Raw genomic sequence first — 72,089 nt, forward strand, 5'->3', positions numbered from 1 at the left:
TACTGGGATTTTGAATATTGGCTTTTTTTCTGCAGGGATGGCAGTGAGATGGTTGCTTAGTTCACTCTGTTTTCTGCTTTCTGCTGGGGCTCATCTGCTTTCTGCTATGCTAAAGTAATTGTGCATCATTTATTATAGTATAATTATTATATTAAACTCTTCTAATGTTATCCCAAGCCAGAGGTTTTTTGTGTGTTACTTTCCCTCCCGTCTGTGTTGGAGAGAAACACACAGGTTCACCAGTTACACCGCATTACAGTCACATCATCTTCGAAACAGGAAAACCAGGAACAATAAAAAGACTTTAAAAAAAATATTACTGAATAAAACTTACTTTACAACAGATGACCCCTTCAACAGAGACTCAGGGGTACTCCAGCATTCATGAAGATCAACTCCTTCTTAGTGAGAGCAAACTTCTGGAGTGAGGAAAAGGAAGCCTTTGCTCCCTTTGAAATAGTTATCACTTAGAGCTTCAGCTGCTGCAAATCTAGGTAGCTCAGGTGATTTCACTTTAACAGGGATCACCTTAAATTACAGCAGCTGAGGGCATCCCTGCAAGTGTATTTACTAATGCAGCAAATTATTTAGGGAATGATGGCCCTGTCTGGGAAGGCTATGCAGCTTTAAGTCAGAAGTCTATCAGTAGCCATAGAGGTGGCAAGGGACCAAAGTTATTTGTGCAGTTCAGTCCTTGGTTCTGTTTGCTTTACAAATATCTTGCTTTTTAAATTTGGTGCTTTGTGGCCTTGTAAGAGAATGGTTCTACTTCTTCAGAGAACCAGGTAACAGACATTTCGCACACACCTCCCTACCTGCTGACTGCTGAGGGTGCACAGCAAACAGAACAGAGTGTTCTTGGAGACATGAAGCCTCTGTATGATTCTCTGAGGTTCACTGGTCCAGTTTCATGCATCCAGCCAAAGCTCACTCCTAGGAATGCAGCTGCCTGAGGCTTTCTACAACAGAAGTGACTCCAAAAGTGTTTTGTCTGCCCCATCAATTGGCCCTGTTATCCTTTATCAAAAACCAGCTTTGTTGTTTTTGTAATGAGGTTTCAAACACCTCAATAGTTTTAACATTTATATGAAACTCTACAAATAAAACTTACAGAAAAGATATTGTTTTGCATTTCAGTAAACAAAAGACATCCAAGGCTGAAGATCAATTCAACCTATGATTTTTCTAATACAAATGAAGGAATGGGGGTAATTTGTATGACATAACTAAAAGCTCACCTTGATCTGATCAGACCTAACTGAGAACAGAATTTGGCCTAGAGCTACCAAGTGTTCAAGTTTAAAAATCTAGTTGTATCCTCACAAGCAGCCTGCACTGCACAGACAAACGCAATCACATGTAGATTTGACAAACACTGTACTACAGGAGAGGGAAATGTCCCAGAGCAGCTCGCAATACAAATTGTCACTGTTCAGGCTAATAAGAACAAGCACTTAGCAAAGTTGATGCAGAGAACTAGACTGATCTTTACATGGTAGCAGGTGACAGCAGCAACAGAGATATTTATGGAATTTGGAACAGTACATGGAACAAGGGGACCGCCGGCCTCCCACTGTTGAGAGTGCCTTAGGCTGTACACAGAAGCATCAGGCTTTAATCTCCTCCATATTGCTCAGAACTGAGACCATAATCAGTATTAGATAAAGAGGCATCCTCATATTTATTTATCTTCTGGATGGCAGAGAAATACATGCCATCATTTGAAGTCTCAGAACTCACATGTGCTGGGGGTTTTGTGCATGTGTCACCAAGCATTAACAAAAAGGATCTCTCACTAATTTACAAAAAGCTACTCAAGGCATTTGTACAACACCTTTATAATCATGTTTGTGGTGACTGCTCCTTTTCCTCTTTGATGCTGCATCCCAGATAGTACCTGACAGCAGAATACCTAGTGGGATCCTCACTCTGGTGCATACCTAGAGTTCATCTGCCTGCTTTTCTCTCACAGCCAGTTAGAAAAAGTAAGCCAGATCTTGCCCATGCTACACAGCCCTGTCCATTAATATCACTGAGTTCGTATAGCAAAACAGAAGAGCTGGAAAGAGCATTTCTTACCACAGAAACCTGAGAAGATCATTGCTCCTCCATGTCTGAATGAGAAGTTGAAAAAGGATAGGAATGAGAATGAGAAGCGAGAGAGGAATGTTTTATTCATGGTTAGACAAAAGCACAAACAGAATGGCTACAGGTTAGAAATGTTTGCATTTTTTGCTGGGGTGCTGAAACGCATTTTGCAGATAAATGCAAGCGAAGTTCACGCTTTGAGGAGCTCAAAATCCAGCTGATCAGGGGGATGTTGGTCTGCCCTTCAGGTTTCTAGAGAACAGAAAGATTCTTCCTAGCCATTGTTGGCATGACAGTTGATCTCTTCTTGATCTCTTCCATTGATTGTCTGACCTGCACTAGTGAATGCCAGACAGTGGGATGCAGATGCTGTACAATAAATCCCCACCACACTGTGAATGAGGGAGCTTTACAGACTGGGAATCAAGTGCCCCCTGTAACCCAGCCTGACAGGGCCCAGTTAGTGCAGAATGCTTCTCTCAAACCAAAATAGTAGAGCATACCCATTCTTTCAGGTCTGCTTCCTATTAGCTGACTGGTACAACAGCAAATAATCTTCATCTAAAAGGATTAATGTGGTGGGTTTCTGCTAAGTCTGAGTAACTGAATCTCTCTCCAAAGTGGTGTCACTCCTAATGAAATTCTCTGGGACACACATGAAAACATTCCCAAGTTCATGCCAAGAGCCATTTCCTGTTTCTCAACCCTTGTATTCACATCCCTTCTTGAACCCAATGTTAAATTTAGTGGGTGCCTTTAGCTTAAGAACATAAGAAAGGCTGTGACAGTTCAAAGAAAAAGTCCCATCTAGCTCTGTTGTGGCTGCCCCTCGTGGTCAGGAGCAAATGTCTAGAGAAGAACATGAGACAATATGCACATAACATGATTTTTCCTTCACAAGCTTCTAAGAGTCAGTGGTTCAGGGGCTGCCAGAGCTGGAGGATGCCTTTAGACCACTTTGACTGATGTGGTCAACAACTGATCTGTGAACTTGGTAAGTTTAGTACTAGAGTTAGGATCAGATCTAGCGTTATTCACCATGACTGTATGTATTTTAATTGACATGAGCATTTCCTGCCTCATCTGTGGGCTGTGAACACCAATGGCAGAAGCTGCATTTCTCTGCTCAATACAAGTGAATGACACATAGTTGGCTAGCTCACCTTGACACTCTTATTTTGAGGTAGTCCATAATCTTTCTTGCTTACAAAACATAAGTACGGAACCTAAGTTTTCATCACATATACTCTTAATGAGCAACTCAAGCACCGGAGAAAACAGCCTACATGGCAGTTATGAACAGCCATCACTCTTGGATCTTCTTCCCATGGCTCAGGGATGTGGTATTTGGCACTCTCACAATCAAAAGGAAGCACAGAGTTACCAATGTAACACTTGGGTCACAAGACAGCTTGCAAAACTGCGGGATAGCATCAGCTGCCCTCCAAACCTGCTCCCTTCACTGTGGACAGCCTATGGCCTCCCATTAGTACTTCTGCTGTCAGTGGAAGTGGAGTAAAGGTCTCGTTTATCTCAGACTAATTTTAAGTTTGGAGCAAGAAGAACAAACTGCACTTTCCTTCTTTTACCCTGTTTCATTGTTTCATGATGCCATGTACACTTACCAAGTCTGATAACGCTCAGCATAGTTCCTTTCTCCTGACCCTTCAAGCAAGGAACCTTTTCAGAAGAAAACCTGACCCAGATACCTCTACAGTGGAAGCATTAATGCTTTCCAGCTACACACATTTCCAGGTGATGTGTACTGCTCAGGTGCCCAAAAGTCACTCACAGCTGGCTGTAACTAACTGTGATAGATCTTAGTGTCTCCATCTAAATATAGCATTCTGATTTGTGGCTTTGCAAACATGAGATGAGAAGTCAGAGCATTACAAACTACACGCAGCAAGTGTGTGTAATTATCCTCATTAAAATACTCTAAGTGGAAAATATTTCATTACCTTGGGCTACAAGAGCAGCAGGACAGACACTCCCTGGATCCTGATTGCAAGCAACTTTTATCCAGACCATGTGATCCTGTATTTCTAGCATCTTGCTCAGACTCTCAGGGACTTTCTTATAGCCCTGAAACTAGAACCTGCTCATGCAGAACTGGGGCAGATGCATGGCCGCTTCCTGAGTAAATCCTTGTAAAATTACTCTCTGAGTTACTGGAAGGCTGATGGGGGAGCTTTGCTCTGGACTTAAAAGTGTCAGAGTTGGAATTTGAAAAATGCCACAGAAAAACTCTAAGCAAGACCTTGTCTTCCTTTATTGTTAGAAAAAAATATTGCTTGACTGCAGGCTGGGTATTTCCTGTTGCCACTCAGTGGATTCAGCCTACAAGTGGGATCCTCTGGAAGCAGAAGTAAAAAGGAAAACAGCACCGCCCCGTATTTGCCATCTGTCTGATGTTTTGTAGCTGCCTTCATTAGAATGGACTTTTTACTTTCATTCTGTTACTGTCTGGTTTATTTTTAACAGCACAAATCCTCAGTACACATTTTCTCTCCCACACATTTACACTTTTTCCTTTTCCCCTCCAAACACCTTCATGTTGTTTCCCAAAGATCCCAGTATGACTCTGCCCTACAGAATGATGGGGACCCTGATCCTTCTCACTTCTCTGAATGAAAGCACAGCAGGAAGAACTCCTGCAGTAATGTTTATTCAGCTGTGAAACAGTCTTCCAAGGGAAGTAGCAGAATTGCTAACACCTGAGTCATTTTATCACAGTAACCCGAAGCTCTGCAGACTGTACGGCCTCCACTAGAGCAAAGCCGATACTGTACTGCCAAAAATCCCTACCTGGTTCAAAGAATGCAAAATAAAATACATTGATTCCTCTTGCTAGGCAATAAATGCATTGTGAGGCTTCTGATTCTTGTTCTTTTCCAACCCATGCTGCAAGGAAATGTGCTCAGTTTGTCTTTCCCCTTGACAGGTGTTACTGTGCATAGCTAGCAGGAAATGTACACTGGAGAACACATACCTATTGAATGTCTGAGAGTAATGAAGTGGCTGGAATTTAACAGGTTTAATTTAAACCTCCAATACACTTCCCCTTTAGGTACTTAGTTATAAACCTAGTCCTCTTGGTAAATGACTCTCTCTTCCATTTGTCAAGATGTCAGATACATTTTAATATGTTTACTCATTTCATTGGTCCAGGTATGAAGCCCCAGGAAACATATTTACAGTGCAAGCAATCACAGCTGTAGTACATGTTAACTACAGCACTTCTCCTGTATCCTAATTCTTTGGCCTAGAGCAGAAGCAGAGATAAAAGTTGTCAGATAAGGAATCAAACTGAGATAGCTCCATAATGCCCCTTGCCTAACCTTCTGTCGTGGTTTCACCCACTCTCTGTGTACATGTAACAGTAACCCAAAGGAGTGAGCATTCAATGACTGGTCAGCCTGTAAAAGAAGGTCCTGCTTGTGTTCCTGGGTGGAACTGGTGGCACTGCATAGGAACACATTTGAATGACCTAAATATTAAATCTTTTCACTAATTTCCTGTTGGTGCAAGTGTAGAAACTTTGGATTACATGTAATTTGTACCTTCAGAGTGAAAAACATCACCCCATCCTGCACTTGCTGAACTAATTCAGGCTCCAAATGGTTAACCTCTTCTTAAAAGAAGCAGGGGGGGTGAGGGTGGGTAGATAGGGCATTTTTCCTTCTGGGATTCTTCACTACAGCTGAAACTGAAAACAGAAGTGCTGCAATACCACAATAAAGGCTGTTCTTACTGTATATTTGAACTGACTAGAAGAGACAGGACAATCGAGAAACCCTGTGAGAGATAATAAAAGACAAGAACTTGAAAACTGAATTGTGATGTGGCCACCAGAAATATCACTCTCTGAAGCAAAAGAACTTGAAAGTGCATCCCTAGAGACTGGAGTGCCAAGCCATGCTCTTTTTTCCATGCTAGATTATGCAAGAATCTTCTGCGAGCTCATGGCAGGAGAAAAGCAGCAGTGGCTTTTGTCAAGCATCAAGCTATCACAAAAATCTAAGAATTACCATATTAGATTAGGCTATGCCCCCTATCAGGTTCCTCTCAGCAGCCATTAGCCCCAGATGCTGCAGAGGAAGCCAAGACAGTTCTAGTGTATCGTATTCCCCAGGAGACCTTCCCCCCCCTGTTTCTCATAGTCAGCATTGGGATAAAGCACTGAAACATCAGAGTCTGTGGCCTTCTCTGCTCCAAAGAGCTCAGAGGAAAGGCATATAACTTGGCCCCTAACTGGTAGGTCTCTGGACCCTTTCAGAGTAATTCAGGGTTAGCTCTAGTCCAAAGAGCATTTCATTTGTAAGTGTTTTCAATAAAGCAATGTAAGCCACCCGCATTCCTCTGGGACAGTCTGGGTTTGTGTTTCTGAGCTCTTGAAACACTTCAAGAAAAAACTGATACCAACCAGGACCCCTTTAAATGTCCCATCAGGCCCTAAGTGATATTTTGCACAGTGAGCTAACTATTTTTTTTAATAAAAAGGAATCATCCAACAAGATTTTTGCTACGAACACACAGAACAGTAGCCCCAATGTTTATGCAAGCTCAAATGTTTATGCAAGATGAGTACACAGCCCAGTTTCTTCCCTATTACCTTTTGAGAGGCAGTAAGGCAGCCTCAGGCAGGCCTCTGTCTCCTTGGGAACGTCACTGGGGAGCTGTACCACTTCAGACTTCTTCAAAATGGGAAAGCATTTCAAACCCAACCACACACTTTAATTACTGGCAATTAGAAATTCCTAGGTTTGTGTGTTTACAGCTGAAAAATGTTAATGTGTGCCAGTTGTGTCAGAAAGTTTGATTAAGCTCTTTAAACTGAACTTGAAAAACTTAAAACACTCCAAACTCTCTATGATCAGAGTATCTTGGGGGGCTTTCCAAAGTGACATGCAGAAGTCAGAACTGCTTTAATAGTCTCCTCAGTGCTCCCAGTGGACCATAGCTTGCCTTGCAAAGACACACACCCAACAGAATTGGCAGAAGGGATTTCTGTCTGGCAGTTATACAAAGACTAAGCAGCATCTTAATCACATCTAAGGTCACTATTGAATGGTAAACCCGTGGTTCAAATGATTATAGCTGGTATGGAGCAGGGTGTGTGAGCAGCTCTGAAATGAGATAAAGGTGAGGCTGTACAGGTTAGCTTCTTTTTCAAAGTACAGCAGAGCTGTGTTAGTAGATATTTGAGAAAATTAAGACTGAAAGAAGTAGCATCAATAAGAAAGTGATGTTAGACTAAGTTCCTAAGCAAAATACAAAGAGAACAAAAGGTACTTTTCCTGGCCTAACACAAGATGATATTTCCATGGCTGTGTAAGGCTGATGATGAATGCTTGCTACAGAGCTCTCCATGTGTCATAAAATATGAGCAATAAAATAAAGTCAAAGAATTGAAAAGACAAATGACAAGCCTCTGTGCATCATTAATGAATGATGAGGGTAGAAAGGCAGAAGATAACCCTCCATGCATATAATAATGATGTCTTTGACTGGTGGGGCTTCTCGATGCCTGCTCGTTTAATAAGATGTGTTAGAATTAAAAATTTAAAAATCAAGTCCATGTGCTCCATAAAATATGAGGAAAGAAGGCAACTCTGGCCTCAGCTGAGATCTTACCATTGTATGTCCTATTAAAGACTGAGATGTGTTGATTTATGCAAACACTCATAAATGAAGCATGGCAGCGTGCTGCTAGTGGCAGCCAAACAAGCCACAGGGTCACTAATCTCACGGCTCTTTAAAGGAAGAATTTCCACAGTTAGCAAAGAGTTGGTAGTCCACAGGAAGCTATCATCATTGCATCAACTGACATTTGCTCAGCTACTTTATACCTGAGGCTGCTACAGGCACCAGGTTAACAAGCAGGGTATTTTTTTCCCTGCAGTAGGAGACCGTAGGAGTTCACGCTCTGCTTGTAACGCTGTCCATGGCTAAGGAACTGAATGCAGTTTAATGAGCAAACCCACATGGAACAGCCCTTTCAGTATCACTGGTACTTCCTATGGGAGAAATGAAAGCACTCAGAGTGACAACTTTCTTTTTCCACCTTTTCAGGAAGTGTTTTTATGTTGCACTCTCTATTCCACTGATATATAACCCAATGTTATCCACTCCAACATGCCTTTACTGAGAGCCAAAGCTGTATTTCAAACTTCTTCCAGGATTAATGGCGTTACAGGATTGGCTGGACATGAGTCAGCAATGGGCACTTGCAGCCCAGAAGGCAAGTATCATCCTGGGCAGCACCAAAAGAGGCATGGCCAGCAGACTGAGAGAGGTGATTCTGCTACTCTGCTCTGGTGAGACATCACCTGGAGTACTGTTGTCAAGCTATATGGCCCTCAACACAGGAAGGACATGGAGGATGGCCACAAAACTGATCAGAGGGCTGCAGCAAAGGCATGCAGCACTAGGACAACAGTCAATGGCTTAAAACTAGAGAAAGATAGATTTAGATTGGAGATTAGGAAGAAGCTCTTTACTATGAGAGTGGTTGAACACTGGCCAAGGCTGCCCAGGGAAGTGGTGGAGGCTCCACCCCTGGAGACATTCAAGGTGAGGCTTGATGAGGCTCTGAGCAACCTGATCTAATTAAAGGTGCCCCTGCTTATTACAGGGGATTGGACTAGACAACCTTCCAAGGGCCCTTCCAACCCGATGCATTCTACGATTCTATGATTCATAATGGTTGGACCCAGTTGGACCCTTAGGGGTCTTTTCCAACCTAAACAATTCTCTGATCTGTTACGTTCCAACAGGCATCCTCAGACAAATGTGATCTTGGGGGGAACAACTGCACCTCTGCAATATCCAGTTTGAAAGAGATTACCACCCTCCTGAGACATTACCAGTGCTTATTGCTACACACAGTAGTGCTGGAGGTGGCACCTCCCCAGTTTACAAAGGGAATGAAATAATCTCTTGCAAGTCAAACAAGCTACATGAGTACAGCAGATATTTTATCCTGTGGACTAAATATTTAGTTATTTTGCAAATATTGCCAGTAAGGCCAAACTGAAAGGGTAACACTCCTGGTGTTACCCTCATCACACCCCAGCCATGCTGGCTTGCTTTGGAAACATCCAGCAACATTGGCTTTGGGCTTTGCATTTGTTATCTTATAGGTAGGTTAAAAAACACAGAGTTTCACATTCTGCTCTCGTTCATATCTGCACACATCTGCTGGAGTCACTTCCCAACCTGTCCACACCTTGAGTACTGTGTCCAGTTCTGGGCCCCTCAATTTAAGAAGCACATTGAGACTCTTGAACATGTCCAGAGAAGGGCAACGAGGCTGGTGAGAGGCCTCGAGCACAGCCCTATGAGGAGAGGCTGAGGGAGCTGGGGTTGCTTAGCCTGGAGAAGAGGAGGCTCAGGGGAGACCTTATTGCTGTCTACAACTCCCTGAAGGGAGGTTGGAGCCAGCTGGGGGTTGGTCTCTTCTCCCAGGCAACCAGCAGGAGAACAAGAGGACACAGTCTTAAACTGCTCCAGGGGAAGTTTAGGCTCAAGGTGAGGAGAAAGTTCGTCACAAAGAGAGTTGTTAGCCATTGGAATCGGCTGCCCAGGGAGGTGGTGGAGTCACCATCCCTGGAGGTGTTCAAAAAGGGACTGGATGTGGCAGTTGAAGCCATGGTTTAGTAATCATGAGGTCTTGGGTGACAGGTTGGACTTGAGGTCTTTTCCAACCTTATTGATTCTGTGGTTTGCTGCCTGCCACATTACTGTCATCTCCATGACTCATTCACTCAAGTATATGAAAGTGCAGGAAAAACCAGATAGCATCTCCAGTAAAATACACAACATATTCTATAGTCCAGACAGTATAGGCAAAAATTAGGGTGACAATATGATACTCTAGAGGATATTTCACTTGGCTTGGCTCCTCTGTCACCATCATCTCAGCTGACCTTGCTGGCTAAATGGTGCTGACAATAGTTCTGCATTACAAAGCAGGGAAAAAAGTCAAAATCAAAATCTTCTAACTCTGCTCTGTATATTAACATCCAGACTCAGCTGTCCTCCAAATTTGTTTGATTCCATGTTTTCAGACTTAGGACTGGCACTTTGCAGAACATGCAGCAGCATCTGCTTCCCAAGGGCTAGTGCCTCCAAAGATGGTGTAGGTTTGAGGAAGAAGAGACAATTTTGGACACATCCTTCCTGCATGAAGCAGTGTATACATACTGCTCAGAGGTCTGGGATGTGGCTAAATCATGGGATGGGAGGCCCTTGACTCACCTTGGCAACCATTTAGCAAGTGTTTTCGATGTAAAGTACCAACAACCCAGTGGTTAAATCACAACAGCTTGGATTTCATTGTTTCAGCTGGTGCTAAATGTTCTAACCAAATTTGCAGAATCAACTCATTAATCTCTGAATTTGCACTATGGTTTCAATTACAATTAAAAAATAAATTACAAAACCTGCTGGTGATAGAAATGTCTTGTAGTAAAGCACACAGCAGCAGAAATTGCACAACCATGATGTTACTCAGAAATGCCACTGCCAGAAGCTTTATACTGAATGCCAAGCCCCTCCAGCATGCTCTGGAGAGTATGCTGGAGGGGCAGAAAGGAAAGCAGGTGTGTGAAACCAGATGATGGGGTGAGGATGAAGTCCTGGAGGAGAAATATATCATAAACCAGATAATGGAGTAAGAGCATGTCACACGTTTTTAAAAGCAAGGCCCGCAATCCATCACGATGTCTCTCATAACTTTACTTTTCTTTTCTCTCTACAAAGACCATTAACAACCCTCTTCCCCCTTTCCAACCTTTGTTTGAACTTTAAAATGGTGAAAATGTGCTTTCATGACCCATTAGTGCACCTCTCAATGTCTTCCAGGCCAAGTCTGCTCAATTTCCAAAGCAAATTATTTTCTTCCTCCAATTTTTTTCCCCATGCTGCCAGTTATGCAACGGAATCACCTGGAATCAGAAGTCTGCTCCTAAGGGCTCAAGTATCACCAACCATAATAAAAATCTGGTAACTGGAAGTACCTGAGAGTGATATTGTTAATGTGCCAGAGGAGCAGAAAACCAGCTCGCTTTCCCACAACTCCGTTGTCTCTTCATTGGTAGCAGCAATCAAAGCTCATTTCCACAACACAAGCAGATACATCAGATATGGGCAGCAGGTCTAGGGTGAAAGTGCCATTCATTTATAGTCATTTCCATCACTGTAATGGCACTTAAGAAGAGCTTGTTTGTAGCATTAAAGTAAAAGCAGGACGTGCATGTGGGCATTGAGGGAGACACAGCTGGAGCAAGAAAAGCATCTGGCCTCTATACAATAGAAATCTTAAACCTCAAAGCAATTAAAGGTTAAGTCAAGGGACCCTGTCCTGTTCCCTGATGAAGCGAAAGGCCAAGCATCCAAGGTCTGCAAGGCAGAGGAGTCCACCATCAAAACTTCCAGGAGTAAAACACCAGGTATTTTTTTTCCTACACTTGAAAAATTCTTGGTCAAAACAGGAAGGATTTTGTTGCTAAGTTTCCCAGTCATGCAGTTTTCCTTGGTACCCTGACATTACAGTTTGCTACTTAATGAGAACAACATTTTTAGCGGTATATTCTACACACACAAAAAGGACTGCAACAAAAATAAAGCCATTTTCATGACTCATAAGGGAAGGGAGAAGAAGTGGCTCTCAGGGCCTGGGACAGGTTGTGTGATAAAAGGTTCCACCCCTGCTTCAGGGGAGTGTATTATGTATTGCTGCAGAGTTTTCAGAATGAAAAGCAAGTAACAGACTTCACAACTAGTATCATGTGCCAGTAGAATGGGAATGATTTTCCAGTTACCCTTTCCTATTCACACTTTAATTAACTTGGAACAAATTTACTTGGCCAGCCCAAACTTACTGTTTTGTGGAAGTGACAAGCTTGCTGGAGGAGGGATTGGTACAGATGACCTTTGGAGGTCCCTTCTAACCCAAACCATTCTATGACTCTATGAATGCAGTAAAACTTAAATCCAGGGCTTGGTGCCATGGGAAAGAAAAAGGCAAACCTCTTATAAAAGGAATTTGGAGAACAGTAAGAGCTGTATTGAAATCATACTTTAAAATTATTTTTATCCAGCTGAATGTCACAGCTTGTCACTTCTATATAGTATAAATGACTGAAGAGTTGGGATGAGCAATAATACCATGGCAGATTGAGTCAAGCCAAGATGTGATTCTTAGCTCTGCTACCAATTCATGCAGATAAATCATTCAAAGTCTTTGTGCTTTGACTTTCCCATCTGAGAAAGGAGATATTCAGCTTAGTTCACAGAGGTGTTGAAGTGTTGATCATTTTTATGCACACAGCAACGTGAACTCAATGGCTGAAAGGTGCTTTCAAAGTATTAAATATTCTTCGTGCTCTTACGCCTGCTTTCCTATTCATACTGTTTATGAGCAGCGCTAGTATTTTGACTAAACTTCAGCCCATTAGAAATTGACAGTATAGAATTTACATTCTTTGCAATGATAAATGCATTTCATTTTCTTCAAGCAAATACATTCCAACCCAGCAGTTAAGCACAAGACTAATCTCTTTTGTTTCACATGACTATGGAGTAAAAACAAGTGCTGAGGTGCTTTGTCAAGCCGAGGCCGTAAGGGGTTTTGGAGGAATAAGCTGCAACTGGAATAACCTGAATAAGATTTGAAAAAAAGTTCTCTTCCAGATCTTGAAGAAACTATCAATAATTTGGCTCCCATCTCACCCAAATGGATGTGGTACAGTATCTGTACACACAGGCTAAAAACCAAAAAAGATACCATTTTCCCATTATATTCTTGACTCTTCCACTAGAACTGCATCTCCTGTTCCATCTTGCTCGGACACTGAAGGGAAAGCAGCACTAAATGCCAGCCTATGAAGCTGGAGGGAAGAAATAGATTTTTCCCTTCACCATCTTTACAAGGATTGAGTTTACTTCTGCAGTTTTATCAGGTGTGGTGCATTTCTTAAATGCATTCCATAAACCAACAATGTCTCTGACCACTTCTGCTGTCCCCTTGTTTCACACATCCGTAGAAGTTATTTCTTATGCAATCAAAAAAACTGATCCAGGGCACAAGGAGGTTTGTGCAAGCTATGAGGTATAAGTTGATTAATTCTTCTAGAGTACATGCAGTGAAATGAGCTATAGCCATTGATATGGCATTGACTCAGACCTGGATATTCACATTAATAATAAATAATTGCTATAAATCTGTTCTGGCTATCTTCAATTAACCAGAAAGCAGTATCAACAGCGCTCACTTAGACTGATCTTCCTGAGATGCTGTGTTAGGTCAGAGCCTCAATGCAACAAGGGCTGCAGTTTGTAATCTCCAACATTACAGATTAGTAGGATTTCATTGGACTTGAATATGATTGGAATGAAATCCAGAAGGCAGAGGAGGATGATCATCCCTTCTTCACCCTCCCAGCCATCAAAACTTTGAGATCTTGAGATATGAAAAGCCAAGAGATCACAGCCCCAGTTGTGGTACCGGGAAATCCTAAATAGCTTCTTGGAACTATGTCATCAGCTTTACTGAAATGACAGACTTGATGAACTTGAGTGAAACAGATGAAAAGAGACTATGCAGATGAGGTGATAAACCTAAGAAAGAGTCTAGCACAGAACAATCTCCAGTGGACATGAAATGGAAAAACCTAATGAAGCATTTGTGTAGCTGGGACATCTGAAGAGGCCTTCTCCTCTCAAACCCAGAAGTAAGCAAAAACTAAACTCTGTCATCAGGAAAGATATTGGATCAGATCTTGAAGAAAAATGGTTAAGATTAACTTACAACTGGCAGCAGCAAATGCTGAGTGCCACTACACTCAAAAAGGGATGGTGAAGAGAGAGGCCTAAGTCTTGGACCAAGAGTGTGAAAAAGCTTCTTTTCTTAATGAGATCTCTGTAAACCAAAATAAAATGTACATCACTTAATTCATCATCCACAGAAGCCTGTATCTCCTACTTTCCCCTAGGGAACATGGAAAGTTCTTTGTTTTTAAGGTTAGAGATTTCTGATCTGTAAATTACCAGAGAGATTTGTAGACTGTAGACACAAACACCAGAGGAGTGGACAAAAGCTCAGTAAAGCACTGCACAGAATTAAACCAGTGTTCTGGGTAAACAGCACACCTTGTCTCTGGTGACATATGGCCTGTCACTCCCAGAGCTACTAAGGAGATCAGGCAAAAGAAGATAATTAACTATGACTTTTGAGGTTGCAAAGACTCTCAATATGAAGAGCTGAAAGCGAGAGGAATTGCTGCATTTTGAAGTATGTCCCTTCCTGGAATAGGACAATTCCATCACAGATGGTAATGCTAAAAAAAATAAAGCAAGGGAGACTGTACTGTAATACTGCATAGACACTGCTGCACCACAGAAGGTGGCATGTTTTCAGTAATGCCTTTTAATCCATCAGTGCACATGAAGTTCCCACTGCTTATTTTACTCTCATCAGAAAACATGTATTGATTTGCTTCTGATCGTAATTCCTGACTCAAATCTTTGTTACATCACAGCAGGGGAATGTAGGGAGGAATCCAGAAATAAAACCAAAATAAATCTGCATTTGGATTTGAGAGTAAAACCTTAAGCACTTCATTCTTTGGAACAGATAAAAAAAAGGCATGATCCGGCTTTTGTGTGCAGTGGTAGTAATATTATTTAATAGCATCCAAAAACTAGGAACAAAACCCAGTATTAAACGTGTGCAAATGGCTCTAGAACCAGTCTAACTGACAGAAAACTTCAGACATGCTGTATGGCCCATGAGGGTGCCTCTGGAAGTAGTTTAGCCATTTATTTGCCCTGTATTAAGAATGGTCAAGTATGAATAGCTCATAAAAAGTGTAGGAAGAATGGCAGAAATGTTGAAAGAAAAAAAAAGTTGGAATTGAATCCCTTTATAGAATCATTCTCCCTGCCCATTAAAATGCTGCCTTTATTCAGTCATTCCCATTACCAACTATCCCAGATGGCTAAAGGACAGGCAGGTAGTGCTGCTGGTTTGGGTTTTCATCTAATGGAGGCTCTCCTTTGAACTCAATCCCTCCTGCTTAACCATGGAGGGCTGGGAGATTGTCCTCACTTCCCTGTGGGATTCTCACAGTGCACTTAGATTTTTCTCCTTCTTGGCATCTTTGGGGTTGTGATTCTGTTCCTGAGATCTCTATGATGACCCAGAAACCTAGTATGTCTTGTTAAAGGAAAAGAAGCTGACCTTGATACCTAATTATCTAGGAAAGGAAGTCACTAAATAAAAGCCATGAACCTGATTTACTCCACAGCCTGCTCAAACAGCTCCTGCTATACATGCAGTGCCAGTAACTGTCTAAACCATCTTGGTATAGACACTGAGCATACTTATGCACATCTCAGCTGGAAAGTAATCCAAAGCTTTTCTAGTATGATGCCACAAAATGCTACTCAATCAGAGAAGAGTCTGCAATTAAGTGACATTTACATTCTGGGAAGGACCCAAGCCCAGCCCTAACTGCCCAAACAATGGCTGGAAGTGCAGCAGCAGCCCAGTGCTAGTAAAACTCATCTGCAAATACTTCTGACAGCCTTAAATTCTCAAATACATAAAGCCTTTTTCTGGCATTAAATACTCAGTTGTGAGTAACAGTTTATTGTGGCTAATTCACAATGAAATCAAAGGAAAGAACTCCAGGTGAAACTCCCCCATGACAGTGCCCAGGAACTCAGTTGTAACATTTTATTAATTGCAGTTTGAGAAGCTGGCTGAGTGACTATGTGAAAAGTTACTAACACAAAACTGACCAACTTTTTGCATCATTACCAAGAGCAACCACCAAATAAACCAAATAATGGCTCTTTGCCAGGGAAGTTATGTTATATTTGTAAGATGTTTTTACATTTCTATGTTTGGAACCACAAACTTACTGCCACTGTATAGGGAAGGATGATACCTACCCATGGTTGAATGGTGTTCAAGATTTATCCAATACATTTTCCAGCAAGTGCTGAAAAACTGTTAATCCTATGTTCCTGCTGTTAAACCAGTTCTATAGCTAGCAAATAAAACATGTCTGGATTTTTGCCAGCTTGCAGTGACTAATTTATTCAAACACAATTTTTCTATTTTTCATGTCCCTTTCAAGGCAATTTTTTTTTTTTTTTTAAAGATTCTGATATGTCTTATTGACCAATTTCCTTTAGCTAGATCAAATTGTAAATTCTGCTCCATTTATCATCTTTCCTATATATGTAGTGGGGAGTTATTCTTGTTGGTTGCTTTAATTTGTTTGCTTCTGCTGGTAAGATCACAGATTGGCCTCTCTACACAGGACTGGAAATTTAGCAACCCCAAACTCTTGACTGATCTCAGGGAAAGGAAGATCTATCCATTAGAAGACCAGAGCAAATGATAAACCGTAAGATCCAACCCACAGCTTTAAGATCAACGCCACAAATTGCCTTCTCGGGTAAAGATTCAGCAGACAAGTAACCAACACAGACATAGAATCAGACAGAATGATAAAGTTTGGAAGGGACCTCTGGAGATCATTTAGTCCAACCCTCACCACCAGAGTAGGTTCACCAGAGCAGGCTGCACAGGACAGCGTCCAGGCAGATTTTGAATGACTCTGGAGATGGAGGCTCCACAACCAGTACACCAGGGCAAACTGTTCAGAAGACCTGAATTGCACCTGCACCTAGCTGAAAGCACTGCCTCTGTTTCCCTTTATGCGAAGAATTCTCTTACTGCCTTGACAGGAGTGAGTACCTGATCCACACAGGGCATTTTAACACACCAGCTCTACATAAATGAGTATGTAAGTAACATACATGTGTGTTTATTGGGGGTTTTTGTGGTGGTTGTTGGGGTTTATTTACTTATTTGTTCCTATCAATACCAAGATCATAAAATATATGAGGATTCTCAAAGAACAAAAGGGAGCACCAAGTGACTGCAGGCTCCTTGGCCTTTCCAGTCCATAACAACAGGGACCTCTCTGTTAAAAAAAGAAGAGCCCATTCTGTTCCCTCAATCTGCTGTGATGGAATGGAATTTGTATTCATCATACAGCACTCGTGGTCAGAGGGAATCACTGTCTCCACCAAAGACTGTGCACTTTAAATCCTTTGCTAGTTCAACTGCTATGTATTTGACTTTAATTAAAGTTCTGTTATGAATTATAAAAGACCAGATCTTCAAAGTCATTAATTAAGGCCCCTTGGTGTCTGAATACCAACACAGTAATGACAAGTGAGATGTACAGTGCCTATCAGGATGTGGCTGCATGGCAGCAGCACAAAGCAAGCAGAACTATTATTCTGACATGTTCAGGATTGCACTTGCCGATTGTTAGAGCAAAGAGACCTCCCATGAATACAAACATAACAGCAGTGGGGAATAGTCCAGCTCTAGCATGGCACTGTTTGTAAGCCTCCTCCAGAATCTGAGAAATGGGTCACTAAGTGAATTATCCTTGGGGACTGTCCCTGCAGTTTGAAAAGCAGAAATTCCACTGCTCTGTACTATGTGGCTCAGGAACTGATCATGCAATCACGTCAGCTTAGCTTTTGCTCTTACTCTTACTATGTGTGTAGTAGTGGCTAGCTTATTGGCTAAGGGATAGACCCCATTATCCTTACTCACTGCAAAAGAGCCCATTAAGATCAACAGACTCACTGACAAAATGCAAGGCCAGCCAACACCAATATGGATAGCAGGATCTGTCCCCTGTGCTGCTAATAACCATGCTGAGTTTAGCAAGCTTAAGCAAATCCAGCAGCATTGAGACTTCCTTTTTCTGCCGAGCCACCAGTGGTGTGGAGTTTCTTTCAAAGGCAAATTAGTTCTGCACATTTTATCCACCAGCCCCAGCTTATTTTCCAGCAGAGAAGCCATCAGCCAGATATTCCTCCCTTGTTATTTTTAGACACTTCGCAAAGTGAAATATGAACACCAAATGGCCAGGTGCTTTCCATACATTGCAACCAACCAGGCAAGGTCCAGTAGCAAATGATCCCCTCATTTGTAAACTGCTGCAGAGCTGGATGCATGAAAATGAAGGGGAAAGCCACAAGGCCTCGTGCTCAAGTTACGAGAACTCACCAAATGTCACTGTATCCTACCACACACTTGAAATTGAAATAGTTAAAACAGGCAAGAATTACACTGGGAAAATCTGTAGGGAAAAGAGAAATATTTATCAAAGCAGTCTGTATTTTAAACCTTCTCTAGACTATCTGGCAGTGTCAAGAAGGTACCAAGAAGGCTGTCCTGGTGACACTCGTAAACTTGGCCTGGGGTTTTGTCCAAAGTAGTTCAGCATGTTTCTGCTGAACTAATTCACCCACCAGAAGCTTTGCAATGCCAATTAACACCACCTGAGGACACAAGCAGCAATTTCTGGTTCAAGCAGAAGCACACTGAACAAATGCAATGGAAAAGGCTTTGTAGAGAGCAAAAGATTAACTTAAAATTCATTGCTAATTTAGTAGCAAGCTAACAAATTAAATCCATGTATCAACAGAACTTCACATACTTGGAACCTAACTTCCCAAAACAGCAGGGATGAGAGAAACAAAAGCACAAGTGTAATTGCTACCTTAACTACTGGAAAATCACTTCTAGTACCAACTGTTGATCCTTTGTACATTGTCCCTCTCTCACCCTCTGTGCAGGCACACGTGTGCCCTGATTTCCAGCAGTTAAAGACTCCCTCAGCTGGTGGTCAGATGTGGTGAATTAGATCTCCAAGTCTCAGCCAGCAGATGGGCAGGCAGAGAACAGATCTAGATAATGAATGATGTGAATGCTGAGGCTTATGTTCTGTTAGAATCAGCCCTTCAACATACACATCTTAGATGAGGTCACCTGCCTGCAACAAGAATAAGTTCTCACTGAAATTGTTATTCCTTTTAAACTCAAATGGGCACTGCTGGCAAATCATTGCTTCCTGGAGACAACTTTACTTGAACAGACAAACTACTAACACTGTGCCTTTCTCTGTTCCTACAGGGGCACGTGTCTTCATCAGTCAGCAGCAGCAGACACCTAGTACTTCTGTCCTGGGCACCAAATGGCAGGTACTTGGAGTTTAGTGTCTTGCCAGTGCCAAACATCAGGAAGAATACATAAAACCCCACCAAGAATAAATCCATCATTCTACCACCATGCACACTGATCCCTGGCCTAATGTATTCCACTAGAAACACCAGGAAATCGTCAGCTTCTGGTAAAATTCTAGCATTACTGACAGCAGGGATTGCTACAGTGCATTTCTGGAGGAATGACTACTGCATCAGCAAGCTGTCCAAGTCACCACCTGAAGTCTAATCCTGAAACTGCTGCACGCTACTAAGCCATTTCAGAAATAATTTTCTGAAACAGAAAACTCCTTTGCTAAAAGCAGCATGTGAATCTACACAGTCAGGTGCCTCACAGCACAGTCAGAGCTACTGAGAAATATATCTTATAGATCTCAAGATGTCTTGATTCCCTTTTTACTGTTATTGATGAAGTATGTCCTCAAGAGGGATTTGCCATCTCAGGCTGTGTGGTTTCTGCCATACAGTTTCTATTACTGTAGGCATTTAAAAAGCAAATTGGGTATCTTACTAATTTGTTTCAGGTTCTAGCCTGAAACAAACAGTAGCTATGGGAAAGGTTTTCATGATTAAAGAGAGGTAAATTAATGTACATCTCAAATAAATATAATATCTAATACAGGAAGTTATATGCAACATTGAAAGGAATTCTTTCCACACATACGTGAAGACCACAGTTGTACTTAGAACTGTGCTCATCCTGTAGCACCTATGTACACACACAAAAGATCTCATAGAGTGTTAAGATAAGACAAAAGGTGGTAGGTGCCTAATGCTTTCTTCTATGGGGGGCTTTTTCCTCATTCTCTTTGCTTGGTATTGCTTAACATTCAGGAATCTATTCAGAAGTCACTAATTAATGTTAGAGTATAGGGTGTTGAAGAATGTTTATGCACTAAACATTAATAGTAGTTAAACAGTCAACCAAATGCCAAAATACAGAATCTGTTCCCTGATTTTAAGCCCAGCTAGTCTGAGATCAGAAAACACATCATACCATGTCCTTTCAATGTCAGCAAGACCAGTAAGATCATGGAGTAACATGGCCTGTGACAGCCCTCAGGAAGTCATCTAGCCCAACCTCTTGCTCACAGAAGTGGCCTGCCATCAGCAGAATTTCCCTGCTTTCAGGAGTTAGCACCACTGCATTCTTGTCTGGAAATGCAGCACCTCTGCAGTATGCTAACAGCATGATCCCACTGAGTTTTTAAAGAGAAATATAAGGAGATAAACATTTCACTCAAAATTTAGTTGGAAATAGGACTTTTACTCTTGTAAAGAAGCACCACCAGCATTTATTTTGCTTGTTTACCTGAAAGAAGGCACCTCAGCTAGGATCTCATAAAGTGCTACTGAGGTCATGTGCTAATAGATGAGAGAATGCTTTCCCCTGCATGGTCAGAAACTCAATATACTGCTTTGTTCAATAGCCAGAAATACAGTATTTCATTATGCATTGTTTCTTAACTGAACATAACTTGCTTAACTTCTCCCTAACTGAAGTATTACCAGCAAAGCAATTTACCAGCAAAATTGCAACCAAAAGGAAGAAACACCACCTCACTGCCGGTTTCTGGAAATGCATTTAGAAGGTGACCTCAGCCTCCTGTCACTGCCAGTAAAGATAAGAAACAAAATAGATTCTCAAACTGCACAGACCTCACACTCCATTCAAAAGTTTCTTCATCCATCTCTGATTCCTTAGGACACACTGAGAATTGAACATTCATTAGATTTCAGTGAGGCTTGTGAGCACAACCGGAATGCGCCAGGACACATTTGGCTTTAAATGTTTTCACTGGAGTGCCCTGCAAAATGAAAGCTACTAAGCCATCACAAATTGCATTAAAATTCTTGTGAAAATGATGTGGTCCTTGCACTACAGGATTTACAGCAGCCCTTGACAAAATGCAGAGCACAGAGATAACTGCAGACCCCTGAGACACAACACAGAGTATTTTCAATTGCTTCATTAAGGAGTAGCTAAGAGTAACTTGGCACATCTAATGAAGGCTTCCTTAGCCTTTTCTTCTCAAGCAGTTTCACATGGCCAGACACAAATATGAACTATCACCACAAACAAAGGAGAGTCATTCCCCACACCCAGTGCAGAGCTGTGGAAAAAATGGACCATATTTGCAGAACTGCCATTTTTATTAAGGCAACTCTTTGAAATGACTGTGGGGTTTTGCCAGTGGGGAAAAGCTGAAGAAGAGGCAGCAATTTCAAAGCTAAACCATTATAGGCAAGTTGTTCACTGCAAGGCAAGTGCCATTGGAATCAAACATGAAAGGATGAGAGGACACAAATGCAAAGCTACTTGCCTACAAAGAAAGCTCCGTTTCATCTGTGAAGTTCCTGTAACTTCTCTTTCTCTCCTGAGCTTCCCAGTGCCATGCATCCAGCTGCTATGTTGAGCTGTCCATGGAACAGCACAGGCAGCAAAACTCCTGCTAATGCTTTGTCTCTCAACCCCTCAGCCTACCCATTGAAATCCTTGCCTTCATATAAGAATATGCAGTTCATGGGTGGTGGGGTGCAGTTAGCAGAAGAGCCTGATATTATCACAAATCAAAGAGCTGGCAATATTAACTATTTAGTCAGACATGGTGTAGTATAAATCAATATCAAGCACCAGCAAAGTACTTCCTTTTCATTAACAGGCTTATTTGGTAACAAAAGTCATATATGGAAAACTTTCATTTAACATTCAAAGGAAAGCCAGGAGCACCTCTCTGCTGACATACAGCTCAGAGGAACTGTGATGGCTAGACTCATGCTTAATAGAAAGTGTAGACAATTGGCTGGCCAGAACACAGTTTGCATTCATGCAGAACTGCAGCTTCTCCAATTAGAAAGTCATGAGCCAAAACCTTGATTAGGGATATTCAGCTAAAAAAATATTCCACTTTTAACAATCTTGCCAGCTCCAAGTTGGCAATACTATGAACAACAAAAGAAAAAGACTGTCCATGACAATAGCCATATTTAGACCAAACTTCCAGACCAAGGCAGCTGCACCAGCAGACCAAACCTACAGCATAAGAAAACCCTGAACACTGTACAGTTGTCCTTGTATTAGTTATTGAGGATGATTTCAACTGCTGAATCTCCCTGATAATCTCTTACCCCACAGATTAGGGTGATACACCATTATGCCTGTTGGTGGCAAAACCTCAGGCTGGTTCTAAACCCAAACAAGCCACAAGAATCTTATTCAGAGGTCTGCACAGAGCAGGGAGGGAGCGATGCTCACACCAAGGGTGGGTGAGCCCTGTGTACACAGACCTACAGTTTGTGCAGCCTGAGCAGGAGAGGGACAAGCAGCCTTGCTCGGCTGCCCTGGCCCGTGCAGGGTTTGCTTCAAAATCCAGAATCAAAGTATTTACTGTAAGGCACTGTGTAGGAGTGTAACCACACATGACTAAAGCAGATTAATATGCCTGTGGCAAAAAAAATAGGGGGGAGGGGGGGAAACCCCCACCAACTACTTGTGTAGGAAAATAACGTTTAGGAATTTATTTGTTTTCTTATTTAAAATCTATGTGGGACACAATCTTCAAGATTAAGTCAGAGTTTGCTTTTTCTTGCTGCCTGGCATAGAGAAATGCTTTCGTATATGCAAATGAGGAGAAAATGCAGCCTCTTTCAGCAGTAATAAGTATCTGCCTGTTGCTACCTTAAAATCACAGGAATCACATCTGGTAACTGCCCTTTTCTCATGTTTCCACTAGTTTTCAGACTTCCTCTTGTGGTAGCTTGAGACTGCGCATCTGGATGTTTTAAACATACAAAGGAATTGCTAGAGCAAGCAAAAGAGAAAACGGTGCAGAGAGTTAAGATGTGCAGATAAGCAACTGGTGCACCCTGCAGCTAAAGTAACGGACAGGCAGCCCGGGAAAAGCTTTTTCCAAAGAGGAGAGCACAAGTCTAGGCAGAATGAAGACTCACATTGTCTGTGGCTTCGTCTTTAAAGTACTATTAATCCAAGTATATCTTTTGAACACAACTTTAGCTGCACCATCACCAATTATTAAGTTTCCTGGAGACAGCACTCCCAAAACAGACAAAGAACTAGCAGTGGTAAGTGTTGGTTTCATCTTTGCTTCAGCTTTGTATTGTCGTTTCATAAGCAGATGTTTCTTTCTTGTTTCAGCTGAGGCTGAGGAATGACTGTAGCATTTTCTCCCTAGGGTCTCGGGAAGTGCAAGCTAGCAAGGAAAGGTATCAGCTTTCAGAACTTAAAACTAGAGCCAAGTAATGTTTCCTCTCTTCAAATTTTTAAGCTGGCAAAGAAAACTGTAGGGTTTTTTTCCCTTAAGTCTGAATATACAAAATAATTTCATTAAGTCATCATGACTATAATCAAAAGATTGCTGTGATAAGAGGGGAGAAGGGCAAATAAGAGACATCTAATGTTTTTACTTAAATCAAGCAGAAGTATGGGCTGTTAAGACTCACTCAGTGCACGGATATGAAGCTTGTTTCCAGATTGCTTACTGTGCATTGCATAAACACAGCTTTAAGGGACAATTACAAGCCAAAGCTGGCTCAAGTTTCAGAAGCCATTGTGACTAGGTTTGACTTTGAGAAGAAATCTCATCAGAGGTTTAAAGAAATATTTAATTTGGTTTTTTCAAATTCAATCTGGAACAAAACTCAGAATTTGGATTTCTGTGACATTAGCAAACTATAGCTATAACTCTACAGTATTTTATTCTAACCTTACTTTAGCCCTGTGGACCTTCAGAAAAATGACATGGGGAAGTCCATTTAAGGGGAGATTGTGATGGATTATCCTTATTTTAGCATGTAAATTATAGACATTTCTCCTCTTCAGCAGTAAGTCCATTTAAAGGAAGATTGAGATAAATTATCCTTATTTTAAGGCACAGAGATCTGAAAGTTGGTTGCTTTTCTTTAGGAGTTGGTGTGCATCTTGGCAAAGCTTGCCAGGTTAAAGAAGGTCCAGGAGAGGGTAGAAAGGGAAATTCCAGATGGGAGCTGTGGTGGAAAGTTTAGAAAAACAGACTATCTGACCCAAAAAGGACACTCCTCAGCCTTTAACCTAAATTCACCCAAGGTTTTGCCTTAGCAGCACAGCAGCCAGGAAATGGGGGGCAGAGCATGTGGGAGAGGCCAGTGGGGTCCCACACATCCAGCAGTGATTTTACAACTTTTAAATAAGGTGTTTTGTTATTTAAAGCCAGGCTTTTATTCAGCAACAGTAATCCACATCTCGTCTCATCTCTGTTTCTTTTGAGCAATGTATTTATTCTGTGTACTCAGGAAAATTACAAGCTGGTTTAACACTGCAGTTCTTCTTTGTCTTCTTTGTAGTAGTCTTGGGTAACACTAACTGGCTGCCTTTCCCTCACACCCACCTTCAGAACAGGCCAACGCTCCGCATCAGAACACAAATTGCTATGTTGCAGCTGGACCCTGTTTCATTAATGGGCTGGATCAAAATTCCAGATCACCACAGCTCCCTGCTGACTCTGGGGAAACTGAACTGCACAGCCTAGGCCAAGATGTGGTTTACAGAGACACTACATTTTCTTCAGGATTCTCTTCTCACAGAACAGCTGGTTGTGTTCATTTCTCAGATTAAGTAAAATCTCCGTTTTAGGAAAAACTGAGAGGAGTTAGCTTTTTATTTAGAATCTTAGAAAGGAAAATTCTTTACCATGTCTCATGTTGTATTTTTGGCTGTGCCTCTTATTCCCAAACCTAAAATGGCAAGAGCAACATCCTGCTTCTGAGTAAGCTTCAGGTCTGATGTGTAGTATCATGGTACATCACTGGGAGATGCAAACTCCAATAAAATGGTAATTGGGGTAAGAACAGATCCTCCAAACCAGCCTCTTTGATCGTGTTCTTTATGCATTTCACACAATTTCCACAGGCCCCATTAACTAAAAGCAGACAGAAGTGTAGTAGTAGCAAAGGCAAGTCATTCTGCGTCCATTATTTACCACTGCCACAGCCTCCACTGGAGGCACACCACATCAGAGGTTAAAAATCACACAGGCTAGACATAACTGGTGCTTAATCAGAAGGCAGACAGAGGAGCTTCTGCAGGACACACAATATCTTGATTAAATCCTTTTTCTGAGTAAGCTCTGAACCATTTCCTATGCAGGGTAGATGAAAAATGCCTGGACTTAATGAGGAGGTGGTGAAATCCAGACTTGACCAACTGCAGCCATGAGGCATCCTTCAATCACTTAATTAGAGACATAAAATAAGCTTTTCCTCAGGAATACTTCCTAGCACAAGAACTTAAATGTGCAGTCATTTTGTCAGGCTGCTTCTAATCCTCAGTCAGAAATAATTCTCTCTGATATTTCTGACATTTTTGGCAAGTGTAACTTTATCTTTATTTAGTTGTTTTCCTACCTTGGATTTGTAGCTAGTATTTTAGATATGAGACCTGAAGGATGCTTCTGCCTCTGCTACAGACAATTCTACTGTAAAGATCTGCACCTTGCAGCCTCCCTGTTTACCCTGTTTAATGGTATCATTGGCCAGGGCACTTCTCAGCTCCATATTAAGCACCAGTTTGGGGGGCCTACCCATCACTCTGGGGACATCTGACAGAGCTGTAGCTTTTCTTTTAGAACTAGGGACAAAATACCACAGGCTCAGACTGCAGTATGGAGTTCCTGAAATATCTGTGCAAGAGAACCATAAAATTCACTTTACTGGATAATGCCTACAACTCCAGATAGTTTAGTCAAGCTGATTAGAACCTGTGACTGAAAACAATTAGATAATTATAAGTTATTGTCATTATAGAAGTACCCAAACTAACACATCATTATTTATCTTCTCCTCAGAGAGTATATAAATTCAACAATTGAAAGCTGTGCATAATCTAGACAGCACAACTGAGGGTACCTGTGCAACAGTCTAAGCTAAGTCTGGATCCAAAACACTGAATCCAAAATGTCCAGCTAGCCCACAGGCTATGTTTGCAGTCTCGTCAGGAACAGAGTGGATGAAGGCTTTCAGGCAGTGTGCTGAAGATCCAATTTCTTGCCACTCTTTTTCATTTGAATGACTATGTTTTATGGCAGGCATTCTCTTAGAAGCTCACAATTATACTGCCACTCAATGCTGAACTTATTTTTGTCTTTAACTGAACCTCACTTGCTAAACAGGCCATAAGGAATGGAAATGGAGGAGACTCAAATGGACAGTGTTTTGGATGAGAGAGGAGAAAAACAGGGTTTGTGCTGCCTTTTTGATCCCTTATGACCACTGCTTTCTAAGAGGAGGCAACTGTGATCTGCCACCATGGCTGTGTCAGAAAGATCAGCCTAATAATCTGCTGAAGCATTCAATGCAGTTTTGATTATGCAGATACTAATTGGCTGCAGTGTCCAGGCAACTGAGATGTTACCAAAAACCTACTTCCTCAGGTCTTCACAATCTGACTCAAACCCAAACACACACAACATAGCTCTGTGGTTTGAATAAACAATGGGGTTTGGATGGGTTTTTTTTTCCTTTCTCAGTTAAGGTGGTCTTATTTGTGTGGTTGCTTTGATACCTTAACAAGTTCCTCTGTAATCCATAGAGCCTTCCAAGAAAACAACTATACAAAATCTAGAATTGTGAGCAGATTTATACACCACAGACAAATCAAAAAGGATAAACCCATTTTGACTTTGTAGTTCTACATTAAAGCTGTATGCTCTACTTATTAATAAAGCAATTCATTAAGTAAAGGTGATAGTTAATAGTGGAAATGATTGGTTAAGTAGCAAGCTGTGTGATCAAGGATGGCTTGTGTCAATTAGATTCTGCTGGTCTCTCAGTTACTAATAAGAGTAGGGTTTTTTAACCTGCCATGGAGTTACAGTATGTGTTTGTAATGAGTAATTATGTCTTTTCTGAATTTTAAAATCTTTGTTCTGTGCCCTTTTTTCAAGCAATACCTGAACAAATACTATGGGTGCCCCAAAGACAATTGCAATTTATTTGTCCTGAAAGATACTTTGAAGAAAATGCAGAAATTTTTTGGGCTGCCTGAAACAGGAGATTTGGATCAAAATACTATTGAGACAATGAAGAAACCCCGCTGTGGTAACCCAGATGTGGCCAATTACAACTTCTTTCCAAGAAAGCCAAAATGGGAAAAGAATCACATAACATACAGGTACTGACTACTGACATTGGGTTTTGCTCATATATAACCATGGTGCTTGAGAACCAACCAAGACACTTATACATGGAGTAACTGCTGAGAGGGCTACACAGGACTTCTTCAATTCAAGTAAATTTGTGTGGCAAACATTCTGAGGGAACTAGAGAAGCAGCATCTCACCCATCCATGCACTCAGCAGGGTCACAATGCTCACTGACTACATATATGTAGGAGAGCAAACTCCTCTGCATTTAGTAGTCACACAAATAGAGATCATCAAATAAATTTTAAAATGAAAGAATCACATTTTGGACATATACAGATGGGATTTAAAGCAAACCTATTGCAAGTGGTTAGATCTGCTTCAATTTCTTAGTCTTCTTCTGAAACACCCAGGGATCAATAGAGTTCTCACTGAGGTCAGTAATAAAAACCATCTCATTACCCTTAGGTTGTTCAGGAACAAACTTTTAGCACCAAAGAGAACAAACAGCAGATTTTTCTTAGCTGCTTGACTTGGTCTGCTGCTTCCTCACAAGTCCTGTGCTACAACTAGCTAATAAACACTGCAAATACCTGTGACAACTCTCACAGCCCCTGCCTGCTGATGTGCTTCCTTTGATGTTTCCTCATTGTCCTTAGGCACAAAGTAGTTTCCCTCACTGTGCATAGCATAGTTGGGAACTTGTCTTTACATCAAATCAGCTTGCACTGAACATCCAATTAAAATATATGAAGACAGCAAGGCACTTCAGAGTTTGTCCCTTTGCCACAACAGGCCTACAGCTCTATCTCACACGCTCTCACCTCCCATTCCCACAATGTATCCCATTGCCAGTGTAACCTACGCACAAAGGATTAGCATTCAACTGGGATGAAACAATCTGCAGCTCACCACAAAGGTGAGGGAGAAGGGCTGGTTTACTGCTGTTATTATTAAAGAGCCAAACAACCTACTCCTGATACTTTCAGAATGTTATTGAGGTCATTCTCTGACCTCTTATAAATCTTATGTATCAAAATATGCTTGCACGTGCATGTCTCAAGCCACACTAACTTGACAGCGGCTCAGCACCAATGCAAAAGCCTAAGCGCTTTGTGCAAGGCCCACTGCCATGCAGGCTCTGTGCACCCTGGCTGTGTCCTTTTATTTGCCCTGCTGCAACAATTCCAATGGAAAAGAAACAGCCACTGCCACATCTAATCAAGTCTCTGAATCAAAGGAAGGTGGTTGGGTCTCACGTGAGCAATGTTAACTGGTTTCACTAACAAGTCTACTCAGTATTTTGATCAGTGAAAAACAAATACAGGGAGCAGGGTTATGTGGTATTTAACTCTTGCTTTTACCTCCAAGGATTATAGGCTACACCCCGGATTTGGATCCTGAGACAGTAGATGATGCCTTTGCTCGAGCCTTTCAAGTCTGGAGCGATGTCACACCCCTGCGATTTAACCGAATAAATGACGGAGAAGCAGACATCATGATCAACTTTGGCCGATGGGGTATATCTCTCGGGGTTTACAGATGGGTTTGGGTTTGCTCCTTTCATTAAGCCTTAGTGTTGGAACGATCTCCCCTCAGTAAGCAGTACCCATGAGCCTTTCTGGCGACCTTTGTCCTAGTGTGCACTTGGCTCTATACAGCCCAAGATCTAATTTCACCAGGATTTTATGTTTTTTCTTTCTTTCTTGTGCATGAGAGAGACAGAGAACTATGTATACAATAGCCTTACACTATATTTATCTTTCCATAAGATAACTGCTAGGGGCAGGCTTTTATTTTAACTTTTATAAAGCAAAAATAGAACTGGGAAATATTGGTACAAATCTTCAGATGATGTGAGCTGGCTTCCTGCCACAGAAAAGAATGGAATACCCTCACACTGTTTATTTATAGCTCCATACTCAGCTCTGCAGTGATAGAATGGAGGTCCTAACATAGTGAGACTTGAAAATGGATTTGTGCCTCTCAGTTGTAAATCCAGAGCTGGCCTCTGCTCTTCAGCATAGGAGAATGTCCAGTGCTTTCTTTGGTCTTGGAGAATTTCAAAATCTGGATCCTAAGATGAATTATGGTGTAGTCCAGTTGATGATAGGGGAACTTGATTAATTTTTGTAGTACATGTCTTCTCAATTAACTTTGGTTTCCCCTGAAAGAATGTTTTTAGCTTTCCAGCGTAAACCTGAGGCATTTTAACTTCTTCCAGAGAGTCACAGAATTTTTAATATTAATGAAGATACTTGTGCAGCAAATCACTTGGGAGGTGGTACAGTTCAAAGAATAACAGAGCTCTCTGTAAAAGCCTCCATTTCAAGCTGGTTTGCTTTGCTTTAGCTACAGACGAGTTGACCTCAAAAGCTTCAGAGGTCCTGTACAGAAGTCAAAACTTCAGATCCTCATACAGACTGGCTTGGTTCACAAAAAAAACAAGTCTTACGAAAGCAGAAGTGTTTCTGTTGGTTTTAACACTTGCTGGATATAGCCAGCTCAGAAACAGAGGGAGAAGGGCTTCTCCCACATTCATTCATTCATTCTTATCACTTCAGTGCATGTCAGACTCACAAGAGCTGAGATATCCATGTTTTAATTTCCCATCTTCCTTTCAAGCAACAGATCTACTTGGAAATAAATGGGAGTAAGAGATCAAATGTATGTCAAAATCTTCCTGACAACTGACCCACTAGGCTACTGAAATGAACTGAACTAGTATTAAGCATGACACCAGGATGAAATGAGTGTAAGAGGGCAGAGAAACAGACCTGTGTATTTAGTGCTTCAGTTAAATGGCAAGACACCAGACCAAAAGACCTGAAATGATGCAACTGGAGATGCTGGCAGCCAGCTTTGATGCACAGGTCAGCATGGTGGGAAAGCTATGAATACCAGGGTTATGCCCTTGCCAGCCTGCCTTACCCACATGTGGTGTACTTCCAAGAAAAGCCTACAGTGTAATAACAGGAGAGCTTCTTAACCTACTGCTGCCCTGTGAGCTGCCTGTGTCTCAGAGAAGTTGTTGTGGAGGAGGAATAGGCTCATTCACCAAACTCAGAGCACTGAGTAAGAGCTAGCTCTCCAGATAAAGACTACTGAAGCACTCAGCTGATTTGTTTTCCTGCTTAAAGTAGTTAGCATCCTGCACAAAGAAAAGAGCACAGTAGTTTGTGGTACAGCAAAAAACCAGAATTGCTTGCAAAGAGAGGCCTGCCTTTGCTTTCAGCCTCTGTGTTGGGACTGATATGAATTCTCTTAAAATCCCCCTTACCTACTGTCTTTATTTTGCAGCCTCCATTGACAAAGTGCAGTGTGTATGCAGTCATACATCCAATTTGCAGTATCTCACTGTTCTTCACTGGTTTTGATTCCTTTCCACAATACTTACGAGATATAAAATAACATGCTGTCACAACTGCTATACTGACACTTAATGTTCTTCCCAAGAACTGGCTTCATTTGTTCTGGTTCAGTCTTGCCAGCACAGCCCATGCCAATAAACTCAGTCACTATAGCATTCTACTGCTGTCTTGGGTGGCAAAGTACACATGAAATCATCGCTCATGTATAGGCTGTGACAGAGCTGAGGTCATTAGGCAACTGCTCTTTTTTGTCTGCTTCCTCCCGCAGAACATGGTGATGGCTATCCATTTGATGGCAAAGATGGTCTTCTGGCTCATGCCTTTGCACCAGGGCCAGGAATTGGAGGAGACTCCCATTTTGATGATGATGAGCTGTGGACTCTTGGAGAAGGGCAAGGTATCAGATTTTTAATGTTTTAGAACACATGGCTTGCTGGCTTCTATGTTTTAATGCTGTTTCAGGTGCTGCATTGAATGTTTTCCTTTACATGTTAGGGAGTGAATATTAAAACTAAATTTGTTCTCTACAAAATGTTTCAGTAATTCCCATATACATGTTTCCCAGTGTTTCACTTTCTGCTCTTCTACTGTTTCCCCCTGAAAAACTCAATTAATAATGGAGCTGAGGCTGCACAACCTTCATGAACTGAGGGAAAGTACAAAGCCACAACTAGGATGTTGAATGCTTCCATTCTCAGGGACTCAAACTACGACATCTTTTAAGTTCATCAGTAAAAGGCAGATTGGTCAGTGCTTTTCTGATGTCATGCAATTTTAAGATAACTTAAGCTGTGGCTCCAGTTGTTAAGTTGGAACCATCCACCTGAATAAGTCTTCTCATACCCACAGTATCTGTCAGAATGAGACTATAAATCCCTCATGCTAATGACTGAAACAAAATTTGACATAAAACCATGGATTAGGAACACATCCAAGAGACTTTAACAGGCAGCTCACCATGCACTTTAGGAGAAAACAACTGAAGTCCAGATATTACCACCTGAGCTAGGCAAGACCAAGTATGAGTAGTTTGGAACCTCTTTGTTCAGCTTTCATTTTGCCACATTCATAGAGCACTAATTACATTTCTTATACTATAAAATATAGAACAAGAATGCAATCTCCTGTTTGCTTTTCATTTCAGATTGCAGTTTTCTCACCTGTACTTGCATTGAGGGGAAAAAATAAAATAAAATTGATCTTTAATACCAAAACAGTCAAATTCCTTGCATTGTCTGTCTTTTAATTTGAGTAGGAGCATTGCACTAACTGGACTCAGACTAACAACGAACAGGAGGAAACTGTTTTCTATATTAGTGAAAACACTGCATAAGGATACAGCTGGTTACTGCCATTGAAATAAACACTATGGCTGAGTGAATTATCTGTAATACATTAGCATATATCCACCACCCCAGGATTGTAGTCCTAGATTACATGTGACAAACTGAAATAAAGCCCATGAACCTGGGGGTGTCTGCTTTACCACCCTAACCCCAGTGCCACAGCAAACCTCACTCAAGTCAAATCCCAAATCCCAAAGTGGTTTCTGAGGCACAAGGCATGTTCAGCTCATGCTCAACTGCTGCCTGGAACCTTTCAAGCAATACTGAAGATTTTAGACCATACTACCAAAGAGACTAAATTATTAAATGTATTAGCAGTAGGTTTATAGGTTTTCCTTGCCATAGCAACAACAACATATATATTTTTCTGGGCTGATTTTAAGGACTGGTCATTCTAATACTTTGCCATGAGTAATATCCATGTAATTCTTTCAAAATTACCACTTACTATGTCAGCTATGATCACCTTGCCAATGGAGAGACCAGAGGGAGATTGAATTTCAAACTGGAAATTCAGACTGTGTTTCTCTACCAGTATCCTCCAGGAAAAGACGATGTCCAACACCCTATTTTTTTTAATCAGTTGATGGCTAATTTCACCACTGCATTTGTTCTCTTTATAGTGGTGAGAGTGAAGTATGGAAATGCAGATGGTGAATACTGCAAATTTCCCTTCTGGTTTAATGGCAAGGAATACAATAGCTGCACAGATGCAGGACGCAATGATGGATTCCTCTGGTGCTCCACAACCAAAGATTTTGATGCAGATGGCAAATATGGCTTTTGTCCCCATGAGTGTAAGTAGATCATTGTTTCTATGGTTCTCTTGCTGGTAAACTGTTCCTTACTTATTTGCTCACCCACTTGTATTTTTTTTTTACTTCCTTACTGGCAGATTTAGATTCACTGCTCTTTAATGTCTCCTCAGCATCCACGCAGACAAAATTCTCTACAGGCTCCCTTGGTGTAGGAGAGTTTGTAACTGATGGCAACTCATGCCTAAGCCTTTCTCTAGAAACAAAGAGATACTGAAGTTGAAGTTATGTCTGAAACAATGTCAGCCCCATATATACACCAAAGACACTACAGGTGGAGTTTCACAATCCCAGAATGGCAATCACCTTTTAGAATAAGGATAATGCCACACGTGGGGCTGGAGCACACTAAATGACAGAAATCCCTCCCTAAGCTGCAGACTGTTGCGCAGGCAGTTGAAACTGCATCTCCTTCGAGAGCAAAGACTTCCAAAAACTAGCAGTTAGGAAGGGAACCCACTAAGCCAGACCTCCATAGCTTTGCATACCAGTTTTACCAATTGGTGGCCCAGGTTCTCTGAGTCTAGGAGGCCTTTAGTGTAACGTGACAGCATCATTATCACAAACCACATTTTAAATGACCACATACTGCTTTGCAAAATAAAAATTACTGCATGTCAGCCAAGTATCTCTGCTGGCACTAAGTTCTTTGTATGCTGGTAGATTTCAAATTGCTGTCCAGGAGAATACTCAGAGTTTCAGAGTTTAAGTGTTGGGTTTTTTTAACATGGCTCTTAGGACTCTTGCTCATGTAGTGCCAACAGCTCACTTCAGCTACAGCCATGACATAACTCTGCATTCATAACTCAGAATTCCTAACTCTCTATCACCATCAGCACAAAACTGCTAGAAGATCCAGGAAAGCTAAGATCACACTTGATTTCTAATGTTTTGGAGTATGAACAGAATCCTATTTCACAAGCAACTTATTTTGTAGTTGGAAACACCCATTTACAGCTTAAACAATGCTTGAAATGCTTTCATGTAGCCATGAACATTAAAAAAATATACACAATATGCCTGTAATCCTTCAAATGAAGTTAGGACAATATGTCCCCCTCTTAAACATTGGACGCAAGGATTTATATGCCTGACAATCCTGATGAGTCTATTGGATAGAAGATTTTGAGCAATTTATTACTATCTGGGTGTTGATTTGATCTTCTGTATGTCACACAGCAGGAAACCTTTAGAGAAGCAATTAAGTATAATGGGCTGTAGCCTACTGTGCTGATTTATCAGCACTGAGTAGAGAAGGGGCTTTTAGCCACTTGTTCCATCTCCTGCTTGCCAGCTCCAAAGTTTGCACCACTGTTCATATACATTCCCCATACTGCAGTTTCCCACCTTTGCTATTTCCCCTTTGTACCTAACCAACTGCAGTAAGATTTTGGCAGCAGGGCGTGTTGCATCACTCCTGTTCCCTTGCATCCTGAGCGACAGATCTGCAGGGTCAGAAAAGTCCTGCCTGCTACTGCTATGTCATACCAAGTAAGAAGAGAGTTATGAAAGAGAATGAAACAGAAAACAATGGGGGTTTTGTTGGACTCATGTTAATCCTGCTTGGAACAACATTACTAAATTATGTATAATATTATGGTGATGACATGCAGTCGGTACAAGGGAAGCGAATGCAGAGAGGTGGAAGAAAATTATTGATGCTGAAGAATCAGAGCTAGCAACACAAGTTCAGAGTTTTGCCAGAGCAAGAACGCACAAGCACAGCCCAACAAGCCTCAGACAAGCCTCAACTCATACTGTAAAAGCACATGTATGTGCATTAACATGCATGTGCCAGTCAAGCACACACTGTTTTTACAAAGATCACAGATATGTGACTCTAGGAAAAGTCCTGATAGCCTGTACTCTAAACTGCTCTGGTATCCTATTGCAGCCAAACACTAAATGGATTCCTGCTTGACTAGTTCTGGGGAATCCTCAAGCTCATTTGTGAGATCACGTAGTTTTCAACACTGGGTTTGGATACTTGTGGTTTACAAAGCTAGTCTGTTGTACAACACAGCAGTCTTCTAACCTTAACTTGATAAAAACAATATTAATTTCCAAATCCCTAACTGCCCACTGTAAATCACATCTAGAGCTGAGATCTACCATGGTGATGATTATTTATACAGCTATAAGGGATGAGAAATCAAAGAGTGGGAACCTTAAATTTCAGATAATTAAAGTATTAATTATTGTTAGTTAGCTGATCTCAGAACTAGCTTCTTTAGCCTAACACTTATTTCAGGAGGTTGTATGTGTGTCCACACAATCATTTTTTCCTAAAACTTTGCCATGTCCTTCATTCCCCACATTTCCCCAAACCTCCTCTACTTCAGGTTAATACTTCCAGTTGGAAAAAAGCAAAACTGGGCTTAGTTCTTTAAAACACTCTGAATGCTCAAATATATTTGGAATGAAGCTTAGATTATAGGTAACTGGACAAACAGATCCACATACCCTGACTGAAACCCTTTAAAAATTCCAAAGTCATACAAAAAGGAAAATGTAATCATTGAAGCACTCTCAGGAAGACCTGATTTGGAAGCTGATGTTCCTGAAAACGCTTGTGTCAGGGTTTCTGAAACAGAACAGAAGAGCTTCAGCCTTTTGTTTCTGATGTAATTATTTCGCAAGATCCTTGAGCAGTTATGGACAGATGTTTCTTATTAAGCTCAGAGCAGCATTGTTCACTCATTATTCCAAGACACCATTTGCTAAAATCCCACTAATAAATTCAGATAGGGGAAGATTTACATCAGAGAGTGCATGTTGGGGCAACATTCCCAGTTGTCTGTGTTTGTTTCTCTCCCACTTAATTCAATGACATTAGTTTCAGTTCTTCTCCTCACAGAGGCAAGCTGCATGTTTGGAAACATTTTTAATGTATAGTACTGAACCAAGCTTTCCTAAAGTAAATCCCAGATCTGCACCCTGATTCTGCAAAATGCTTCAACTACTATTTAGCAAAGCAGAAGTAAGCAAAGAAGGAAGTTATGGACCTGCCACACAAATCTTAGGCATGTGTGCTGAACCTCTCCTTTGCCATACGGCATCAAGGAATCCTGAATCCTTCTCTTCACCAAACTCTACTGACACTACAGGGACTTTAGGCTCCTATATTTGGTCCCTCAATTTCTAACATTACTGACATCTGTACTCTGCCTGCACCTCCCTCACATTGGTCAGAGTCCTTGTAGGCTGATGCTCAACTGCTCTCCCAGGCAGAGCCCTCATGAAGCTGTAGCTACCTCCACCTTGGATCTGTTCCACGGGATTTTAAGCAACCTTCCAGAATGAGGTTTCCTTACGTCACAACTGGCTGGTTTTTCTAGGAAGAGCTAACAGTGCAGTCCAGTCTGAATCTGCTCTCACATCAGCATACCTTCCCTAATTTTTAAATGGCTTACCATGGTAAGAAAAAGAGTCAGGCCCTTTAAGATCCCTTTACGAGTAAAGATTTTGGTCTGGTTTGTTTTGGAGGGAAGCAACCTAGTCTCTAACTTTCATTTACACTAAAGCAAAGAGTTTTCTAGGACTGGAAAACTTAAAAATGATTGTTGTTACCATCACATGATGTTACCTTGAGCAAAATGAAAAACTGCATTTTGACTGTGACTCAGGAAGACTCTGTGCAAAGCAGTAAGAGATTGACTTTCCATAAAGTTTTTGTAGCCCAGCCACATTTAAACCAATTTAAACAACAAAAAAAAAGGGGGGGAAAAAAAGCTATTAAATTACAGAGGTTGACAGATCTAGAGCTGAGAGCAGCTCATGTGGTAAATGAGTCATCTAAACAACCCAGTTTAATTTTGTCTTCCAATTCTATCTTTCCTTTATGAAAAAATAAAGCCTTTCTTTGACCCAAATAGCCACAGTCCTAGTTGATGCATACTTCCTAATTTATTGCAACATCCGAGACAATGAAAACATTTGCAGCTTGCTCTTTTGGGAAGGCACAGTGCATGCTGCAGTTATCTTTGTCCTAAGGTGTAGGACCTCTGTGTGGCTGTATCCCGATGCAGATCAACACAAATGCGAGTTCAGCCCGATCAGAAATTCAGTAAACTCAGGCACGCAAGCGAGCTCTGCAGAGCTCCCAGTGCTCTCCGCAGTGGGATTGGAACTTACTTCAGTAAATCACTGGTTCATGCCCCTGGTACTGAGGCCAGCTACTGATTTAAGTGGAAAAGGCAAAATGAGTCATCCATGTCACAATACTCTATCATTAGAACCCTTCCCAGTCACCCTTCAGCCAGAAAAAGTCTTGGGTTTTTATGTATTACTACTGTAAGAAGTGAAACACACTCACAAACAATGCCTCTTCCCATCAATGGATCAGGCTAAGCAAAGGCAAATCCCCTCAAAGCCTAATCAAAGACACCAAGGCTAAAACAGCCTTTTGGTCACCAAAACAACAGTAAAATTTAAAAAACAACCTGCCAAGGCTTCCCACATACACGTTTGGGTTCTAGCTGTAACTTCAAACTGGGAGCAGAAAAGGGAGAAAGGGGTCCCCTCACGCACCTTAAGTAAAGGATTGTCTGTGGCTCTGTACAGAGTCTGCCATTCTTGCAAACATTTTGGATGTAAGGTAGAAGAATCAGCAAAGCACTGAGGAACAGGAGGGACTTTCTCTGAATCCTTTCTAAACATTTCAAGAAGATGTATTAATTCCATGTTATGAGGCAGGCTACTAAGGATGATATCAGCCCCTATTCAAATAGCCTGTTAGAATTTTCTCCATTCCCAGTTCATCTATAAGGATCAATCAGTTGTATCTTTCTATACACTTGTGAGAGAGTAACATCCCTTGTCTGTCTTGCCAAAGCAGCTCTTTGTTGGTGTAAGGAAGACACCCTAAGTGCAAACTGCAGCAGACATGACAACTGTCCAATCCCTGTCAAGACCTTTGCACGTGACCGTCAGCACATCACGGTTTCTTGGTGACATTTAGCACTCTGTATTGACCTTTTTCTCTTTCCTTATCCCTACAGCACTTTTTACGATGGGTGGCAATGGTGACGGGCAGCCATGCAAATTTCCCTTTAAATTCCAGGGCCAATCCTACGACCAGTGCACAACAGAAGGCAGGACAGATGGGTACCGATGGTGTGGAACCACCGAAGACTATGACAGAGATAAGAAATATGGATTCTGTCCAGAAACTGGTATGAGGAATATCACTTGCCTGAAACAGACTAATTTCTCATTGTTCTAAGTAACAAACCCCCTTTTCTACACCTTCACCACAGAAGGGGTGATGAGTGAGGCATAATTTCAGCATAGGTGTAACTACAAGAGGAACAAGCTACATAAATGATACAGTATGCCACAGCACACCGAGGTTATCAAGGATACACAAATGTCACTGAATCGCAGGACTAAACGTCTGCCACTTCAGGATAATAATGAATAGAACGTGTTCATCTTCTTTTTGGAAGAGAAGTCTCATGTGATGGAAGAAAGCATGAATAATATTTTAGTTTAATACTTAGCATTCACACTTGAAAAAGAGAAATCCTGTTTAGTATGTTAAGCTGGAGTTAATGGATCTTTTCAGGAATTCAAAAGAACGAAGTGAAATGGTTCAGAAAATAGGTTTCTGCTTTCTATACAAAATTTTATATTCTTTAACCTGAGTTTTATTATATAAAAGGACAAAAAAATAATTTATAGCCTTGTATAGATTGGCAGGTCTTCAATTCTAGGATAGAGACAAGAGCCATAGTATTGTATACGTTGGCTGCGGCAGTTCTAAAATCGCAGGCTTTCAACAGAGCCAAGGGGATGCTACATTCACCCCACAGCACCCTGGAGCTACTTCCAAGGCTGTGTACATCCTCGGGTTTGAGTGGTTAGAAAACGGCCTAACCATTTGCCATAGGGATTTGAAGTATTGGTACGTGGCTTCCTGTACCTTCTGATAACCAGGTGTAACCCTTCAATTTTACCTTCCAGATGTTTTTAAAAACATTTTGTTAAAAGGATCCCATCCATTAGGACTTGCTGCACAGTTAAGAAGAGGGAAATGTACATGGTAGTTCTAACAAAAGAACCAATCTATCTAGAATCTCTGTAGCCAGAGCCTTGCATTCTTTTCACATCATGCTTATGATAACTACTTTTAACCATAATTTTAAATTTAGCTGCATCTTCTTCCCTCTAGAAAATATGTGTGCATTCACATACAAATGTCATTTCTTGTATATCACCACCTACATACTGCATAGATGAGAGCAAACTTAGGGGAAAAATTTACAAGTTTTCCAAAAAATAGCTGTTAAAAATGAAGAAGTCATCCCTGTTTGATTCCTTTTTCTTTAGAACATGTTTTAAACCATATGCTTTTAAGCTTCACCCTGCTGTCAGAACAAAACAATTCCTCAATTTATTCAGTATGACTCCTGAACCTTTTGGGTTTTGGTTTGCGTTTTTTTCTTTCACTTCAAAGCTTATACCTGAGTGAGACACCTCCTAACCAGCCGGATACTCAATAGGCCTTTAACCTTTCTGACACTAAACTTGCCTCTGATCTATTAGAGACACACTTTAAAACACCACCAGGAGAGACCATCAAAAGATACTTGCTATGCAATCACCTTCCACAAGCCACTATTAACTGCTGCTTTTTCAAAGCTCTGAACCTAAGTCCAGGGCTCACATTCTCGCTCCCACCCAAACCGTTGGCAAGGTCACTGCAATGGCAATGCCTTGCCTTTTCCCTTATCTTCTGTGTCAGACGATTTTCTTTGCAAATATTACTTACCCCTCACATTCTTAGGAGGATTGCAGATCTTTTGCTTGCCTTCTGTTTTTAATGAGTAGTTCAGAAGAAGGTGCATCATCTTAATCTCACAAAAGGGATTCCCTTCTCACGGTTTTTCTGTCATTCTCCACAGCCATGTCAACAGTTGGTGGAAATTCAGAGGGAGCTCCTTGTGTATTCCCCTTCATCTTCCTTGGGAATAAATACGAGTCCTGCACAAGCGCAGGACGCAATGACGGCAAGCTGTGGTGTGCTTCTACCAGCAGCTATGATGATGACCGCAAGTGGGGCTTTTGTCCAGATCAAGGTAACAGAGCCTGTCAGAACAATACAATGGTAACTGCACAGTGACCACACCAGTAACACCACACTTACCATGACCTCATTCTCACACCTGTTTGCAGTACTTCTCCCACCCCAAAATCTGAGCAAAACCCCTACATTTAAATGCGTGACTGTTGTTAAGTCACACGAACAGCTCATCTGCCTGCAACATTCAGATTTTCTAGAATTACAACTGTGAAGCATATTTCCAAAGCATTAAAAAACAAAACAAAACTTTAATAAATAAATAAAGCAGTTTTCCTTCCAGGGCTAAAAGCCACAAGCACTACAGTATCGCACCAGTTATACTCTGATGTTGGCCAAATGAGGACAAATGCTACATGCAAAAACAATTAATACGTCTTTGACTGACCTGGCCAAAGATGAAAAACCACACAAAAAATGCGAGAGCCAGTGGATAGTGTGCATGCTGAATGGCAGTGGTTCCAATTAGTTTGTTAATCTTTGGCCTTATTTGTAACATGGGTGAAGTTAAGCATATTTGCAAACAAATGCTAGATGAAGATTTTATTATTTTTTTAGCAGGGAAATAATATCCAAATTCCAGAAACTGACTGGACATAACTGATAAAATGTTAGCTTGTGGTAAAAGATTGTTTTAACCTGACAGTATCTGGCACAACAGTGCTGATTCAGGCTCTGTTCACAGACACACAAATACACAGACCTGTTTATCACTTGCATGCCATTCCATGAAGAAAAGATTTGAGGTCTAGATTGCAAATTTAATTCTTCTGTCTTAAAAATAAATAAATAAAATGTAAAAATCTGATTTTATTTGCTGAACTTCCCCTTTTTCACAGAAGTATTAAGACCATGGTCAAAGTCACTTGTATATGAGACAGCAGCATACATCAGCCACGTAAGAGGCTTCAGGATCTCTTTAGAATGAAAAGTCCTATCAGGCAATACACATGGAATTCCTCACTGGACGCTGTAAATGCCAATGATATTTCTATCAGGAGATTTTGACGAGTACCTAACAAAATCAAGTTAAACGATTATGAATAACCTGCATGCTACACTTCTATTAAAGGCAAGCGGCTAATACTATCTTGCTGTGTTATTTAGGATACAGTCTCTTCTTGGTTGCTGCTCATGAATTTGGTCATGCTATGGGATTAGAGCACTCTGAGGATCCAGGAGCTCTGATGGCCCCTATCTACACCTACACCAAGAACTTCCGGCTTTCTCAGGATGATATTAAAGGGATCCAGGAGCTATACGGTAAAGTCCTCCATCCAAAAAAGCATACAGCACAGGTTTACATTTGGGACTCAGACCTTGTAGTGACTTGCTTGCTGCACAATACCACCAATGCCAGAAACACCCTCTGTTCCTTTCCTCCTGCTTTCTTCCTGCTCCCATTCCAATCAAAGATCACAATTTAGGAATGAAGGGTCACTAAACTTACTGAGCAGGAGGCCCAAAACTGCCCATAACCAACCTTCAGCTTAGCCTTTACTGGGACAATGAAATGCTGGACTTTCCTCTAGCTTGAAATACTTGATATGGGTTGGTTTGGGTATTTATTGTCCACAACACCCTGAGCTTCCCAGATTACAACTCTTTGTACAAGGAGAAGTGAGTTGTTTCCCATCCTAGCTTGGAAGCAGTTCACAGTGCCTTCCCATAATTCATGCTGTACCTTCACAATAACATTTGATATTAAACAGTGTGTTATACTTTGGTGTAGAACTATTTGGCAAGCTTCTGGAGTTTTGGCAAGCATCTGGATGGTGTTGGGTGATGGGTTGGACTTGATCTCAAAGGTCTTTTCCAACCTGGTTAATTGTATTCTATTCTAAAAAGTGGACTTAAGTGTTCTTATATTGGTACACATTTAAAACACTGTTTTCTCCACAGACATTATTAGTATTAAGTATTATTATTATTATTAAAGTTCCTTCCACATGTATACTTCTACCTCATAGATGCACAAGTATGCTACAGTCAATTAAGCAGTCAAAGAAAAATCTATACCATTTCTTTTTGTGCTTTTCACTTTCCTACTGAGATATCCTCCTAATTGTAAGTGACTATATTCTACAGTATTCAACACCTCAGGAATGATAATAAGACTATACTAAAATGATTACCATGTGAGACACTTTTTTTATCAAATATCTGATTTGAATCTTTATTTTCTCCTTGTTCTTAGCTGCTTTAATTAAGGCTGGGAATTGAGGCACGGGCAAGGTTAAGTTAATTTTCTAAGCTCGCACAGCATATCTTTGATAGAGTTCAGAATTTAACCCAGTTCTCTCAAGGCACACTTCAAAACCCAAGACAAAACTATCTTTGCTGCATCTTTATAACTGATATAACCCTTTACAAGCTGCTTGCTGTATAAAACAGATATTCAGAAACCCCTTTGTTTTCATCCATTATAATTATCTCCAATCAGTTGCACTCTACTTAATTTCATCAACCTGATGTTTCTGCAAAAAAGGCAGATGCCTCCTAAGGCACCACAGCAGCAGCCAGATAATACAGCAACAGAAACCAAACCAGAGGGCAAAGTGCATGTTCCAAAAAGCACATTTTGGTTACCGATGAGAAGAGAAGGATCATTCAAAGTGGCTCAAAATGCATTTTTGTAACTTGCAAAATATTGGCACTTCTAGAAAGAAGAGAAATCCACTTTGACATCTCTCAGTGGAGTTGCAGATAATTCTGAACAGGTAGACTTTGAAATTCATTTATCTTCTTTTTAGAAGCCAGAAAAAATTGCCTTGTTTTCATTTGAACCCAGTATAGTCACTTCTGAATGTCTTTCAAGGTAAATAGGCAGCTCAGCATGCTCAGACACTCACACAGGCACACTGTCTTAAAAGCAGCCAAAGAGCATATTAAGGCAGGACTGGAACCTAAGGGCTTCTCAGCTGTACTTGACCACTCTTCCCCTGAAAACATTTTCTCCTTCAAGCACTGCCTCCAGATTATTTCCCTTCTAGAGCATATTGTAATTCCTGTTCTCTGTCTGTCCTATGCAGCAATGGTCTGCACTCTAACAGAATCTCCCTGTTCACCGTTACAGAAGTATCACCTGATGTTGAACCTGGACCAGGGCCAGGCCCAGGGCCAGGGCCACGTCCAACCCTGGGACCGGTCACTCCAGAGCTCTGCAAGCACGACATTGTATTTGACGGAGTTGCGCAAATTAGAGGAGAAATATTTTTCTTCAAAGATAGGTAAGTGAGATAGATTGCTTACCAGTGGGGCCTCAAGTGGGGGAATCTCTCAGAGCTACTCATCAAAAGTTAGACATTTACTCTTGGGCACAACCTCTGCCCTTCCTTTTGTGCGTTCAGAGACAGCTAAGTGTCCTGAATCAACCCTGGGGGAAAGAGATGGCAAATTCTGGTTTTATGGTTAAATAATACTGCCCTTTTTTGCCACAAGAGTATACTGCTGGGTCATGGCCAACTTACTTTCCACCAGGACCCCTATGTCCTTTTTCACAAAGCTGCTTTCCAGCCTTTTGGCTTCCAGTATATATTGGTGTTTGGGGCTGTTCCTCCCCAGGTGCAGGACCTCAAAGTGACCTTTGCTGAACTGTGCGAGGCTCCTGCCATTCCATTTCTCAAGGGGTCAGAGTCCCTCTGGATGGCAGCACAACCCCCTGGTGTATCAACTATTCTCCCAGTTCTGGGTCATCAGCAGACTTGCTGAGGGTGCACTGTGCCCCAACATCCCAATCACTGCTGAAAATGCTAAGCAGTCTGCTACCCAGTACTGATGCCTGGAGAACACTACCCATTACTGGCCTCCCATAGGGGCCAGACCCTGTGGGCCTGGCTAGTCGGCCAATTTTCAGTCCACCTCACTGTCTGCTTTGCTCACCCAATACTTCAACAGCATCTCTGTAAGAATCTTGCTGGACACAGGGTCAAAAACCTTTCTGACCTGCTCTTTCCTATCTATCAAGCTAGTCATTTATCAAAGAAAGTAATCAGGTTGGTCAAGCACAAATTTCCATTTGAGAATCCATGCTGACTACTCCAAACCATCTTCATGTCCAAACAATTGTCTGTTAATTAGAAAGAGGTGCTATTTTCAGCCATAAAAAAATCATCTTTTCTTAAAGCTACTCTTCAAACTCCTTTGAGAGCCTGGAATTTTCAACTTTGGTCATTACCTTAGGCAGTTTTGTAGTACACTTCAATTTCTGCTTTCTGCCCTACACTGGCATTGTGCATGCCAAGATGCAATGACGACTGGGCTAATGGCAGTTCTAGGTAAGATCAGGACAAGGAAATGCCACAAACCATGCTGAAAAAAGACTCTTCTCATGGTATCTTCTGCCCAATATTACCGATTAAGGAGCAAAAAGTAAACACTCTGGTGTCAGCTCTGCTGATTTCTGTGGAGTAACATGAGGGTTGCTGTGGCTCAGAGACACATCCAAACTTCTAAATGTTTATGCAAACCAGATATGACCCCCAAAATCTTTAGAGATTTATGCATCTGTAATGTTAATCACAAAATTAGCAATGGAAGAGATGCATTAACTATTGCCTGCCAAAGAAGGATTTATACCCTACAAATTATTTCTGGATGCCTTTTCTAGGAAAACCTACAAGGGCCATAGTTCAGCAATGGAAAGCACCCCACTTCCAGTGAAATGGAGCTCTGGAGGCTAGTGGAAATAATCTGTAATTCCTCTTCCACTGTGGAGACACTCTTTTAGCAAATCTTCAGTTTTAGCACAACTGTCATTACGACAGACTGGTCTAAAGAGGATCTGTTCCTCTCCCATGTTCATAAAGATTCAGTCATGGGAATCTGTGAGCAAAGTCTTTTCCCTGAGTGTTTTAATCCAGGTTGAATCCCAACTCATTAAATAACAGCATTATGTGACTCACGGCTGTTTGACACATCAAGGACACTCGTGACTGGGATAGGTTCCATGTGCACAAGGCCTCCAAGGCAGAAGACACAAAAGGCATTTTTGATGTAAGAGCAGAGACATTCCTGATAAAATGAGGTGGCTGCACAGCTGCTACTCCCACTGCTTTTGCCAGAGCCTGTATTATCCAGCTGCTCAGCACCAAAGAGCATCTCCTAAGGAGTACAGCACTTGGCAGCAATATGGTGAGAGAAACTAAAGCTCCGTCTTCCCTGCGATAAATCAATGCCCAATTTAAAATCATTTATCCTCACTCACCCTGAACATTGTCTCCCAAAGCCATTGAAGATGTGGGCCCACGCACATTCACTACATGTGTCCAAATCAAACATTGCCTCCTGTCATACAGAAACATACACAAGCATCTGAAACCGATGGAAGTATTACAGTTCACCTGTTCATTGCTCCTGGCTGAAGTTTTGAAGAAAGCAGGAACCACAAACAAGATTCCCTTTGCAAAACAGCAATGTAATAGTTATTTGTGTCTCCTGGGATGCCTTTTTGCACTATTCCTCCTGGTCCCATCAGTGCCATGCTAAGATTCCTTACAATCCAGTGATCCCTAATAGCAAGAAATCAGCCCTTTCTCGGCTACTAAATCTTCCCACAGTCCCAACAAATCAGCCTCACAGAAAGCCAGCACCAGACCCTTCCACTAACAATATGCATGGAGCTGGCCCCACCATGCTGGCCTACCACATCTGCCAAAACCAGTGCCCTCTTTTGCTAGCATAGTGATCAGACAGCCCAAGTATTCACCTCTGAGGAAGAACACATTTTCACAGCAGTAAAAAATGTTCTACATATTCACAGCATTGTGATCCTCTTTTGCTCACTTTTAGCCTGGTTTTCAGGCAGACCTCCACCTTGCTTCTGCTTTCGTAAACTGGTAATGATGAAAGGCTTCAACCAACAAGGAGTGATTTAAAGTCTATTCCTAAAACTCAGCAATTCCATATAATCCCAACAAAACAGAAGTATTTCACATTCAGATACAGTTGGTCAAAGAACTGTGCAAATACCAAAGCAATCTGCTCAAACTGACTCATGCTTTATCTAATGTGCAGCAAAACCAGACAACTGTTGAGTTGTTTTGCACTGGAGTGGCTTTGTCTGTCAGTCCTGCAGCTCTCCAAGTATCAGGCAAGCAGCATTATGACTCATTTTTGGAATTCACAAAAACAAAGGCCCATCATGTGCCATGTGACTTTTATGATTCATGGAAATGACCGTAGCATCCAACTGTCAGATTACACAGGCAAAGAGAGGAAAGAGAGAAATGGAGGTCAGGTCAGACTAATGTTTTCAGAAAGTATTTTTCTTTCCCCCATCAGACCAAGGAAATAAAAGGGCATTTTTGGAGGTGCTGTTGGCCCTAGAGAACAGACGAGCTTTTCTACTGGGTACAGAATCATTTAGAGCAACCAGAGTGCCCAAGTGTGGCATTTACGCTTTGACAGAGTTTCCCTTTCCAGGAGAAAACCTCACCATTTTAACAAGTCCCTTGAAATGTGTGCTTTAATAAAAGCCTTGGTGTTTTACTCTCTGTTCACTCTGGAAAGTTTGGAACTCATGCAGACAGAAGTTATTGGTGCTGACTCAGACATAAATCAGGGCCAAATTTGATTGAGAATTCCGTAACTTGGGTTTTGTAAGGAGCTACTTTTATGAATATAGTGTTAGAAAGGCTTGTTACACAGACTGCCATCTCATATCATATTGGATATGCTTTATGTCTAGAAAGAGATGAGGCATGAAACAAATGTTATTTGTGTGTAAACACAATGTTCAAATGGTCAAGAGCAAGAGTAATTAGCTAAATGCCTTAATTGTGGCTTTCCTTTTTTTTAATGACAATTATGCTGAGTTATGCTCAGAGACATTCTTGTGCATGTTAAAAGTATATATATGCATGCAAAATGAGAGTAAGGTCACACAATACTATCTTAATTATGAAAACCATATATCAGGTTAAGTTAATAAGTATTTTTAATCAAGAGCCAAAAAACCCAAAGCACTTGCCAGTTGTTCTCTTCCTCATATCAAACACTATAGATTAACATAACTTAGTATGCAACAACTCATCATACTTGTAAATGTGTTTCTAAATGTTGGATTTGTCCTAGCTAGTTCTGTCTGCACTCAAACTTCTGTTTATAAAAATACTGCAATTTATTAGACTAATTTAGGACTGCTCCTCTATGTTTTAGACAAAACCAAAATTCATCTCCCGATCCTGGGTTTCTCAAAGGTATAATTATTCTTGGTAGGGATGACGACTTACACACTGCAAAAAAATGGGATGCCAGTAGTACCTTGAGCTTCAGCAAGATAATAATGGTCAAAGCTTCTGACCTGAGATTATAATAGCTCTGGCTTGGTGCAAGAGTGACTCCACCAGCCTTCCGATTCCTCATTTTATGACCATGGCAAAACTTTTGTTCAGCTGGGGAAAAAAGTTGTTCATTCTGTGGAGGAAATAGCAGTGCCATTTGTAATAGCAAAACCCCTCAGCTCAAAGCTCTGCCATTTAAAGATAATTACAGCTTTTTAAAGCTTAAATCAAATTATGATCCTCCTTATACATAAAATAGCCAATAAATTACCCTTTGCATTTCCCTAATGAACATCTTTAGTGCTAGCAGTTTCTTTTACAGTCAAGCTCACTTCCAAGTAGTCTGATGTGCCATTATTAAATTTGAACTTTTAGTCACTACAATAGTAATTGCAAGAGCAATTCACACAGTACAAATCTCTGCTTTTGACACACCCTCATCCATTTGCTTCCTGCACAACACCAGGAGAGCTCTAATCGGTCAAATATGTTGTAGATTAGTTTATTTGTATCCTGGAAGCACAGAACACATTTTGCCCTGATGCAAAAAGAACTCCAAAGCAATCAGTACAAGCAATTTCAATTTCACCTCCAGTCCAATGTGCAGCTTCTGGTGCAACTTTTAGCAACAAGTTTCTAAATGAATGATTTGGCTTTTCGGCCACTGCAGGAAAACAGCTCCAAGTGTGCACTACTGCTAACACATGTGTGTTTGTGTGTGCGTGCACAACTATGTGGCTTTTGCCAGGAATGATTGAAAACATATGTGCTGGTGAATTGCTTCATTGTAAATCTTGCACCATGTTCTGTTCTGCTTCAGATTCATGTGGAGGACTGTAAACCCACGAGGAAAACCCACAGGTCCTCTTCTTGTTGCTACATTCTGGCCTGATCTGCCAGAGAAAATTGATGCTGTTTATGAATCCCCTCAGGATGAGAAGGCTGTCTTTTTTTCAGGTATTGTTCTGAAGTTTTAAAATATAAGTACCTATTTGAATAAATATTGCATTTGAGTTCAGTTCCCTCCAAGCTGTAGCCCTGCCTGAGAGCCAGGTGAGCCAGGCAGGATGGGTGACACATCTCAAACATTGCTCTAGATCAAACACTGGATCTGGAGGTCTGAACAGCATTGAGCCTCCATTACATCAAAGGGGAGCTAGAAGCACCTAGAAAGATACATTCAACAATAAGCAAGGCTAAACAAGAGTTATTATTTAAAACAAAAAGCAACAATAGTGGGAGTTCTGTTTCATCAGTTACTGCTCTGTTTTTCTTCTGTTTCCTCTCATTTTAAGCTCTTGTCTCTTATGTATGCTGCCTCTCCTTGTTTTGTTGTCTTTGCCAAAGACTGACTTCCACTCTGGCTTCCAACTATCTGCCTTGGTGGCTCATCAGGCAGAGGACACAGGCAGCCATGCTAGCTGTCTCCATGGGAGAAGAGCGTAACAGGAAGCACAACTCTGTCATTTTAAGTCACACACATGGTTCAGCTGTACTGGCCAAATTCATGGGGCTGGGAAGCTGTTTTCAACATGAAAGACTGAGCCAGCAAAAACTGGGCTCCAGTATCTGCTAAAAATATGACTAAATATCTCCAATCATGTAAAAACCATATGGCAAACGCTGCTGTACATTTTCTGTACAGGAGGGGAAAAAAATTGATGATAATCTCTTCCACATGGCTCACAGGCCATTTGCTCAAGTTTACATGGAGAGGGGAAAAAATACAAAAGCTTAGAAGAGTTTTATTTCAGGCAAGCCAAAACATTTTAAATGCTGCATGTACTATATATAATCCTGTTACATCTAAACCTCTCTCCCTCTCTTTGTAATTTCCAGGAAAATGTAATCAACATGCTTTAAAAACCCAAATAATTAACAACTATCAAACAAACAAAGACTGGATGGAAAGTTACATGTAACCCAACTATCTTAAAATACATACTACTGAGACCCCTGCCTTGCTCCCAAGTAGCAGATTAGCAACTTCTAAGGAACTCAAAGGCTACACTTACCCTTTTCTCACATTAATGCTTTACTTACTTTCTTTCCGACTAGCACAAAATCAAGAGACATCATTTGATGAGTGGATCTTTCCATGGCTTGTACATGAGGGTATTTACTAGATAAATTGTAATTCCATGTACATCAGAAAAGGTTGTATGACAAAAGACACCAGAAACAGGAACTCTGGGCCAAAGTTTCTTGTTAATCACTCAACAAAACAGCTGAACAAACCAGCTATTGAACACAAGATTCTGCATTGACAGAATGTACAGACCATCTGCTTGTTTCAGACCATGTTCATCATATAAAAAACCCTATACAATATTAACTCTTTCTTTTAATATAACCCAACTCTACTGAGACAGTGTCTCCTTCAAAGATGAGGCAGCTAAGGAGGGAGGAAGCAAAAGCATGCTGAGGTGATGTACACCTGCACTCTAATCCACAGCTTCACTGATGGTGAAATACTCCAAAGACCAGTAGTACAGCTAGTGCAATAAAGAGTGCCATTATGAAGCACAGAATAATTACTTCTCTGTATCTGATTAATAAACTCCATGTGTTTACTTTGTTTTCTCCCCTCTTTAGGAAATGAGTACTGGGTTTATTCAGCCAGTAACTTGGATAGGGGCTATCCAAAGAAACTCACCAACCTGGGACTACCCCCTGATGTGCAGCGTGTTGATGCAGCTTTCAACTGGGGCAGAAACAAGAGGACATACATTTTTGCTGGAGACAGATACTGGAAGTAAGATGCATTGGAGTGGTGGTGATATGCTGTTAGCCAAGCTGTGTCTCTAGGGTTAAATGCATTCAGGTTCAAGAGGCAGGAACCAAATGCGGGGCGTTCATTCTTTAGGAACACAAAATGGGGGCTGCCAGGACAGCACTGACAGCAGTGATGGGTGAGGATGCTGAAACAGGGAACACAGCTAGGGAAGCACTTCAGGAGGGAACTAGCATGTACTGGAGAGAACGGCTTGCAATGGCTATCTGGGAGCATGTCAGGCTGCTCACAGCTAACAACCCATTCTCCAACCCTTATGTGTCAGCAACTGCCCCACCTCAGTCTCAGACTCTTAAGAGGGACAAGTGGTCCCTGCTGTCAGCCCACAATTGCTTGGAGAAAACTCCAAAAGTAATTCCTTAAAAATGGACTGGTCTCAAATCACATGAAGTCAAAGATTGACCAGATTGTCTTTGAAATTCTTTCAGTAAGACATCAGGTTTGGACTGCTGGGTGTTAAAAGAAACAGCAGTGTGGCCAGCAGAGCACACTGGGGATGACTGTGAATCCTTTCAGCAGCCAATGTACCAGTCACTTACACATTTGCTCTAATAATAGAGTTGGCACTGAAGAGATCTGAACAAACCACAAGAAGCGTGTCTGTTAGTACTTTGGGAAAAATCTTCGCTTCAATTCATCCTGACAGCCTCTACAACCCTTTTCATGTTTCCAGTGCATGCTCAGAGAAGTTTCTATTGCAAAGGACACCATAGATGTGGTGCTTCACAAACACCTGTATTTGCACTAAGGCTCCTGTTCCAAGACTGGATGATAAACAAAACATGCTGCAACCAAACTCAGGTGACCTGCTACCATGCTCTACCCAAGAAAGATCCTGGCCTCCTAGATTAAGGAGGAATGCCTTTAAAATGTCTCAAGGCTATTACTGTGGTAGAAATGCATATTCTACATTACACATGATGAAGAGTTGATTAATTGTATTTCATAGAATTTCATTACCATAACTGGCAGGAAGGAAGATCTGGCACAAAAGATCACATTAAGACACAGAGGCACTTCACAGTGCTTTGAGGAACTGAGTGAGATACCTTCATGCTGCCAAGCAGAAAGACACAAGAAGAAAACAGAGGCACTAAATCCTGCCTTCACCACCAGATGTTCCTTCCAGGAACAGGGTTTCAGGCATGCAGACATTGCATAAGAGGCTGAAAGTCAAACCATCCCCTAACTGACAATGTAAAGTTAAGCATCAGGAACACCAACCAGAAATCTAAAAGATTCTCCAAGCTGTAAGGGTTCCTTCTGACAGATGTTCTATATAAAATATCCAAGGAAGTCTCACTATAATTGAGTCCATTTTATGTGAACATTAATTTCCTGTTATGATCAAACCGGGTAAGTGTCTTTATTACACCTTAATGGCTGTGGATTCCTGTAAGTAAATAAAATACCCTATCATTTAGATGATAATTGCCACTTGATCATAACTTTCAGTTACTTTGAGGACAGTACTCTCCTCCATTATCTAAAGAAAAAAACCCCAACTACCTAAAAGCTCAAGAATGTCATTTTTTTTTTCACATATTATTCTAGAGACCATCTTAAACACTTGCAAGTAGTTCTGCTTGCAATGCTTTGCAATTTGCAATACTTCAGATTCCTACTAAATCTTACAGCAAAGCTGCTGCTCTCCTCTGTACTAACTTTTGTTCTGATTAACTGTATCCCAGAGCCTCCAAGTAATTCATCACCCTAACCACAGACAGTATTTCTATCAAAGTTTCTTATCAATTGCAATCACTGCAGAATGTATTATTTATTGTTAAGGAATCAAAATAAGCTTAAGGGACTGCATGAAGAACAAAGCAAGTGGCTGACAACTATTTCAGGGGGAAAAAACCAGACATTATAACCCTTAAGTATGTGGCTGTTTTATTTTATACAAGGACCCTACCACATAGAAGCAAAAGAGCTACATACCATAGTCCTTCCTGTGCTATTATCACACTTACTTTAAATGGATTTTCTGGAAGCCTTCTCCTCTCCCTCCTTCCAGCCCCAAGCTATTTTAGTGTTATTATGACAAGATTGCTAAGCAAAGCAGAGTTCTGTGAAGGAGACAAAGAGGAGTTGGCTCAAATTGTACAGCTGAAGTTTAAAGCTACCCAACAAGGCACTAGATTTTCTGTAACTATCCAAGAAAGAAGGGGGGGGGGGGGGGGGAAGAACAGTAGGCAATTTTAATTACTCATTTAAATGGATTTGGACCAACCTATTGCTCACTTGTACATCTGGATATAATCCAGGTAGTTCCATAGAGTAATAAGGTAAAGGCTACTTGAGATACATACAGTTATGGATAAATAGAAATCAGGAAATAAAAGCTTCCCTCCCTCCAGTACTAGTCAAAGATGTCCTCTCTGAAGTCCAGTGCTCCTGAGGAAGTGCTGCCAGGGTGACTGAGGAGTCATATACATGGGAAGTCTGGTTCAAACTACATCCCATGTAACTGCTCCTTAGGACATCTCCACTCCTCCTGATCAGCACTGACTCTAATCTACAAAACAGAAAAAGATAAACCAGGCCACAGTCCTGCTCCTTCCATCTTCACTCTCAAGGACCTTTGCTTGCCTGAGACGTTTATTCAAATGGGAAACCCTGGATTACTTGTTTGTGGAAGTGCAAAACAGGCTTTGCAGAAACCTTTCTTTGCTTTCTACAGTGGAGAGCACAGAGAGTAAAATGAAACAACTGGCCACCTGCAGATGTGGATTAAGACAGATCCAGTCACTTCTGAAGGAAGCTGCAAACTAAATCCAACTCCCACAGAGTTGGGTGGATTTACATCAGCTGAGCTTCAAGTCTTTAAAGCACAGACTGTGAAAGCAATTGTGGTTTGGGGTTTCCACTCCACCCCCCATGAAAGAAAATCATATATTATTAGCTTGGCATTTATCTGTTCATCATCAGTGAGAGAGAGACTTTGTGAATATAATAGGAGTTCTTAATGAAATGTTAGGGAAATGTGTTAGTACTTCAATAGCAATCCATCAATTACATGAATGACAAGCATACTGCAAGCAAGAGTTTAAAAAGATAGCTGCTGAACATGAAAATCTGCTATCTTCAGAGGCTGGCTGCTACCTGCAAAGAGAAAGTTACTCTTCCTAGAATTATGTTTGGAATTTTAAAGCTACATATCCAAAAAGGGTCTTGCCTAGAACGTGTATTCTCAGTTCAGCCAGAACTGCATTTCCAGAAGGAAAGACATAAAATCTCACAGGGCTTCAAGGAGTTGGGAATAATGATAACGAAACAGAATCAATATTACAATCTCAGTTATTAAATTTGTTTGACTGTTTTATAGTCACATTTGCTGAGGTGTCCCTGAAAAATTATGTTCAATTTTAACATTACATACAGATTTGTAATGCAGAGATGTAATTTACTTCAGGTACAATGAAGAGAAGAAGAAAATGGAGCTGGCATCCCCTAAATTCATCGCTGACTCTTGGAATGGCGTTCCAGATAACCTCGATGCTGTCCTGGGTCTTGCTGACAGTGGTAAGCTGTCTTTCTGAATTAAGTCATTAACAAGCTTTCTTATTCCTATTATTATTATTTATTGGAGATTTTAATTTATTGTGGTCTGTGATTAGGAGCCAAATTGTGCCATTGTTACCAAATTGTTGCCACTGAGCTTTGTAAGCTACTGGTTCAAACAAAAATCTTGTGTCTCTTTAGTTTCTCATTAAGTAACAGTTGATAAACTAATATACTAATCACAGGTTAAGCATTTAAAGAACATACCTTCACCTGAACATTTTTATCCAAGCAAATAACGAGTTATGCAGATTTCCCTTTTCGTGAAGGTAATTTACTTTCAATCTGCTACTACTCTTTATTATTTACTTCCTTGATGAACACTTTGCAAAGCCTAACAAGGCAAGAAACAGCTTTTATCAGCATCTTCTCTGTTTCCTATGTTGCCTTCTTTGGTTTAATTTAAAAACCTCCAAACCTATGTACTATCTTGTTTAAGGGTCTTGAAGCATCTTACTGCTTTTCATTCCTGCATTGTACAGGCCTAGAAAAACAAATGTCAGACAAAACACATACATCTTGTGTTAAGACGTCCCCAAAGCTCAAGGGCATGGGCAAAATTAGCTGTGTGGAGAATTCTCTTTCTAGCATAGTTTGAGACAGAGGCTAAAGCAACTCCTGCCACCCAATGCCTGACGCATGGGATGTCCTAACACCAGAAAGCATGGCCAGGCCAATCCCTGTGGCTTGGAAACTGCCAAACCACTCAACAGCTCCATAGCTTCCTCAGTACCAACATGCAGTCACAGCACCATTTCAGCACCACCATGCTTCTCCACAACCTTAACTCAAGGACGAAAGTCTCCTTGATCACCAGCACAAACAGGTTGTATTTTGCAGCTGAGAGCCCAGCCCATGTTTTTGAGTGGCCTTATTTTGCACAGACACACGTAAATGTCTGGAAGCAGCACTGATATCACATGAGTCTCAGACTCAATTACATTTTCAACAACTATTTTGCCAGCAAACATTTCTTCCCAGAAATTCTGGCTCACAAAACAGTAATCTGACTTCAAGCTCCTTTTAAGACCACTTCTCCAGGATGGGAATTTTGATATATTTTTAAAGCAAATCTTTTCTATTGTGTCTGCATTTTTTAGGAACTAAGTCTTCTAGTTCATTAAGTTTCATGGAGTCAGACAAAAAAGCTTTGATCAAGAACTACATGCTCCATAAACTGAGTATGCTTTTTTTCCCTACCTTCACAGGATACACCTACTTCTTCAAAGATCAGTACTATCTACAAATGGAAGACAAGAGTTTGAAGATTGTTAAAATTGGCAAGATAACTTCTGACTGGTTGGGTTGCTAAACTGTATGAGATATTAATAACCAAATATTTACTTTTTTGTTATATGCCTTATGTGTAATTAGAAATAGATCTGAACACTAATTACTGGACCAGTCTGGTACTGGCACCCAAACATTAAGTACCAGTACTGTACACATCAGATTATTTAAGAGTGTTTGCCTCCTCAGTATACAAAAGATGTTTACATATATATTCTGGTACAGTTTTTCAGTTTTCATGCTAGTCATAATAATGCTAGTAACAGAACATCCATCATTCTTGATTCCCTTGGTGCTTAATCAAAGCATTGAAAGCATTGTAGACTGGATACACGCCTGTGTCACACACTCCCCAAATAGGCTCAAACCAGATGTACCAGCAGTGCACTTTGATTTTTGTTTGTTGTTTTGTTGGGTTTTTTTTAAATACAGCTCTGTTATAAATAGGTGGTTTGTCTTGATGTTTTCCACCCTCTTGCAAGTTTGATCATTGCTTCCATTTATTTACATAGCAAGCCAGAAAGACTGTCAAGGGCACGGGTTGCCTCGAGATTTGATTTGTGTCGATGCATGATGGAATCATGGCAAGAAACTGTGTTAAAGTATTGTTTTAAAGTACATTTTATTTTAATACCTTAGTTAAATTTAGCAATTTGCTTCATGCACTTTGTTACTACTCTATAACATGGTTTATATGGATGGAATGACTCAGATTTTTGCAGTCAGTGCGTTATACGTAAGAGTCAAGTATTATTGTTTAACTTGGTCTATTTTTCTGTTCTTTATAATATTGAGGAAATTTTTGGTTAGGTTTTTTGCTTACCCACTGGGCAACAGAAAATGTTCTTTTCAGAATCTGATGGAATGTTTCTCATTTAAAAAAATAATAAACCAGAGAAGAATGTCCCACACATGAAGTGCCAATGATACAAATAAAATCAAATTACACTGTCAACACTTTTCATGGCCAGGCTTCATTGTATCATCTGCAATGAGAAATTCAGTAGCATGTTATAGTGAAATACCTGTCATAGGATAGACAGTATCAGCCCAGTATATAACCACATGCTGGATTTATTTAGAAACCCAGCTTATTTTCTCTGTTAGTTCTAAGATGTAACTGCAGCAGTTCACATTAAAGAGATGATATGACCCCAGGCCTCCCTGAAGCCTGCTGCCTCCTCAGAACAGTTTATGTGCCTGTCTATTACCCAGGCTCTTTCCCTCACTACCAAGCTACTTCACCATAATCCTGACAGGAAGAGTATAGACACAGCAGTGTGTATCACCTATAGGGAACGTATGCTTGAGAAATGGAGATGTAAAACCTGAGTTCTGCCCATGAGATCAGATGTCATTTGGCCATAGATCTTGTCTAGCTCCACACATGAAATGCTTTGTGAAACTAGGGACTGCATCACACAAGTGGTCAAACCAGATCCTTCTCAACACATCTCTCACACTGAGTCCATGATTAATAGTAGTGACTAGTAACTGGCCAGTTTCTTCTCACGTGCTCTACAACTTCATGTCTACACTCAGTGCCTTCCTCTTCTAAGCAGAGTTTTTTTACTATTTTATTCTGACATAACACCGCTTCTAAAACATCTACATTTGCCAAATCATCCCTCCATCACACTCTGTCCAGATTTGGGACAGTTTGTTAATTACTACTGGATAAACCATCTAAGCCAAAATAAAAGATGGCTTATGTCCCTCTGAGCATTACTCTTCTCTCTAGAAATCATTTATTGCCCTCCCAATTAGTCCTGCATCAGAGTCAACAAAATAAGGCCCAAAACAAACCTCCTCAGGATAGCAGGGTCTCTGGAGCCACTGCAGGGATGTATGATCTGTCCTGACTGTAAACATCTTCCTCTACTAGTGCTGAAAATATTCTTTAGCTTTAATGACTGCCAGGAGTTCCTTGGAGTGATGCAATAATTTCTCCCTAGAGAATTCAAGCTCTGTTTTAAACATCCTCAATAGCCATCCCTTCAAGATTTTTATGTTCTTGTGTCAATGCTGCCCCAAACTGCATGCTTTACCATATGTATTTAATATGGAAGTGTTCTGAAATATAGATATACTAGAGGAACATTTCCAAAGGGCCTTTTCAGCTCTGGACTTGCCAAATCAGATTTCCACTGACAACTGAAATAGTTTCCTTCTCATCTACAGCTCGCATATATGTTTTGCAACATTGGCTAATCTACCACTTTACCTTCTGTAATAATACCACAATCCTACAAAAGCCTGCACATCTGGTGGGTTCGTGGAGCTCTGCACAGCTTCTTGTTTTGTTCTTGCCTGTGAAAATCCATTCTCCAATGACTACATCACTGGCAGAAAACCAGAAATAAACTTTCTATCCTTAAACCAACTCACACTTCTTTGGGTTCAGTTTCAGACTGGCAACCTTAAGCTTATCACAGGTCATTTGTACACACATCTGTTTCTGTTCATGAACTGGAATGTTTGCCAAGTATAGTACACTGACCCTTCTTATTAACCTTTCTTATTTGGCCTGTGAAATGCCAAAAGTCTCAAAATGTGTCCTGAAAAGGTCTTTTAGTCTAATTCTACTTGCTGGCAGCCAGTCTGAAAACTGTTAGAACCCAGAAACAACCTGCTTCACCTAGGATATCACCTATTCATGATAATGGAGAAGAAACTTTAAAGCTACTTTGATGCATTTTCTGCATCTAGGGATGCTTTTCTTTTCCATATGGCCAAAACTCAAGAAACTGTACATTTCCTCAACACTTTTGTACTTCCTGCTAGTAATGAGGTAACCATGAGATGGAAAATTATTGCCTGAGCAGGACTGCAGCTCTGCCTGTACCTGGCCACGTCCTATGCTGATGAGTCCCACTGATCTGCTTCCCTGTTTGACTCTGGACTTTTCTGGTCACCTCTGGACTCTTGCCTGAACCCAATTACCCTCCCCAGTCCTGCTCCTTTCACCTGTCTTGGGCACGGCGAGACTGTGCCCTTACCACTGAGGCCACTGCCTTTGCAATTTCTTGCCCTCAATATGTTCTTCTAAGACATTTTCCAGACAGAGTTATGATTTTTAACCTCCTTTCTTTACAGAGGAGGAAACAAAGGCCAAAAGCATAAGTAATTATCTCAAAGCCTTTACCTAACTTGTTCAATAGTTTTATTAAGCCAAAGTCAGGGGCACTTCAGAGTTTTTGGTGCCTGGCTAGAGTTGCACACAGGCTGCACAGGGGCTTGTTGCAACACAGACTGTCTTGCTCCTTGAGCTGAGGGCAATCTTCTCTCAGTTCTGAGTAGGACAGGCTGTTTGCACCCAGAAGTGCAGTTCTGATCCAGTGGAGAAAAGACAGTGCTTTAGTAACCACTGTCACAACACAGAAGAGGCACTCAAGGCTATAACGAAATGCCCTAGTTTAAATCCTTAAGAGACACAGCAGCCTGAACTGTGAATGATGCTTAACAGTTTGTGCCTCACTAACACTCCATGTTCATTAAAACCAAGTTTTCCTCTTGCTCTTCTGTCATGATTTTACAAAGCAGCACCTACCCATAAATTTAAGCAATTGACTGTAACTGTGCTGTTCTTTAAATCAGGAGGAAGTAGGTCCTTTGGGCCCATTTTGGACAAATTCTATCTACGAACTCAGACAGCAAGGACTAGGTGAACGAACAGTCTCTTGGAAGAGATGAAGTCAACAAATGAGCAGACACTAGGCCCCATGGGATCACTGCAAATGGCAGAGATTTGTATCTGCAAGGGGAAACAGACTTGTTTCAGACTGCTTATGTAAAATGCTCATAAGTACAAAGGTATTTCAAAGCAGGGAACTTAGTAAGTACAAAATCATAAAAGCAGAAAAACAAAGCAAAAAACCCCAAACTATCAGAAGACTCTGTCAGGAAAATAGCAAAGTGAGGCCAAACTGGAGGAGTCTCAAAAGCTGCCAACAAGGTTTCTGCCTGCTGAGCCTGTCAGAGTCACATACTATTACTTGAAATGCATCTCCTACTGACATTGCCTTTAAAACAGAAGTGGGAGCAAAATGGCATCTGAGAATAAACTGAGATTTACACTTGCACAAAACCAGCCATGAGCTCACACACAAATATCTGGGTACGTGGCTTCCACCCACCCCAGATGCAAGAGCAAGTCTTTACATGCAGAAACAAAGAGACTCATGTCTTCCAGGTACATGCTGTTCAAAATAAACCACACGGATTCAGTCTCACCACTACATCAAAATGGTTTTGAATAAGATTTCCCATTCGTCTTTTCTTAATTGAGACAAATATTAAGAAGCCTTGTTATTACCTTTCAACTCATTCATCTAATGGAGAATGGTATGCCATGAACCATTGCCTAGCAAATTAGTGGTAAAAACAATAAACCTGTCTGCCAGGCTACCAAAAGAAGTGACAGGTGTTTGTTTGAAGTTTTTTTATGTCTTGAGATGAAGGCTCCCTGCCTTTTTGGAAAATACCCTTCACACACACATACTATTTCTGGTGATAATGCAGCACATTCAGGAAAACAATCCCAGCCTGGACCAAATGAGGATTGGATTAAGTAAAGCAATGGCCTCTTCTAGCCTTGGACTGCCTTAGGTTGTAAAGCTAATGTATATAATCCTAAGAATTATATACAAAAACTTTTGACTTGTATGTATTAAATAGATGCCTGAACGTGTGCACACATACACAAACAGTTCACAGCTACATGTATACATTAAGAATCTTAAATGAATGGAAGAATAGAGTATTTCATTTGGAGGGGACCTACAGGGATCATCTAGTCCAACTGTCTGAATGCTAGCTGACCATCACCTGCATAGCACATTGTGCCAGTTTTTCCCTTCTTCACACAATATACCACATTCTGAGCAAAGCACATGGTAGGAGTACTGTGAGGTAGAAGTTTAGTCTGCACAGCTCTTCTTTCTTGGTAGCAACAGTGGAGATGACAATCAAAATTTTCAAAAGAATCCACAGTTGATTGGTTTTATTGCTCAAACAATAACTTCTCCATAGCTGCAACAGCTGAATGAGTGACCACTCAGGTCACAGTAGCTTCTACCAACACTACCACCAGTCTACGCAGTGCTGAGAGGGCTGGATTCACACTGCCTGCAGACAAAAATCTGTCTCATTATTGCACCTCTTTTTGCAAATCCCCCATCTCCTAGAATACTCCTAAAGTTTAGCTTCAGCCAGCTTCACCACATGCATCATCAAACTCTCCCAAACAAGCAACAAGACCCTGTGAAAAAGGGAGATAAGAATAAAGGACCTCACGTCACTACAGGTCTGTATTTCCTTTGCTAACCCTGCTGCAGACTGTCTGCTCAATGAACCAGAGGGTGACAAAGCACAAAACTGTTGAGCTTTCAGATGCTTCTTACTGCCCAGTGCTTCCCTCTGGGACTTCTCTAAACTTCTTCTGAGTGACTAACTCACTTTGCTGTTAAGAATTTGCTAGCATTGCCAAAATAAACTTGAAATTGTAAGAGGATAATATCTTTTAATTTAGATTAGCCTGGAGCTTGGCAGTCTGTCCCTGGAGTTATTTGGAGGTGGTCTCCCCTTCCTAAAAGACAGGAATTCACAATATTAAGATATCCAAGTGGGCTTGTTTCTGTGTCCCTAACCACTGGTTTAACCTTTGATTGCTTCACAGCTTTATTCTGTCTTTCCTATGCTTATTACAGCAGCCACAATGCTGCTGTCAAAAGGCAATGATAAGGACCTAGCACCTTCACTGCACGACATTCTAACCACCACTAGCCAAGGAATTGGGAAATTCAACCACAGGTTTCCCACTTAGCATCACATCATACAGTTAATTAAACCACAGACACATTTCTTCTGTGGCTGCACTTCTGATCGACAATTTTGGCCACTGCCTCTTTCCATTGCTCTCCTTTTCAAGTCCCTTAAAGGCACTCAGGCAGAGCCACACCACAGAGAGTTCACTGCAACAGGTCAGCAGTTGACTATCATACCAAGCAAGGCAAGAGGAAGTCCTGCATTCAAAGGAAGACAATTAGCTTGCTTTCTCTCTGTTGTCAATGCACTGACTGCTGAACTAACTCCTCTAAAGAGTGATTTCTTACTATTTGAAGATTTGGCAAGGCTCATTAAATTCTTGCATTTGCATGCTTTTCTGTTCCACCAGGAAACATGTGCTTTCCGAGGCCAATAACGACTCTCTTGTTCAACAGCTAAAAAGTATGAAGTAGGGAGGACCTAACCTGAAAATCCTTCTTATGTTGTCTCCCATGTGGTCAAAGAGACTTCTGTTTATGCCCTTTTAAATTCCCATTTGTAGAACCCTTTTCTCCCAAATAATGCCTTACATCCATTCTATACATTTAGATGCCTTCCTGTGTAACACTGTCTCTGTCCTCAGTCTCTCATATCACTGATTCTGTGTGTGCAATTACAGCTTGGCTCTACGTTCAAACAGGTAAATTCTGGTTCCTCTCACTTTCATGTCATATTTTTGAATCTAGGAATATCCTGAAGCTAAAAGGGAATAAATTTCCAACCCAAAAGGTAGAGCACCTGCCTAACAGATCATCAGCTTTCAGGTTTTGCTTTGGCTTTTGCTTCAAGCAAGTCCTTTGAGGAAATGCATAATATATCAAAGCACTCATGGCCTTTACAGATTTTGTTCTGGTTTCATTGCACTTTTATCGCCTCTTTACTCTTTTGTTCTTTCAGCTTTGTTTCTTACCTAAACAACAAGATACTGGGACCAAAAACCAAAAAGAGACCTTGGCAAGAAGGTGTTAGCCATCACCTGTAAATGACCAGTTCAAACCTACTCCTCAAAACAAGACCACCTCACCTTCAAATTCTCTACTACTGACAGGAAAAAATATCAGGAAATATCAGTGCAGAAGCTGCAAGCAGATCCTCTGCCTGAATTGCTGTACTTTTCAGTGAAACCATGAGTTCAAATAGAGCTTTTCCATTTAAACATCAGCACTCCCTTGCCTGTTAATACATCTGCTGCACAGATTCTTCATTTCTACTGATTCAAGTTCAGAATAAGGCAGTTTCATTTATACATATTCAAGCCAGAAAGGCTACATAAAAATTTTAATGCAAAGTATTGTATTATATATTTTTCTAATAAATATGTATAGATACCCATAAAATACTGTATAACTGCATTAAACAGAAGTTCACAGTTAAGAGTAGATATTTGGTATGCAATGTATGACAAACTGACAGCAAAACCTGTCCCTGTGTCAAAGGTCCTAACATTTAAAGTAAACAAGACAAAAAGTGTGGCAGAAAATGGAGAAATGAGAATAGGGCAAGGAATTTAGTCTGTCTAGCTCTCACAGAAAATCCATTGGGGCACAGGAAATCAATAGCACATTAGGATTCAGGATATATTTTCTGAAGTATTTAGGAGCCAAGAAAACTGTAGATGTGCCTGAACTAGACCAAGGTAATCACCTCCTGCTTAAGCCCATGAAGCATTTTTAAGGCGGCCCAGCAGGTGCCTATCTACATCATTTGGCCATATTGCTTTTGGCAAGTTTTAATACATCATCACATACACTGAGGTTGCATTAATCTGAAGACTTCAAAACAGGGTTATTTTAGATCCTTTTTTAAGCTACTTATTTCTCAGGGTAAGGTGATGCTTGTCACCATAGGGTTATGCCCTCAATATGTATTCATCACTTTGCCTACAATAAACACAGCCCACCTTGCTATGTGGCAAACATGCTCTTTGGGAAGACAACCAAGCATTTATTCTTTTAAAATTACCAAATTTTAACCCTAAACTTTTACAAAGTCCTCACATGAAAACTGAAAGCAAAGGAAGCAGTTAAGGAAGTGACAACTCCAGAACTTCACACTTTCTACTCAGGATGAATCTATTTCTTTTCGACACAAGAATCCCTGCAGACTTTGAAGGTAAGAGTGTAATAAAGAGCTGATTCACCATTCTCAGTGTACTGGATTGAGGTGTGCACACTTCCAAACAAAGATGACAACAGTAAGCACCAGCAGATTTTAGCGGGGAAATGAAGAATAAAACCTCACCTTTAAAGCAGTATTAACATTTCATCATAGACCCCTTAACTGGTATCTCTCCACAGACTGACATAACTCGTGCACTTGTACGCCAACCGAAAAGATGCTTGCAGATGACATTCTTACCAGGTTACCTTCACCACAAGAAATACAATTGATTCTTCCACTGTGTTAGCAAATCTTCACATTAAATTGCTGAAAGCCACACTCAACAATAAATCCAGAAACCTATTAAATACAAATTGCTTATAATGCCATGAGATCTTTGGTCTGCCATGAAGCAGGCACTGCAGTGGATTTTAACCGGATGCAGACACTTGCCACGCAAGAGCTAACAATCAAACCATGCGAAAACACTCCAGCAGTGGTCACAAAGCAACACAACTAGTCAGGGAGGAGGAAAGTGTGCAGGTAAACTCATCCAAAGTGTTCCCACCTGCCTGGCCAATCTGACCACATCTTTCCACCTGCTGGCTCCTTATGACACCCATTAGTTAAGGCAGCCATAAGCGAAGTCCTGGACACGTTTAATTCAGTTGTGTAGTACTCATCTCCCACAACATAAAAGAAACTTTTTTTCCCCCTTCACTGAAAACCCTCCCAAACTCTCCCTAAGAGACTGCTGGCTCTGTGCCACCATCCTTCCAAGCCACACAGGCTTGGCTCAGAACTGTGGTACACCTAGTATCCAAAACTGCCTCCACCAGCAATAGAGTGACTAGAAGGAACCACACAATGGGAATCTCAAGAAAGAAAAGCTGTGTAACTTATTCTGCTGCTCAACCACCTTCATGAAAGCATCTTAAACAGCAGCTGAGCATGACTGCTGACTGGTACTGTACAATTAACTTTCCCAGTGGATAGCTCTTCTCCTGTGCCCTTCCTGGAAAGCTTCAAAATATGAACATCCCAACATCCTTTGTATGAGTGTGAAAACACACTGGAGACTATGTGCAGTGCTAAATAAAAGCTATTTGCACCCACTACATTACTTTGGAGAACTTATTTGCACTAACTGATAGAATATGCAATTCCAGCATTTCAGCCTGGATTCAATTAGGGGAAAAGTCCCATAACCAGATTCAGGAATCTGAAAAGTTCCTGAAAACACAGGAAAGAATACTCTGAAATGAAAAGCTGTGCAGATTCTGAAACCTCACAGGGCCTCTGTGCACAAAAAAATGGAAATACTTCTTTTTAAATAATTCCAGTCCTTGAAAAGTTCTGCTTCATAAAACCTAGCCATGCAAAACTGGATGTGGTCTCCGAAAATTAAAACTAACATCATAATGAAAATTGTTCAAATATAATGTTTCTCGAGCACACTGGCAGTGCAGTCCTGAATTCATGGGGAATTGAAGTAGTTGAAGTAGTCAAGAGTCAAGGCAACACTTTCCTTCTCACCTTTCTAAACTTTACAGGTAAGCACCAAGCTTAAACAACCTTCCTCATGTCTTTGGAATATCTCATTCTTCTTCATTAGTATTTTAATCACGACTGGAAAAGGCTATGCTATATGGAACACAAAGAGCTTGGGAACAATAAATGGATGTTACAACATCCATTTAGATGCTCAGTTTTGAAATTACCTTTAGCTTTATTTCTGTTTTGCACTGGTCCTTGTTTCTTTACTTACAGAACAAAGATGATAATTCACACATTGTAAGTGTACTATCCTACTAAATACTTTGCTACATAACCACAAAGATCTCTTCCAGCCAGAAGAGAATCCAGACTGCCAGCTCCATATCCCTTCCTCTTCACAATACACCTTTCCATGTTTCTTAATCAAAATTTGGTGAGAGAAGAGGCCCTTCTGGCTTTCAGACTCTTGGTAGGAGTACATTCTTGTTTTTCAAAAGTGCAAAATCACCTCAAAGGGACCAATGGGAAATGCACTGTTTTCAGCTGCATCAGGAATGCCAGGATGAGCAAACTATGCAAATTTCTATTCCATTTTCTTGTTGAGAAGAGATAGGAGTAAAATTAACTGCAGCAGGTAAAGAAGTATCTCCTTGAAACAACAACAGTTTGAATACTTGCATCTTCACAGAAGTTGTAGCTTCTTTGCTTGCCAATGATAAAATTCTGAAGAATCATACTTAAATAAGGGAATATGACCTGAATAACCATGGCATGAAATGAGCTGCTGTAGACACTACGTAGCACATTAAGAAAAGGCCAAAGGAGGTTCTGCAAACTACAGTGGTGATAAATAAAGCTCATGAGACCTACACAGTCCTACTTTCTCATAAATCTGGAAATATGCTGCACCCTCACTAGACCCCTGCATAGAACCCCAAGGTAGGCAGCTTATTCAGAAGGGCATTTATGAGGTGTGGATGTCAGCCTGAAGTGTTCCCGAAGTTTGAGAGAAGAACCTCTACAGTGCCATGAAGAGGCTTTGCAAATTGACGGGTTTAGAGCAGACTGAGGGAGAATGATTGCAGTTGACACGGCATTGCATCTGGTTTGATTTTATTCCCAGTCAGTAAGCAGGGTGTCACAGACAAACATTTGAAAAGGAAGAGCAATCCTGAGAGCCTTCACGCCAGGTAAGGTGCTCAGCTGTATCGAGTCCAGTAACCAGACAAACAATGCCACCTGCAGGCTAAAATGAATCACTGCAACAGCTCCACCGGCGAGAGCTTAAGCGCCTTCGCCAAGCCCAAACCCAAACCGAAACCCAAATCACAGCCCCAGAACAAGGCCCTGTACCGAAGGCAGCACAGAAAATAGCTGTGTCCCTTTCCGTCCTCGATGCAGAGCAAGAGGCTGCCAAGCAAGAGGCTTGCAGGATTTTATTCTCTTTGTGTCAGTTATTTTGGGGTAATACCAAGCTATTCAGAAAGATGAAAGGTACTTAAAACATCAAAAGGAACGATGTTTTGTAGCGAAGAAGTGTGAAAATGCATTTACAAAGGCAATCCTTTAAAGAGAAGGACTGTTATACTATCTTCTGTGAGTCTCATATATACTCTGCTATACATACTCTGCATTTACGTAGAGAAATCTTTTCCCTTAAAATTTCTTCTTCCCTCCTCCCCGTGTCCCTCGGGCTCTGCATTTTAATGCCTGTCCCTTCGAACCAAAGAAGGAAAGTCATCCAAAGCCGCACAGCCTTCAGCCAGGAGAGAGGGTGGGGAGTGACTGAGCCGCGTTCAAGGCATTTCCTCGTTGCAGGAGGCAAGTGCCCCACAGCAATTCCTGCCAGTCTGAAGAGCAAAGATCGTCTTTATAGCATCACAGAGTACTGCCAGTACAGCTCTGCTCCAGCCCACATCTCAGCATCATCTCAGCCATGCACTACTTATATTCCAACCCATTATCTGTTGTTTTTTTCTAGACATGAACATTGCTAAATTCTTTGTTCTTTAAACTGATAGCACCTGAATGAAATTTTAACCAGTCACTTCAGTGCAATTCGCTACTATAATTCAACACATGAAACTGTTTATTTAAGTCTTTCTCCCCTCTCCCCCCTTCTTTTCTTTAAGATTCTGGCATGCGACCTGCATGCCAACTTCCCCACCTCAAGAACAGGAAATTAGGGAAGTCTTGCCTCTGTGAAAAAAAGGTATGGAACAACTATGGCACGGCAGGGAAAATACAGCCTGAATATCTTTGTGTGTTTGAGCATAGAGCAGAGAGTGAGAAATCCTGCTTTCTCCATCTTTGGAGAATGAGGGAGGAGGAAGGAGAGTGCAATGGAGAGTGCAATGGACAGTGCAATCTGGTGTCAGATTAACAAGGAAAGTACCAAGCTACCGGCCAATAACTTCACAGGATTAACCAAAAGGTACAGAGACCAGAAGTGAGGATGAGCAAGTGAAGTGCTAGAGTAAATGGATATCCAAGATACACAGCCACATGGCTCATCACAGAGATCCTGGCTCCATTTCACCCTTACAAAGCCAGCACTGGTCTTGTCTCCCCCATGTCATGCCACCCTTTATATCACTCGGCCAGAGTAATGTAAAGGCCAGAGCTTTAAGAACAAAACAAAGCTATGACTTGAGTCTACAAATCATTCTTCTTCACCAAATAGCTTTCACAGCTGCTACTACACTGAGGCAGATCCCAAAGCTTCAATCATCTTGGAAGTATTAACAAAGTATTGATGGTATAAAGTAAATATTCAAGCAGCTCAAATCTCTAAGGGCTGTCATTAAAGGGACAAAGCAGAGGTCTTCCTTCGGTTATGATTTGGAAGGCAGAATCATTGGAAGAGGAATAATCATATACAAGGTAACAGATAAATTCTTACTATAAACAGAAGCACTGAATTTCATTCCAGCACTTAGGCATGTTTCACACAAATATGGGGAGTTATCAGGATATAAAATCAACTCAAAACATAGACCATGCTCCTGGCAGCCTCTTCACTGCAGCAGATACTTGTCAATAAATAGAAATGTAACTGCCTCCTCGATGGCATTTCATTATCTGGTGCTGAAGAATACCACTAAATACTTCACATTTATATAGATTAATCTATTCTCCCTTACTGTCTTGTATCCACCACCATCTAATCTCTACTGGCAAGACCTCTCCAATCCTCTGATGGGATGGATGTAAACTATTAACATGAACAGCTTTATCTGTATCACAGTGCTGGTGGCTCTTCACAAACACACTTTTAGTTTATCAAAATGCAAGTTTCTCATGTTTATTAGTGGGGGAGAAACCATGACCTAGAATTCAACACAACAGCATTGGCTGATGGATACAGGAAGGGTGTTCTTTTCTTCTTATTTGCACAGCACTTTAAAATGGCTCAGTCTTAATGCTGACTCTGGAGAAAGGTAGGTTAAAAATAAAGGCCTCTTCCTCCTCCTCCCTCAAGTCCTTTATAGAGTAATAGACACCCATTTTAACATATATGTGGTATATAGCATTCTGATTGTACATCTGCTCAGTATTGCTTTTGTAGCTTTTATTCTTGAAAGAACATTGTGATAATTTAGCCTGATCTCCTTAAATGTCTCCTCAAATTTCAGCCACCAATTACTACAACTATCACAGTCATCTTTAGATAGGCAACAACCCCTGATTTAAAGGCTATAGACCACAGAAAATCTGCCACATTCAACGGCTGTCCTTTTAAGTAGTTCTGTTTCCCTAATGCCATGAATTACAGCTTATTTTCCATCCAACATGAAGGATATGAGGAAACCACAGGATAAGACTGGGTTCCAAACCATGCTGTTTATGAACTACGTGCAAACACACAAACCCTGGTGGCTGAGGGTCTACCCAAAGCCTTGTATCAGGCCTCCAGAGCCCAAGAATCACCCCTTTTACACGTGTGCACAAGAACTTCATATCCAGTACAGAATATGCTTTCAACGTATTTGCCCATAAAGCTCTTTACCCTTCAAGATTATTGGCTGCAGATGTGTTTCTTAAAATATGCTTCAGGTTAGTACCCTGATGGCAACTTTGTTTACAATGTTCATTAACTCAGGCTAACCCTGGTGCTCTAAGCAGAAGCTAGAACTATTTGCTCTTCCTAGAACCAAAGCATTCAGCAAGGTGACCGTCAGGTTTTCAAAGTGTAATTACAATACATTACATAATGCAACTAGTAGCTGCCCTTTTTGGTTTTTAGCTAAGATTTTCCAGTACATTACACAGCCCATCTTTTCAGGCAAAGATACATAGGAGGTCTGGACTTGTCAGCTTCCAGTGAAACTCAGAATCAAGGAAATGATTCCTCATTAGTGGAAGTAAAAGGAAGCTCACTTGCTCTCATCAGCCTGCAGTACTGCACATGATGAACAGGCAGTGGCAAAAATAACCTTTAAACAGATGACCCAGGTTCAGCTTATCAGTTACATCATTTGCCCACAGCAAAGCCTACTTCTAACCTTCCCAAGGCTTCTGACACAAATACAGGGAGTGACAAACAATACACCTTACATACACCTTGATTTACACTATTTTCTCCCTTAGAATTATTTGGGAAGTCAGCAGCATTTTGTTTCCAAAGCCTCTACACCAGATTTACTCTAAAACAGCAACAAGAAAAAGCTGTTTGCATTACAAGGCATTCGAAAGCCAAGCAGGAGAGACAGATCAACAATTTCCTGAAGTGCTGAGCACAAACACAAATACAGCCTACTGGCACTGGCTTCTTCAGTCTAAATATTTTCAATCAAAGCAGCTCTGTGTGCGATTCAAAACAAAATCAGAATAGTTCTAAGTATTTTAACATCAGGCAACTTCCATTCTAAATTTTTAAAAATAAATAAAATAAAACCCCCTACCAAACATTTTAAAATCACATGATCTTAAAAGTTGACTGGATGGCAACAGAAAACCACAAAGAAAAACTCACTGGAATTCAGACAATGGGACTGTGTTTCCCAGCACAAATATTTTTTGCAGTTGAAGCTTATTTGTTTTGCACCTCTATCCCAAGGAGCCTTAGGTATTATGAAGTATATTAAGAATCTCTATTCAAGAGCCTTAAGTAATAACAACAACACTTTCTATATCAAAATACATTATAAATATTAATTAATAAATCCACAGGGGAGTTCCAGGAACTGGGGAGTTTGCTGTGGAGCTGGGGAGTCTGAGCTGCTACAGGATGAGACATCAAATCCAGAACACCACATGCTCTGAAGAACTGTAGAGCAATCATAGCCTGTATCAGGAATAGTGTGGCCAGCAGGAGCAGGGAAGTCATTCTGCCCCCTGTACTCAGCACTGGTTAGGCCACACCTTGAGTACTGTGTCCAGTTCTGGGCCCTCAGTTTAGGAAAGATGGGGTTGCTTAGCCTGGAGAAGAGGAAGCTCAGAGGAGACCTTATTGCTGTCTACAACTACCTGAAGGAAGGTTGTGGACAGGCAGAGGTTGGTCTCTTCTCCCAGGCACCCAGCACCAGAACAAGAGGACACAGTCTCAAGCTGCACCAGGGGAGGTTTACGCTGGATGTTAGGAAGAAGTTCTTCACAGATAGAGTGATTGGCCATTGGAATGTGCTGCCCAGGGAGGTGGTGGAGTCACCATCACTGGAGGTGTTTAAGAGGAGACTGCATGAGGCACTTGGTGCCATGGTTTAGTTGATTAGATGGTGTTGGGTGATAGGTTGGACTTGATGATCTCAAAGGTCTTTTCCAACCTGGTTAATTCTATTCTATAAACATCTGCTAATCCCTTCTCCTTGAAAACTTGTACAGCAAGAAACAGGCAAGGCAGGGTAGAAGAAAGTATGACTGTGCTCCTCATAATTATGAGGCTTCTTAATTTTGCTGCACTTATGGGCAGCTAATGGTAGACTGCTAGTGCTGGCCCAAAAGCCAGCAGCTTTCCAATCCAGCATCACTAAAGAATCTAGCTGGTGTCATGACTGTGTCTGCAGCATGTGCAGGAACTACAGACTGCAGACTCCCTTTCAGAAAGATGTGGTGAGAGTATTCAGCATTCGGAGTTACTGATAGAAATTACACAAGAACAGGTTTGGTTTCTCTCTAAAAGATGATAGGAAATTCTACACCTGTGGCAGCATGTTCTAGGTTATTACATGAGACATTGCCAAATAGATAATGCAATCAACCAGCAGCCCAAAACAGCAATTAGCTTTCTCTGTATGTCAGCGAGACTCCATCCGATGCTGTACGAAAGATCTGCTCAGGGGCATGTGATTAGAGCACTATGTCACAGGACACCAGCAACTCTTTACACTGTTTATTCTCTTTAATGAAGCACAACAAACTGGAATGCTGTTGCACAATGGCATGTGCTAAGCTCTGCACCCTTTTATCTCAAAGTTCCTTAAATATATTGATTCTCCTCTCAGAAGCATTGTAACTCAGCCACAAACTTAGTGCTCAACCATGCTGTGGCACAGACTCTTCCTTTTAAGCTATCCAAGCGTATTCAGAAGAACTGACATACAATTTAACTTACTCATGGAAAACCAGAATGTTCGAGAGAGCAAACAGGAAGACATCTCAAAATGGCCCTGAAGAAGTCCCCAGTGTTCCCATTCTTCCTTCATTAAACTACTTTCTTTTAGGGCATTATCTCCAAGGAGACATACCTTAGATTGGTACAAAAGTAAGCAACTTTGCTCTGGTGACAGTCAGCCACATTGAAATAGATCTCTGAAACCAGCTTGGAAACTGATCCAGCCTCACTGAATAAACCATCAGCAGATTGAAGAACACTACAGCTTTGGCCATTTTTGACTCTGTGCAAACCTGAAGAACCACAGAACAGCTCTCAGATGTTTGTTACTTCAAGGAGAGCAGTACAAAAGCATATTAGAATATAAAATTCAGTTGCAGGCTCTACTTGACACTCTGAAAATATTATCCAAGTGATACATCTACAAAGGATGGAGTCACAAACTGGGTCTGGTACACTCTACCCTTTTCACTTGCCTTCCCACTTGGTTCATAAATTGCCCCTCCAGAGATGCAACAGCAATGCTGAAACTGCCACCAAACCAGTTATATTTGCAAACAGTTGTAAAAACAATTGCAGATACACTGTTCGAGGCTCTGAGCCCCATTTCTCAGGAAACTAAAAGTGGGGACTCGGAGACTTCGTAGAGTTGCTGAGGAAAGCTTCAGACAAGGACAACGCTGGCCTTGCATTTGGGAAAGGAAGTCCTTTGACACCAGAGAGAGCTAGCACTGAAACTCAACAGGTTGCAAAGCATTAACACCTCCAGCATTCAACTTTAATGTGTTAATGGTTACACTAACCCTTGCCAACCTCTGAGCAGCGTTCTAAGTGATACTTCAGGGTAAAGTAAGTGGATAAAAATGCTGTCAAGGAAGAGGTGAATTGAAAGCATTCTCATGGGAAAACTTAAATGCTTTTTACTACAGGATGATAAGCACTGAGAAATAAATCTTGCGTCATAACTGTTAAAACTGAAGCTATAAAATCTGGAGCAAGACATAAACCAAGGAAGAGGCAAAATGAGCTTATTTGCACCCTTTTAAGGGGTTTGACTCTCATTTTTGAAACTTGAACATACATATAAACATTGTGAACATCGGTTCTCCAAGGCATTCTTATTCTATGGCCACAAATGGCAATCCAACAAGCACTGAGGGAGATTTCAGAGATTTTTATTCCACATCTCATGGCCTGAAGTGTGTTTTCGCTTGCTTATAGGATTTAGCACTGTGGT

The 72,089-nt window shown here is 41.1% G+C and overlaps 1 protein-coding gene across 1 annotated transcript; it reads left to right on the top strand.

Annotated features, from left to right (window-relative positions):
• Positions 1 to 22,945: 22,945 nt before the first annotated feature.
• Positions 22,946 to 55,840, top strand: MMP2 (matrix metallopeptidase 2). Its single transcript, XM_009899131.2, has 13 exons — positions 22,946 to 23,280; positions 27,135 to 27,361; positions 28,704 to 28,852; positions 30,972 to 31,100; positions 32,673 to 32,846; positions 37,865 to 38,038; positions 39,770 to 39,943; positions 41,053 to 41,208; positions 43,022 to 43,175; positions 48,049 to 48,185; positions 49,824 to 49,983; positions 53,438 to 53,547; positions 54,795 to 55,840. Exons 1-13 carry the CDS (start codon positions 23,137 to 23,139, stop codon positions 54,896 to 54,898), a joined length of 1,992 nt encoding a protein of 663 aa, XP_009897433.1. The 5' UTR covers positions 22,946 to 23,136; the 3' UTR covers positions 54,899 to 55,840.
• The last annotated feature ends 16,249 nt before the right edge of the window (positions 55,841 to 72,089 follow it).

The sequence above is a fragment of the Dryobates pubescens genome, chromosome 19 (assembly GCF_014839835.1).
Source record: "Dryobates pubescens isolate bDryPub1 chromosome 19, bDryPub1.pri, whole genome shotgun sequence".
Taxonomy (NCBI): domain Eukaryota; kingdom Metazoa; phylum Chordata; class Aves; order Piciformes; family Picidae; genus Dryobates; species Dryobates pubescens.

Bases quoted from the DNA above. Each gene is read 5' to 3' on its own strand.
- MMP2 (XM_009899131.2), top strand. From the start codon at position 23,137: ATGAAGACTCACATTGTCTGTGGCTTCGTCTTTAAAGTACTATTAATC. The intron at 38,039-39,769 runs GTATGAGGAATA...CATTCTCCACAG, and splicing joins TGGATTCTGTCCAGAAACTG to CCATGTCAACAGTTGGTGGA. The intron at 53,548-54,794 runs GTAAGCTGTCTT...CTACCTTCACAG, and splicing joins CCTGGGTCTTGCTGACAGTG to GATACACCTACTTCTTCAAA.